The sequence below is a fragment of the Lytechinus pictus genome, chromosome 11 (assembly GCF_037042905.1).
Source record: "Lytechinus pictus isolate F3 Inbred chromosome 11, Lp3.0, whole genome shotgun sequence".
Classification (NCBI taxonomy): domain Eukaryota; kingdom Metazoa; phylum Echinodermata; class Echinoidea; order Temnopleuroida; family Toxopneustidae; genus Lytechinus; species Lytechinus pictus.
Genome location: NC_087255.1, coordinates 13627912 through 13700000, shown reverse-complemented (window position 1 = coordinate 13700000; position 72089 = coordinate 13627912). Strand labels below are relative to the sequence as shown.

At 36.2% G+C, this 72089-nt stretch overlaps 1 protein-coding gene across 1 annotated transcript; it reads right to left on the bottom strand.

Moving 5' to 3' along the window:
• Positions 1–42213: 42213 nt before the first annotated feature.
• Positions 42214–71555, bottom strand: LOC135156004 (adhesion G-protein coupled receptor F1-like). Its single transcript, XM_064106822.1, has 21 exons — positions 71371–71555; positions 70678–70866; positions 69200–69391; positions 68651–68833; positions 67834–68025; positions 66526–66717; positions 65429–65695; positions 64312–64446; positions 63494–63748; positions 62412–62524; positions 61857–62073; positions 58083–58202; positions 57507–57625; positions 56775–56921; positions 55742–55924; positions 54905–55288; positions 53938–54078; positions 52509–52633; positions 51413–51696; positions 46890–46956; positions 42214–46108 (listed from the first exon to the last, which is right to left on the bottom strand). The coding sequence occupies exons 1-21, from the start codon at positions 71498–71500 to the stop codon at positions 45520–45522; spliced, it is 4224 nt and encodes a 1407-aa protein (XP_063962892.1). The 5' UTR covers positions 71501–71555; the 3' UTR covers positions 42214–45519.
• Between the last annotated feature and the right edge of the window lie 534 nt (positions 71556–72089).

Sequence of the window (72089 nt, the reverse complement as noted above, 5' to 3'; positions counted from 1 at the left end):
AAGTAAAGGGGGGGGGGTGAAACTCACAATCGAACACTATTAAGCAAGTATGGGAGGTACGACAGGGGTCTTCCATTGCCCCGAAAGCTTAGCGCGTATATTTTTGTATTATCACTTTCATTCACTCGCCCAACTCATCGAAAAAACTGTATGTTTTAAGATTACGTCATTCTTGCGATAAAGGGAAATTTCAAGTTGACTTCATGGGAAATGTGCAAAACGGAATTAGCAATATATCGTTAAGGATTATGTCTGGTTCGAAATGTGAAGAGTGGGTTTATTCGACCACTGACTGGGCCACTGACATAAGACTATCTGATAATAATTGACCGATGTACATATTGTATGTAAATTGTAATTAAATTGTGATTGTAATTGTAATTAAAAAATATGTTATTTTGCGCTGGATCATTAGCACATGATTTATGAATAATAGCAGCGAAGGACTTACCACAAACATTCACCGAGATGAACAATGCAATGAAGAATGATCGTGTTCTCAAAGTAATCATCCTGGATCTTATTCTAAACAGAAATGAATCAACGTAGTTATTAAACAAATTCATTGCCATTATCACTTAAACTTTGGAATGAATGCGTTATGATTCTATCATGGTTTTTCAAGGCGAAGGTGTGTGTGTGTGTGTGTGTGTGTATTACACTGTAAAAACTGAGGTGTTAAAACTGACACCAGTTGGTGTTAATAGAGGACCACACCCTAGGGATTGAACATAACACCAATGGGTGTTGATGTTACAACCAAAGGTGTTGTAATAACACCTGTAGGTGTTTAACTAACACTGTCAATTTAACACCGGTGTAAAATAACTGGTGTGGTCCTCTATGCACACCGGTTAACACCACAGTTTTTGCTGTGTATAGAGTCCAGGGTAAGTGCGTGTCTGCATGTGATGGTAGTTGTGTATTGAACGGCGTATGTGGGGTGGCTCCCTGGTTAAAGGGTGTCTTATGCGTACTGGCAGGGCCGTAGCTAGAGGGGGGGGGGTATGGGGGGTGTGACACCCCCCCCAACATTCGTGGCAGTCGGCAAAATCATGTACCAGTTGGCAAAATGGAGGATAGGGGAGAAAAAGAAAGAAAGAAAGAGAGAGAGAGGGGGGAGAGAGAGAGAGAAAGAAAGAAAGAAAGAAAGAAAGAAAGAAAGAAAGAAAGAAAGAAAGAAAGAAAGAAAGAAAGAAAGAAAGAAAGAAAGAAAGAAAGAAAGAAAGAAAGAAAGAAAGAAAGAAAGAAAGAAAGAAAGAAAAGGAAAGAAAAATAAGGGTACTAACTTCGAAGAAGGTTAAGACTTTTAGAGTAAAGACAACCAATTGGCAAATCCAAGTCCATGTAGCCAGGCTTAGAGCCCTACTAGTCAGCAAAATACAAAGGACAAAACAGATGGAGCTATAATAACACACAAAGCAAGCCCCTGGTCCTCCCCCAATATGAACAAGCTTGTTAGTTTGCAAATTATACCACAATTATTGACGATTTAACAAACACATTAGTTTTGTAAAATTAGAGGCAAGACTATAGGTACATAAATATTGGGTGGGATGAATTTCCAAGGTTTAAGTTTAATAATCAAAGCCAAAGTATAGTTGGCAAATTATAAAGTGGGCCTATTAAAGTGGCAGAACACTATACACTCTACCAGTCAGCAAAGTGATGTACAAGTACTGCCCCGTTTCAGATCTGAAAAGAACAGAACACAAGACTTAAAAAAACTGGTAACTCTGCAGTTGGCAAATTCATGAAGACAAGTCTACAACTTGTAGACTTGTCTACAAGTTTGCAGTTGGCAAACACAAAAATGTTCTAAGTTATTTTTACTAAACTTTTTTATAAATAATTTATGGTGTCAGAATGTGCTAGGGTGGGGATGGGGGCAGGTTGGGGTTGCATCATTCCTGGTGCTCGCATTGTCTGACTAATGAGATATATAGTCCTGTTGTATTTTAAGTCCATAAAGATTATGCACCAAATTATCTCCTCGCACTTCAAGTTATCCTTGTTTTATGTAGTGACATATGCTTTTTTCATGACTATATACTTAAAGTGATTGCCCCCTTTTAAGGCCTTAATAATACATTTATAGTCTGTGCTTACGATCGCATTGGTGTGGACCAATATAGATACCGGGCTGGTGTTAAATCAACACCAGCGTTTTTGCAGTGCACGAATTTCTAAAGACAGTCCTTAAAATGTCCCTTTTTCTGATCTAATTATAACAAATTTTCAGCTCGCGCTTCGCGCTCGCATCACTTAATTAGTGAAATAGTAAATTCCTACAAACAAGCCATAGAATGCCCCTCTTCAGGTCTGAATTTCAAAAATTGTCAGCTTGCGCTTCTCGCCCGCAATATTTCATTAGTGAAATACGTATCATGTTCATGATTACAATGACCACAATAAGGGCTTCATGTGCCAGTGTAATTCTAACAAAATCAGCAAGCGCTTGGTGCTCGCATTAGATGACTATGATGAGATACATACGCACTTCATAAATTCCAAAAAATAGTCCTGAAAATGTCCCTTTTTAGGGTTTTTGTTAAATACAAAAAATTTAAGCTCGCGCTTCGCGCTCGCATTCTTTTTTTTGTAAGACAGGTACGTATCATGATTACAAAACTTTGCTTATAATGTCCCTTTTTAGGACTGAATATCGAACATTTTCAGCTCGCGCTTCGCGCTCGCATTATTTGATCACTTATAATAGATACATATCCGTTTAATGACACAGTCCTCAAAATGTCTCTATCAGGTCAGTATACCTGGCAATTGAGCGCGCTTCGCGCGCCCACTTAATGGCTCAAAATGTTTGCTGGTGCCCCCCCCCCCATGCTGTGACCCACGGTACGCCACTGTTAGCAGTAGCACTCTTGAAATTTTAGTTGAGACATCTTGCACAGAAGGTCAATTAAAAATTAACAAATCTTTGATTTTGATATCATTAATACATAGGGTATATCATTATACTGCAAGTTAGCAACTACGGCACGCTAGCCTTTCTATTTTGATCCAAAATGTTTATTTTTAAAGTGCAAATATCTTTGTATATCTTTGTATAATTTACCTTAAAGTATTCACCAAATGCCACTAATTCTAAAAATTCAAAATCTTTTAGCATGTGATTATTGTAGGGGGGGGGGGCACATCCCCCATCAGACTCCCCCTGTGCTCACGTTGCCGCTGTAACGCCAAATTTAGTTGGCAAATTTAGCTGGTACACCCTCCCAACAAAATGCTTCTGGCTACGGCCCTGCGTACTGGTGAGCAGTTGAGTGTGAGGGTGTGTGGGTGTCTGCATGTGATGGTAGTTGTGTATTTAACGGCGTATGTGGGGTGGCTCCCTGGTTAAAGGGTGTATTATGCGTACTGGTGAGCAGTTGAGTGTGAGGGTGGGTGGGTGTGAATGTGTGCATGCATTAGCTTTTTATTATTTTATGTGATCTTGATTATTTATCTTGTTAAACTCCAAATCGATGCCAAAGTTGGAAAGTGGTCACTCAACAGATATTGATAATAATCACTGACAGAAATAAAAGCTTGAAAGATAAAATGAGTTTTCTCCTAGAATAGATTGTATCGCTCTGAGTGTATGCATTTCTTTTTTCTTTCGTATAAATCTAATTTATTTTTTTATTGTGCGTATCTGTTTAGTAGAAATAGTTTTAAAAAAGGGTTTATTTTGAAGGACAAAGTTGACCTATCTAAAGAAAATGTGCTATAAATCTCAATGACTAGAAGAAATTGTATATCCATATTATTGCACCTGAAATATGTCTGTGTAAAACCATGAAACTGTACAGATAATTAAAAAAAGTTATAGGGCTTCATGTAAGTGCATAAAACGTTCATCCCTTCTTTGTTTATCTACTTTTCAATATGTAATAGAACTATTACAAGTTCTAAAAGGTTTTTTTTTTCTTTTATATTACACACTAAACATCTAAAACGACAGATATAAGCTTATACAATTAGGTAACACGGTATTTGCTCCGTTGTTAATATCTCAGAGGGCATCGGGTTAGAGTGATGATTGTGGTAGAGTTTATGGTTCCAAATAATGTGAAGATAAAGATAAGGGCTTATTTAAACTCTAAAAAATATTGGGTAAAAATGCTTCAAGAGGGTAATTATGTGTCTAACCAACATTGGGTATTTCTATTGGGCAATTTTATTTATCCAATGTGATGAAAATTTTGCCCATTTTAAAGTAATTGTTGCCTATTTTCTAACCTTACTGAGCAATATGCTTCCCGCATTGGGTAAAATACTGCCCTAAATTGGTTGGACTCATAATAACTCTCGTGCTGGTTAAGATTTTACCCATTATTTTTACATTGTGCTTTTGGAGGTTAAATTTTATGTTTTGCTTTACGTGCAGATTTTTCAACGGAGCAATTGTTGCCGGATCAAATTTCATTGAACCGAATTTAATATTCATAAATTTCAACCCTTGATTCAATTTAATTGAATGGAATCGAGAAAGTGATCAGTTGAAAAAATACTGAAAATTAACCAAACAAATTAAACAAAAAAGGGAGAATATACAATAAAAACCTCTATCCGACACCATAAAACGGGAATAGGTCCTCTTATTTCACTCATATTAATTACAGTAAGCGTGATATAGGCCTAATAGACTCTACTTGTTGTTAAATACAAAAGTCTTACCTGTTTATCACTGCAAAAATAATTGCCGCTGTTGAATGAAGGGGTGAACTAGTTATTACTGCCGCAACCCTTACCAATTACATTGTTGTCTATCACTTGAAAAATATCCACCAAAAGAATGACGTTAACTTCTTAAAATGATATTTGGTAGTTTTGTAGTGGAAATTTTTCGAGACAACTTCCTTTTCCATATGACTGGCTTCGAATAAATAATTCTTTGCCCGATTTTAAATTCATGGTGTATATTTACGATGCATTTTATGACTTAAATTGCAGTATACAGACCTTCTAAAAAGAGGACGGCTCCATATTGCTTTCAATGATCTTACTTATATTACGCGGAGTAAAGCTTTTTTTTTTATAGAACATGTAACAAAGTTGTATTTGGCAATAGCAGTAAAACTTCGTAGATTTACTTATTGTCTTGATTTTTGAAGTCCTATCTTTACAAAGAAGTATTTCCTAGTACAGAATATATAAAACAACACGAATAGGATCTTGCGTTGATAATAATCAGGCCAGTGACATTGATTTACTGAACATACATCGTCACAACTAACTTCCTAAAATCATGATGAAGAAAATGTTTAATAAAGAACGTCTTTTCATTCAAATTACATCTATATTTACCAAACCAAAACATAAGGAACCTAAGAATAAGTTATACCATGAAGTTTATACGTCGTTTGCTAAGAAAGATAAGGCAAAGAAGATATTGTTTTCGCTAGGGAGGGAGGGGGGTCGAAGAATGATGCCCCATTCCCAGGGACCTGGGAACGATTTTTTCAGTGGGGGCGCTGAAATCTCTCCTCAAAGGTGAGGGGGGGGGGGGACAGACACAATTGAGTTTTCCATAATTACACACACACCCCCCCCCACACATATATATATACACATATATAATATATGACAGTCACTTCTTAGCTTTCTTCTTATAAAAGAACATAAATATATAATTAGATAATTTGAGCGCGAAGCGCGAGCTATTTTTTTTTTATTTCATGTATTTTGTCCTGAAAATTGAACATTTTGAGCAATGTTTGTGGTCCAAGATGCGTATGTAACAAATAATAATTGTGAGCGCGATCAGCGCGAGCAGATATTTTTTAAATACGCTCTGGCCTGATCGAAAGGGACGTGTTATAATGACTGTTTTGCAGTTACCCATGAAGACGATACATATATCAACAATCAAATAATGCGAGCGCAGAAGCGCGAGCTTAAAAAATTGACATTCCGACCTAAATACTGGACATTCTAAGCACGTTTTGTAAATATGAACAGGATAGGTATATAACTATAAAATTGATGCGAGCGCGAAGCGCGAGCGGAAACAAAATTGAGATTTCAGACCAAAAAAACGAGAGATTTTAAGCACTTTTCTAATCATAATGAGGATAGGTATAAAACTATATAATTGATGCGAGCGCGAAGCGTGAGCGGAAATAAAAATGAGATTTCAAACCTAAAAACGAGACATCTAATGCACTTTTCTAATCATGAACAGGATAGGTACATAACTATACAATTGATGCGAGCGCAAAGCGCGAGCGGAAACAAAATTGAGATTTCAGACCTGAAAACGGGACATTCTATTCATGTTTTGTAAATCAAGAAAATGATGGGTAATTCGATATATTCTTAAATTAATAATGTGAGCACGAAGCGCGAGCAGAAAATTTTTGATATTCTGATCTGAAACTCCACACTGAATGTAAAATGGTTTGAACAGATAAAGAAAACTCAGACGAACATAAGAATAAAGATTTGATCAAAATCAGACAAAGAATAAAACAGTTATTGCATTTTAAAGATTAGCATTATTCCGGTGAAACAGTTTTAGGCATGTCTTCATTAATATTCAATGAGCAAACTGGTGATGTCATATCCCCACTTGTTCTTTTGTATTTTATTATATAAAATTAGGTTTATTCAATATTTTCCTTTCAAGAACCAAAACAGTTGAATTGACAACTGATTTAGTCCATTAGATATTCTTTGCTGCAACTTATTTCATTATAAGGGAGACATATCATTCACTCTGGTATGAAAAAAATGAAACAATTTTGATTCCACAAAAAACAGGATAGTGGGAATGTCACAGCATCAGCCCACTTATTTAAATATTCATGACGACATGCAAATCACCATTTTCATAAAATATTGCAAAACTTTAGAATTAAATAAGTTAACTAATCGTTATCAGATTTTGATAAAATTTATTTTTTGATAAAATATATTTGATATAAATATGTTTAGCCCGGAGTACCCCCCCCCCCCCAATCAAGCTGCGTATCTGAATAAACATGCCTGCGTGTGTTTAGAGTTAGACCTAGTATCTGGGCATTCTAAATACATTTTTTATTATAAAAATCAATAATGCGGGCGCGAAGCGCGAGCAGAAAATATTTGATATTCCGATCTGAAAGAGGGTGAATTGAAACACTATTCAAGTAATGTGTCAGAAAATTCTTAAGGGGGGGGTTCTACAAAACGTTCATTTTCATTACATTTCTGTCATTTATCATACCTACCACTAGATTTCCAGGAGGTGCGCTGCCTATGGAAAATAACACACGCAGCACCCCCAAATTTTGGGGGTGCTTCACCCCCAGCACCCCCGCTTCCCAGCCCCCAGGGCCATGGGGCAGGGCGAAAAAGACTGAAATTTGATTTCTATTGTCTGACTTGTAATTTTTGTATACGATACACGGGCGGTCGGGCGCGCGCTCACTTGATTCGACATAAAACCTGGAAGTTTCAAGTCCAACCACCCCCAAGAGTGTGTATGGTTATAACGTATTGCGCGCGACCACGTCTGTATCGGAGTGCTGCCCCGCTGGAGCTTGATTGAGTCGCGTTATAGGAGGGATGTTATTGGAATATGTGAAAGACTATGTAAATGATTTGCGATTGTCGGATGTCATAATTATGTAGATTATAACATATTTTAAAAAATACAGGGGGAACCCGATTTCGTGGGAGTGCTGCCTATGGAAAATGATACACGCAGCACCCCCAGGATAATTTATGGGGGTGCTTCAGCACCCCCAGCACCCCCGCTTCCCAGGTCCCTGCCCATTCCATAAAGCATTCGGTGGTGCAACAGGGGGCACGGGGCGCCTACCCTCATGATTTTGTTTAACTTGTGAAAACATGGGGAGAAGAGGAGGAACCTTGACTAATTAAAAGAGGATCGTGTGAGTCGTGTAACACTCAAATGACGTCAGTATAGGCTGTCTGGTTCCCGATCTGATACTTTTTCACCACGCCCCTATTCACCGACGTAGGCTCCCACACACAATAAGTCAGAATTGAAAGTATTTTAATCAAAAAGCAATATCAATGGTTTAATATTTTATTGGCAAATTTGTAAACAAAAGTGACAATGTATCCATACCTCGTCGATTATAAAACAATAATCAATTCTACTACATATACTTTGGTACGTTTACCAAGCGAGGAAATATAAGTTTGTCCTCGTCGCACTAACTTGCGATTTTTTTTAAATTGTTCTAAGATCAGCTATGCGTGTTGCATGTAACACAATAAATTGTAATATCTAAATCAATAACGGCATCTCCAAAGAATCAAAATCATCAATTAAATTATCCTTAATCTTATTTAGTAAGGCCAGCTGAAAAATATCTACAGTACACTATCTAAAGCTGAGTTGTATTTAACCAAGCATCTGACACAATCGAGTCAATAAAATTTTATGTGCCTGAGTAGAATTGATCAAACAAAATAATGTGAAAGCCAGCCTGACCTGAAAGTACACATAGTAATTATGGTCACCACACTGTAAAATACAGTGATAACATTGAGTTTCATACTGTGTTTACATAGTGATTCCACTGCGAGAAATAAGTACACATTTTTGACACTGAGCGACAAAGTGTGTCAACACTGAATTATCGCTTGCACATTATTATTATTTTAAATAATGAATGAATAAGTGTCCCTATTTTATCACAGTGGAAACTACGTGAAGACAGTGTAGAATATTGATTGATTTTTCTTCACGTGTTGACACTGCGAAAATTATGGATTTTTTCGCCCCTTTTTTGTAAATTTACTATGTGTAAATTTGATCAGAGGGATGTAAAAACGTGTTTTAACTCATTAGTAGAAGTAGAATAAATATACAAACACAGTGTGACAACAATGTGGAACACACAAAGGCCGTTCACGCGCACTGCGCGTCGCCTTTTCGCGAAAGGGCCGTTATCGCGCAGTGAACACTACGCGCTTACGGCCTTTGTGCGGAAAGGCGACGTTATGTTTCATTGTGCGTTATTGTGGCCACGCATCGACATATCCGCATGTGCTAGTCAGACTATTAGGAATTATATCCCTCTTATGAATATTCATGAGTATTCTAGATAAACGATTGGTCAATTCGTGATCATGTGACAAAGTATAATTTCAATAGGAAAACACATCGCTGCAATTAGCTCCGTATAGTTTTCTTGTAGCTCCGTACATTTTTCGATATACTTTCATGGGCAGAACTGCGCATGCTCATGCTCGATATTAAGTTCTCTCAACTTTGAATTGCGCATGCTCCCTGACTTGACCCAGATATATCGATCATCCGCAAAAAGTAAATAAAGTAAAATACAAGCTCTCGCCCAAATACCGTGCCGACAATCTGAAATACAGTGTGGAATTGGGTCTAGATTACAATGCAGAAAATCTAATTCCGACAGCCATTCATACACTCCCAGGATCCTTTAATATGGAATAAACATGCCTAACAAGATGAGTCAAGATCCGATTTTAATTTTTAGAGCATACATTTTAACTGCGCATACCGGTATTTATTTTAAGAGTGCCACTGCAGCAACGGCCAACGCAGCGCAGCGGACCTCTCATTAAGTGCAGTCGGGTAGAAGCCGCGCGCAGCCTACCCATGAACTGTCTAGCAATTAGCTCGACAGGCCTAGAGTAAGACTAGGTCCGGCAACGTTAGATTTGTTCGAAATTGGTTAAAAATCAGCAAGGACTAGGTCCACCAAGTTAAAGAGGGATATAAAACAAATATATCAGGCGTTTCTTTCGAAAGCATAGTGGGAATTATTAATCCTCGGTTGGACTGGCAATGTAACTATTTTTCCCTCGGGGCTTCGCCCCTCGGGAAAAATAGTAATTGCCAGTCCAACCTCGGATAAATAATTCCCACTATACTTTCTCAAAGCCTGATATATTTTTATAATACCCATATTCATTTTTTGGGTTTAGTAATGATAAGTAAATTAATGCATTTATATCATTACCGTAAATTGGGAAGCGATGATAAAGTTTCTATTATAATTTTCCCAAGGAAATAATATTTTTAGTTTAATGAGATATTTCTGAAATATTTACATGCAAAACGAAAATGTATTTTCACGATTTCTCCAAATATGTAATTGACCATTGATGCGTATTAAAAAGTGATTGATAGCCGTGTGTGATAGCCGTGTGTGATAGCCGTGTGTGATAACTAGTGTGATAACCAGAGTATTTGATGTTATTTTCACGATAGTATTTTTCCCAATGAGGTGAAATGTTGTCTGACAAATCATCTGACAAAGCATCTAGGAGTGATAATTCAACAAGGAGGAAATATAACCTTAGAAAGGATTGCAAAAAGGACATTCCTGAACCTAGGCCTACTGCAGCTAGGAATATGGCTACGAAACTGGACATTACCGACCACACGTCAGATACCATCCCGAGTCGCACGGCGCCGGTCAACGGCCAATCTGATGTCCCGTCAGCTGGTCAGCCAAGCGAGAAGTCAACTACGGAGGATAATGATCTGAAATATGCCATAAAACAGCAAATAACTGAGGCATTGAGGTCTAATGAGGTAATAAACACTATCTCCGAAGCCATTTATGATGTTATTGAGCAACGTTTGGAGAGGAAAATTACTTCTAAAGTGTATGAGGCGATAAACATGGATCTAGATCAGAAATGTAGTGAAATAAAGAGGCTTGAGAAAGAGGTGAGAACTCTGAAAACATCAGTAAAAGCAATGGAAAGTGCAAATGATGATGCTGAGCAATACAGTAGAAGGAATTGCCTTATACTACAGGGAGTAAATGGATCACCTAATGAAAACACAGATACGAAAGTTCTTGAAATCATAAATCAAAACTTGGGAATCAACATCAGCCCCGAGGCAATCGACAGATCACATCGGATCCACCGGCGTCTGAGCGTCCATGACAACCATGACAACCAAGCGTCCCTGGATCATGAACAAAGACCTACTTATACTGACGCTGTGCAACGAAGCAGTCCAAGAGCTATTATTGTCAAGTTCATCCGCTACAATGACCGCCAATCCGTTTATAAAGCTCGGACGAAGCTCAGGCACGCTCGAGGTATGAGGGTGTTCATACGGGAGTCATTGACCAACAAACGCGTTCAGTTATACCGGGAAACACTGCAAAACGATAACACTAAGTCAGTCTGGTCACAAGACGGAAAGATCTATGCTCTAACCAAGGAAAACAGACGTGTTCATATCAATTCTAGACACGATATTGAGAAACTGTAAGCCTTGTGTGTGAATGGGAACAATGTCTAGAATTATCCCTCTATATGGTTATTGCATATCCATGTATAATTTGCTGTAAAAACGTATACTACAACCAGAATGCACTTTTGTGTGTCAATTGCACCAAATGGTGTCATCTTACATGCTCCCGAGAGAATATGAATTTGTTTTTAAGTGCACAGGACTGGATTTGCCCTAAATGTTATTTTAATGAACTACCTGGTAACATTTTTGATGAAGATAAAAACACAGAACCATTGGATAATACATTGTTAAATAATCAAAGAGATGGAAATGATGTCGATACAGAAATTGAATTATTTCGTTTTGAAAAGGGGATGAGAATTGCTCATTTGAACTGTATTTCATTAACTAAAAATCTAGATGAAATAAGATTACTTGTAAAGAAATCTGACATGGATATATTGACATTAAGTGAGACACACCTAAACGAGAATATATGTGATACTGAGATTGGTTTGGATAATTTCGACATCATAAGGAAAGATAGAAATCGCTCAGGTGGTGGGATAGCTATATACATAAAAAGTTACATAAACTATTCTGTGCGGAATGATATAACTGAATATGATCTGGAAATGATTGTACTGGAAATCAAACGGTTAAAGGTAAAGCCATTCTTTGTAGTTGTGTGGTATAGACCCCCTAATTCTAATGTTGATAAATTTAATTTATTTGAAAATGTACTTCTCAAATTAGATAGATTAAAGCACGATTATGTTATTCTCGGTGACATAAACTGTGACATGTTGGCAACTCGTTGTTCTTGGCAAACTAAACACCTACAAGAACTAATGGATACCATGGGATTGGCCCAAGTCATAAACTCACCGACAAGGGTTACCGCCACAACCTCTACGTTGGTAGATTTGATACTTACTAATAACAAAACTAAAATAAGAAATGTAAAAGTTATACCTATTTCACTGAGTGATCATTATATGATTTGTTGTATTTGGGGTAAACAATCACAACACAAAGATGACGCACATAAATATAAATTGTCAAGGAATATTGGAAAAATTAATATGACACGTTACGATGAAGATATAAGATCAATTTCCTGGGAATCAGTTTATAACTCTATGAATGTTAAAGATGCCTATAATTTGTTTGAAGATGCATTAAAATGTATAATTGATAAGCATGCCCCACTTAAACGTACTCGAGTAAAGAAGATTGAATCACCGTGGATTTATGAAGATATAATTCAAACTATTCGTAAACGTAATGAAGTAAAAAATAAAGCAAAGCATACCAAATCAGATCATGATTGGGCATCGTATCGGCGATTGAGAAATGACGTCACAGCAAAGATCCGTAAAGCGAAGAAGGATTATATTTCTACCTCAATTAGTAGTCGCAATGGTCAATCTACAAATGTATGGAAATCTTTGAAGTATCTTATGCCTCAGAAAAAAATGGATCTAAAATTGTAGAAATAAAAAATGATGGTATAGAACTTCATAACAAAACATCAATTTCGGAGGGTTTTAACCACTACTTCTCAAGCATAGGAAAATGCATACAAAATGAGATAACTCTAGATAATACTGGAAACGGTGATTTTGAGTCGAATAATGTATTTCCAAACAACGTAAGTCTTTCAGATTTTAAAATAGTTACTGAAGAAGAAATTAAAAAGGTAATTAATAATCTTGATTGTAAGAAGATGGGGGGACTTGATGACATACCAACATCACTAATCAAGCCAATTTTAACCCACATAGTAAAACCGCTTTATTGTATCATAAATCTTTCATTACGAACTGGTGAAATACCTCCCCAATTGAAGATTTCTCGGGTCACACCTGTGTTCAAAGGTGGTGACAAAACTGAAATGGGAAACTATAGACCCATCTCTATATTGTCTGTATTCGCTAAAATCATAGAGAAGATTGTATTCAGTCAAGTGTATGAATATTTGAATAAGCACTCTCTACTTTGTACACAGCAGTCGGGTTTTCGACCCAAACATTCGACTATGACAGCTTTACTCAATGTTACAGAAAGCGTTCTTGATAGTCTGGACAAAGGAACCCTTGTCGGGCTAGTCGCTTTAGATCTAACAAAAGCGTTTGACACAGTAGACCACCATATATTGTTGAACAAATTAAAAAGAAAGGGCATTGATGGACAGGTTCTGAAATGGTTCAAAGATTACCTTATTGGACGTCGTCAATGTACAGTTGTTAATGGTGTTAAATCATCCTTTGATGATATCGTTTGTGGAATTCCCCAGGGGAGTAATATTGGCCCACTTCTCTTTGTGTTATACATAGATGATCTAACAAGTATTCTTAATCATTGTAGAGTGTCCCTTTATGCAGATGACACGTGTATATATACAGAAAATAAAAATGTGAACGTTCTTGTAAACAACCTTAATGATGATCTTATTGCAATTAACAAATGGTTAGCGAATAATAGACTGGCGTTGAATATAAAGAAATGTGAGTTTTTGTTGATTGGGAGTAGACATCGAATAAAAAAAATAGAAGTACCCAATGTTTTTATAGGACCTAATGTTATCAAAAGAGTCACTCAAATGAAATACTTAGGAATTTTGATTGACCAATACCTTGACTGGAGCAAACAAATAGAAAAACTGAAACAAGACGTCAATAAAAATCTGTACCTACTCAAAAGAATCCGACCGTTTATAACTAAACATACAGCACTGATATTTTACAAGAGTTTAATACAAAGCAAATTTGATTACTGTGATATAATTTGGGGCAACTTAGGAAAGGTTTTGAGTGATAATTTACAAAGAATTCAAAATAGAACCCTCCGTTGTGTATTAGACGTGGATTGGATGTACCCATCCGAACATATATTTCAAAAATTAGAAATTAAAAGATTATTAGAAAGAAGAAATGTACGCACCTTACAAACAATGTACAAGATAATGCATGGTATGTTACCAGAGAGCATTCGTAAACAATTTATTTTAAGTGATTGTAACTACATGCTAAGATCATCGTCTCTAAAAATCAAATTACCCTTAGTTAAAAGCAATTTTAACCCTTTGCGTGCGGGCCCGCGAAACCGGATACCTCTCCCTGCGGCGGAGCTGTTTTTGTACATTGCTGGTATATGGATCTGTGGCGGTGTTTTCCTAATCTATTGCTAATTGCGACAAACTGAAGTATTTTCAGGATTTTTAGTAAATGTAAAGATGAAAGGTCAGACATTTTTCTTTCTAGAATTAAAGGTCTCGCTTCTCAAATCAACAGAATAGTTAAGAAATTTATGAGGAAAAAGTCGTGTTTTTTTTCAAATCTTCGCTTTTTCCCAAGTCAATAGGCAGTGTGTACAAAAATGCGTAAGGGCAATCAGCACGCGCGGACGAGTCGGGTTCGATCGATACCGCTTTGTTGTCTGCTCTGGTGCTTTTTTTCATTGTCTATTGTCACGCTACTCATGAATGCTCTCTTTACCCCCTTGTATACAGATCATTTGCAAAGTGTATAATTACGACGATAATCCGTTTTGGGTAAAATCACAGCATACCAAATACCTCATTTTCCAGAATGAATAAAAAAGGGTGAATATTCCCTTGCAAGTACGATGATGATGCTGCGCAACGAAAGTCCGAAACTATTTTGTGATTTTTGGCTTCTGTGGGCTACAAGACGGTGGCCTCAATGTTTCACTAAAAATCGCATTTGGCTTCTTCTTTTCATGAATTATAGTTTGTAATAAAAAAATAATTTTGTTCCTGAAGATTGCATACCTGTCTTCGATTTGTTTTCCTGTTGCAATTTCAAAGAGCGAAGGGGGTAAATATGACTCAAATAGTGGATCTGAAATCATACCTCCAAACGCTCTCCTTGTCTCGTTCTACGTTTCATTTTTCTATCTCCCTTTTCCCTCCAAAATAACCATGCTACCGATTACTCTTTGTCACAATGAGAGAAAGTAAATTATTTTTATCTACTGAAATGGTAGCATCTAAATTTAATTCAGATGCTTTTAATTTAAAAGTGTTTTATTTTGTTCTTTCATTTTATTCGTTTTTAACCGTTCTGGATTTTTTCACAACCGAAAACAAAAGTAATAAATAAAGAAAGATTTGTATCCCGTTTTGTCTCTATCTTTTTAATCGTTCAATTAAATACAGATGCGTTGGAGTCGGTAGGAGGCGTCAGTCCACCCCCCCCCTCCCCATTCAGCAAACGTATACAAAAACGCGAAGTCCATAAATTTATGATTTTTAGGGGCCGATCACTCCCTCGCACATTCAGCTCAACCCCTCCATTATAAAAAACGCTTAGCGGTCCCTTTTATTTATCCATTTTTTTTTTAATATTTGAGTTTTGAAGCTCACCAGGGTAAGCGCCCCAATAGTATGTTTGCCGTAAAAAATATAAGGTCAACCTGTCTTTTTTTTTCTTTAAATGGATCCTTTTCTGCTACGCTATTCGGCAGAAAAACAAAAGACAAAAAAAAAAAAAAACTGGCGAAAAAATTAATAACATTTTTAGGGGGGGGTAGGTGCAAGATTGAGAGGGATTTGTCGGGACACGTCAAACAAACATGGTTTTTTTCAGGTGGATGCCTCAACGTAAATTATCATTCTATTTCATCAATTTCCGGCAAGGAAACTTTTAGTTCATTGTTAGTTTTAGCGTTTAGTTTAGCGAACTGATTATGCTTTGTCGAATTTTCATTGCAAAAATTTTCACATGGGAGAGAAGGAGAGAATGAGATGAAGAGCTTCCAAAACCTAACATGACAAATTCATTCTATAAAATGGCGTGAATTACAAATTGAGGTGGGGGACTAGTATTCTATAATTCTTTTTAAGTAAATATTCATGCAATAGCAAAAGCGCACATTATGGTTTACATTATACCTTTTTGGTCTATTTCCTCTTTTTTCCCTTCCATCCTTTCTGTCGTTTTATTATTCTCCTATAGATGTATCTCGATTTGCATTTTCTATTCTTTTTTTAATCTCACTTGCATCTTCTTCCATCCCTATGTGTATCATCACCCAGGGGAAATTGTGTTTTTTTTTGTGAAGAAAGCACTGTCATGCTCAAGAAGAAAATGTTCTTGCCATGTTTTAAGCGCCTGCATGTGTTGTCAATATAAATTGAGTAATCATTTACTTTTTAATGTTGCTGTCCTAATATGAAAAGCAGTATTCCTAAGAACTTTTTGTATTGCTAAATATTATCCTGACGAAATACACTAATCTTCCTTTATCCAGGGTGTTGGCTATTTGTCCCCTGCTCTTTTTATAAGGAATTTGTTTGAGTGTCCGCCATGAATTTCTTTTGTTTGGGGACTGCCGAGACCAAGAACTGCATGGACGTTTTCATTTTCAAAAGAGCGGAGGATAGACGGTGTTCTAAATTCCTTTATTTTCTGTTTGTTTCCTTTGAAATAGAAGACAAAAATAAGAGCAATATCGGATGAGAGAACGAGGGAAAGCGGGAGGGGGTGGGGGTTCAAAAAATTACCAGGGGCCCGTTTTATATAAAATTTGTTTACTAATTTTCAATAACACTTAAAAGCTACTGAAATCCTCCTATTTGACTGGCGGATGGTAAATGTGTTTAATTTTTGCGCATTTGTCAATATAAAATGTACATGTATAATGTATTTATAAAACGGTACAAATAAGGGATTTCTTCGTTTTCCCTTTCTCTGGTTTCTAACCTATAAACTGAATGTATTATCTACCGCTTTCATTCCCTTATATCTATCGTCTTTCTATGCCCCTCCCTTCTACACCTTTTTTCTCTGAGTTCTTCTCATTTAAATTATATCTGTACATATCGTCTTCCGTCTTCCCGATTTGGATTACGAGGTATATACCCGCCCCCATCCCCCCAATCCTTTCTCTCTGATTTTTCCTTCTCAGTACCTGTCATTTTACATTAAATCTAACGTCTCCCTCCCCTCTCTCTTCATCGGAAACGCTTCCGAGAGAATGCCTCGTTTTTACCAACTTGTATCGGAGATGGGCCTCTCGTCCTATTGCATCGTGGTCATTATGTCGAAATTTTTGGGGGGTTTTCCCCCAGTTTCTCAAATAATGTCCCGAAAACCTTTTAAAACTACTATTGTTACTGTCATTTCATGATAAATTCTGTATCATCTTCCATTTTCTATATTGATAACGTGGGTAGATATCTTCGCAAAAGACAATACGATGATGATCATCATCGTATGAAAATGCACAACTAAACTATTTTTTGTGAACTTGGGGCTTAGGGTTATGGCAAGACAGAGACCTCAATCTTTCACTAAAAGTAATTTTCTTTTTTTATATTTTTTTCATAAATCAAATGTCTCATTTAATTCGATTTTCCACGCAGCTATTATAGTAATAAAATAATTTTGTTCCTGAGCTTTGCGCACCGGTATTCGATTTGTAATATCCTGAAATTATTTCAAAGAGTTAAATCGAATAAAAGTGACTAAAATTATGAGTCAAAAATCATACCTCCCAACTCTCTTCTTGTCACTTTCTACGTTTCTTTCTTTATCTTACTATTCCCTCAAAAAGAGCCATGCTAGCAATTACTGAAATTAAGAGAAAGTATTTTTTTCTTGAATAAATTATAGCCTACGCAATAAAAGTTTTTTTTTTATTTGTTCTTTCGTTTTGTTCTATTTTCAATTTGTCTCATTGGTTTCACAACCGAAAACAAAGTAATAAATAAAAAAAAAACATTCCTAATAGTTAGAATTCATTTTTGTCTCTATCTAATAGTACAGAGGCTGCGGAGTTGGTAGGAAGTTTCAGTCCTCACCCCTTTCAGCAAACATGTACAAAAAAATCCGAAGTCTATATAAATTTGTGATTTTTTGGCAAGTCCACTCCCTCCCACATTCAGCTCAACCCCTCCATTAATCAAAGCGCTCAGCGGCCCCTGTTTTTTATTTTAAAAATCAGATATTTTGGTTTATATGCTAACCAGGGTAAGCGCCCCAAATGTTTGCAGTAAAGGAAACAATTTTTTTCTATATGAAATCTTTTCTACCACGCAATTCGCCGGTAAAAAAAAGAAATTCGCGAAAAAGTAGGAAAATCAATAAAATTTGGGCCGGTATCAACCTTTTTTTTTTTGGGGGGGGGGGGGTGTAGGTCACACATGAATAAAAGTTTGTAGGATTGAGCGGGTTCTGTCTGGTGACACGCCAGACAAACGCGTTTTCTTTATAGTGGGTGCCTTAACGTAATTTCTCATCATATATCATTCTATTTCCTCCATTTCAGGCGAGGAAACTTAGTTCATTGTTGGTTTTATAATTTGAAGTGATAATGTTTCCGTCAACTTTTCAATGCAAAAAAAATCATCTGGGAGAAAAAAGGAGAATAAGATAAAGAGCTTTTAGAACCTAACCTATTATAAATTCATTCTGTATATTGACATGAATTAAATAATATATTTTTATTAGCCGTCTCTGTCTCTCATTCTCTCTCGTTCACCGTGACATATAAACATTTTTTTTCTATAATTTCCCTAAATGATTCTTCTTTCATCCTCATATGCATCATCACCCAGGGGAAGCGCTTTTATGCAAAATGGATCACTGACCGATGTCATAAGCACCTGTTTTGTTGGTAATTGAGACAATTTTGTTTTCTTTTTTTTTAGATAAAGTATGTTGGTCGGAAAAGTATTCATAAAAACTTGTTGTATTGCTAAGTACGAAGGGCATTCAATAGGTAATCTTGCCGATAAACGCTAATCTTCCTTTTGTTCGGGGCGTTGACCATCTGTATCCTGCTCTTTTCGGAAGGAATTTGTTTGAGTTGCCGCCCAGACATTCTTTTGTTTCGGTAGTGCCGATATCATGAACTACATGGACGTTTCCCTTTTGAAAAGAGCATAAGATAAATGGTGTGCTAAACTGCTTTCTTTTCTCTTCTTTTTTTAGAAAAGTAGAGAAAAATAATGAGGGATGATGGGGAGGGAAAAAGTTCAAAAGTGCACCGCGATCAGCTCAAAGTACTAAAAAGGCATTACAAGCTTTTTGTTTTTCTGAAAATACAATCGATCGATGAAACCAAGGAGATATCATTCTATCTAGAGTGATATCGTCTTGATGAAACAAATAAGACGAAAATCGTGAATAAACGCGAAGGTTATTACGTGACGATCTTCCAGAAATGATTTTAGCTTATCTTTCAAAACAACGATATGGATCAAATCACGTGATCAAAACAAATCACGTGATCAGAACAAATCACGTGATCAGGCCTAGTGTGCGCGCGCGTACGTGCACGTCACAAAATTTATCCTCCCCGTCTGACTCCAACGAAAAATTCGGGTAAAGTTGAAATGATTTCCTATTTTAGGGATTTTTCTCCACGTAGCTGTGTATTTTTTTCATTTGATTGTCGAAATAGGTTTATAAAAGAAATAGTGGGAAAGGTTTTAGTACATAACAATTACGAAAAAGCTGAAAAACTTCATCGAATTAAACCAAACAAATCTCGGCTTCTGTAGAAGCCCGTCGTAGCTAAGTGAACGACTCGCTGGGCTTCTGTGGAAGCCCGTCGCACGCAAAGGGATAAGAAAAGAAGTCTACAGTACAGGTGGGCCAGAAGCTGGAACGCACTACCTAATGACTTAAAAGTAACTAGTTTCAACATATTTAGATTGGACGCCAGAGTGATGTAAACTTGTTTGTTCTGTTTGTTTGTTTTTCTTTGTAATATTGATGATATTTTAATTGTATATTTATTTCGTATTATGTATCTTAATTGTATATACATGTAATGTGATTTTAATATGTACGCACGGACGTTCAGAAGAACAGCCATTGGCTGAAGTTCGTTTACCGTGTTGAAATAAAATAAATGAAATGAAATGAAATGAAAAAATTAAATAAAAATATGCATAATTTATCTTTATTCTGTGATCACACAGTGCTGACCAAACGCCCCACTTTTTTCTGACAGTGTGTTCGCTGCGTATACTTATGAACACACTGCTTAATGAATGCGACACAATGATTTTTTCTTGTCCCGTATATAAAATCATCTTCATTACCAGGTTACTGGATTTTCACCCAGTGAAAAATGAATTTCAAACAAAGTTGCAAGTTTCTTTTACGTACCGACTATGTAAACACTGCGTGTTTGTCTTTATCACACAGTGAAGAATTTAGGTCCCACAGTGTGCACGCTTTGACTGTGTGTCAACTAAACACAACATCAAAAGTAAGATCCCCCTAAAGAACCCCATCAAATCTGACAGTGTAACAAATTATTCAAGTTGTAACCAAGCATTGGATATAGCTAGGGTTGTTAGTAATCAGATTCTCGAAAATTATATAGATATCAGTGACTTAACGGCTGAATGAGCACGACACAAGCAGAAGATGACGCATTTTTAAAAACAGCAAAATCTGTGCTTTGACAGAGGTTCCAACCTCCAACAAGCCAATTGCAATTGCCATTTCCTGATCAGATAACTTGGGCATGGTCACTTTAGTGCAATGGAAGTGTTGTGTTTGGTGTAAAAGACTGTCTGTTGGTCAGGAATTGTGTTGGTTTTCATTGTTACCACATTATGGTTATGAATTTGTGTTTAATTATTCATAATCTCAGGAATGCCTCCTAATTGTATTACCCAATGAATGGAATCCTGGCTAAGCATGATCGTGAAAGAAAAGGGATTTGACTAGATGGCACATGGTGCAACCTTGGCAATGCTTTTAAACTGCATTCCACTTTATGTTTGATCACATTGAAAATGAACTAAAATGAATTCAAATCACTCTTGCGAATTTAAATTACTCATATTGTCTTTAATTTGTGATTCTGAAGCCTCGAAAGCAAGCATTACTGTAATCTTCACAAAACAAATCATTAAAACGCAGATGTGCTGTTTTCGAAAACTGACAATTTTTTGTTCATGTTGTGCTCATTTAGCCGTTAAGTCACGGATGTCGCTGATTTTCGAAAAAAACCGTTTCCTAACAACCATAGCAATATTCCATGCTTGGTTTCAACTTGAATGTTTTGTTATACTGGACGATTTGATGGGGCTCTTTAGGGGGGACTTACTTTTGATGTTGTTGGGTTTTTTAAGTAATATTTTATTTCTCTCCAAAATCAAAAAAGCATATTTTATAGTACAATCAACAAAACATTTTCATTTTTTATAAAAAGAAATACATCATTAAATATCGTTCAAGCATAATAAACATGCAACATAATTTAACTAAAGGACCTAGAGAAGTCTAATGTCTTCAAAACACCCCCTCACACACACCCACCTACACACATCGAACACCATCCCGACCCCGCACAGCCCCCCCCCCCCCCCATACACACAGCCTCGGAAGTACATAGCCTCCTGTACTACCATATAAATCCATGATATCCGTGGCTGCCTTGCCACCTCTATTGGTGAAGATTTTTCCATTTTCTGAGATGGTGCACTAGAGTGCCTCTCTCTTCAGCTAGTTTTTTTTTCCTCGTGTTCATTTTCTATATTTTTTTGGGATTTCTTGAGGTGAGGGGGTTTATTTTTATTCCTACTTTTTTGGGGGGTGCTGCGTGAATTATTTTCCGTAGGCAGCACCCAATGAATTCTTATAAAATGGAGAAATGTAACCAAAATGATAACATTTTTTTTTTACAGAAACTCTTTTTTTTTTGGCTTGTCAAATTTTTCGGGACGAAAATGACGTCTATTTTGCAATAAAACTTTTTTGTTTTATTTGTCAGATTGACATTAGCACCCCCAGTCAAAATTCGTTCTCAGAGCCCTGTTTAAATATAGTATCTTTGAAAGAAAGTGGCACACATCATGTAGATTCTACTTAATATGTACCTGTACCATAATTGTAATTTACACATGTAGAATAAACTACATATATAGATGGTACTTTCTCTAGGTTAATATATATAAAAAACATATAAAGTATGTTATAGTTGATTTAAACATAATTATAAAACATCCAATATCCAAGGCTACCTAATTTGCATAAAAAATCGTAAAGGCTTTCTGTTTTATTCAAGAATTAAATCATGAAGGAATCAAAGTAATTTTCTGACGAAATAGATTAATGCAATGTTTTCAAAAAATGAAATTAAGTACATTTCAATATCAACATTGCAGTGCAGAGTGAGTCAGAAAAAAAATCCCATCAGTTTGAAGTTGTCTTGTTTAAAGTATGAACATTTAGCCATTGACTTATTGATATGTCCTGATAGACTTATCCCCCCCCCCCCCGCTCATTATGGTACCATTTTCATACACTACTTTGCATGCATGACTGACTACGAGAGAAATCTCCAGTCAGTCATGCATGCAAAGTTCCATATGAAAATGGTACTAAAATGAGCGGGAGAATAACTCTATCAGGACATGTAAATAAATCTATGATGGCATGTTCATACTTAAGACACGACTATTAACTTCATACTAATGTGACATTTTTCTGACTCACTCTGTATAATATGCCGAACGCATAAGGTCCCTATTCAAATCAATTCTGAAACCTCCACTCTGCTCCACCATGCAAGATTTGTTGAACTTGTTTTAAAACAGTGAATTAAACACTTCCCTTAATAATACTCCGCTTTGTAAATAGATTCCTTCGGTAATATCATCAACCAATAAAATAAAACGACGAAATAAGAAAAACACCTCTCAGCATGCTCAGTATTAAAGAGGAACGGGTTAAAAGGGTACATATTGCAACATAGTGATTTTCTTCATGCCTATCTAGAGTACATTAAAAACCTTGTTAAAATCATTTTGTACGGGGTACTTAAAAGTATACATTTTCATTGCAGCTACTAAATCGGCTGTATAATCATGATAATGTTCGAGAAGTAAACTTTGAAGCCCATTCCCGTATGACAATAAACGAATCAATAAATGTCATAGCCACTTTAGATTTAGATTTAGATTTTATTTCCGTTCAACAATTTTTTCAAAATATAATCAAAGTAACAATACATATTCAATATAATCGATAATACAGACAAATCAATGAAATTTCGTAACAAATGTTGAATATAAATTAAACAAAACTACAATTTGTTGCAGTAATATTATAAATGAAAAGAAACAAGAAATGAACGGAGGGACTTGCCAAGAAAAGCAAAAGCTTGTAGAGAAGGCAAGCCCCTAAACTAAGTTTCAATGCTAATTATAAACAAACTATATATACAACTCTATACAAAAATCGAGACGGACACAGAAGACAAACTTGAAACAAGTAATCCACAAATATGAAAATAAAACGAATAAGCGACAACAAAAATAAGAGAAAGTAATTCAAATAATAATAATTACAGTGGTAACACACAAAAAAGTACTTACAAAATCATAATAGGGAGGGAAAAGTGCCAAAGGAAAGAAAGAGGGAGATAAGGGAGGTGCAAATAAAAAGTGCAAATGAAAAGAGGAACATGGCAGGTGCACAGGTCGTAATGTATTGTATCATGTTGTAGTGTTGTTGTTGTTTTTATAAGTAAAGTTTGACAAATTTATTGGCAGTTTAAAGGTTAAGTTATTATGTAGTTTTAGTTGATGCTATGTGTTAGCTTGACTTGTTGGTGTGGAGTATTGACAAATGAGCATCTTTTTAAGTTTGCGTTTAAAAATATTAAGGTTTGTAGATTCTTTAAAGTCGTTGGGCAGGGAATTCCAATACACAGGTCCAAAAAAGATAAGGGTTTTTCGCTAATATAGTACGGGTAGGGGGTAGGTGATAACAATTACGTTGTCTCGTTGGGTAATTGTGTATAGAGGAGTTTTTACAGAACATATTTGAAAAAATTGTTGGGAGATCATCTTTGTTTAGTTTATACATAAATTGGGCGAGTTGGAAAAGATATAAATCACTCACTTTAAGAATATTATTTTGGAAGGTTAGTATATCTGTGTGTGATCTGAATTGGGTTTGAAAAAATTATTCTAAGAGCCTTCTTCTGCATCAACAGTATTCTTTGTAATTGTGTTTGGATGGGTGTAGTATCAAAGTTGATTATAACAACCCCCACCCCCCCCCCCCCCGCCAAAAAAAATTATAATAATAATAATGATGATAAAAATTTAAATGATAAACATGATAAATATATAAATCAATAAAATGAAATAAAACATAAAAGAGAAAACTAAGTATTGATGAGGGCTTGATGGAAATCCGTGAAAAAATAATCGAGTTGTGAAATCGGAAGAAAAGTTTTTATTTTATGTCAGAGACGAGCTACTTCCCTATAATCGTGTGAAATGGCATTCCCTCCCCCCATTGAATTTGAAAGTACTTTCATTTGGGAATATAATCATCAGACACATTATTTGATCCCCCTTCAATAAGAAATGAATATTTGTATAAAGAAAGAAAGGTTTTCACCCCAAATTGGGATAATAATAATCATGATAATTATAACGCAGTTCTTGTATAGCGCATATCACATTATGTCATAAAGTCCCCTGCGCTTCCAGAGGACTTGGATATTATTACCATGTCTTTAGCCCCGCATCCATTTACAGCGCGGTGGCATTCCTGGCAGGAATAAATTCTTACCAGGTACCCATTAATCTTACCTGGTTTACGTGCAACACAATGTGGATGAATTTCTTGCTGTAGGAAATCACGCCATGGCTGGGATTCGAAGCCACGACCCTCTGTTTCAAAGTCAGAAGACTAATCCACTGCCCACTGGGCCACAACGCTCCACAAGGATTTGGGTTAAATATCTATTTTTTAGCATACCAACCTGATTTCCAGTCGGTGCTCTAGCCGTTTTTTAATATTTCATTTATTTTTTTTATTCGGAATATTGAGAATGCAACTCGGAACAATAATGAAAAGATAGGAATAATTACGCACAAATCGGAAAAGTAGACAGGTATGTAAAAAATATGGGGATTTGGGGCAAATGTCTACCTTTTAGCATACATGTACCAACCTAATTTCCGGGGGGGGGGGGTTCAATGCTGCCTATGGTGTATAACATACGCAGTACCCCTAGAAAAACCCCGCTTCCCAGGCACATTTTATGGATAAATTAAGAATTAGAAAATGAAACTCATTGCTCCCATTTTCATCGTTGATTTTATTCATGTAAAAATATAATATAAAACATTAGGTAAAGATACAGATAAACTTAAAATAAGGGATGTGACTTTATTATCCCGTATTAGACAGTTTACAGAACATAAAATAAATAAGAAGTAATAACACTTCACCTGATTAAGAGTATCGTAAAAATAGATTTTAAATACATATGAAACATTCCATCCCTTTCTTCACCATAAAATTATGCTCAGTATTTGTTTATTAATATTGCACACAAATATATTGAAATGAAAAAAGCCCCAGCACCAGCTATCAAGGGAAAAATAATTGAAAAGGTACCTAGTCCGGAAAAAGGTAAGCCCTAAAGGGGCAAATAAATAATTGATCCTAAAATGCGCGATCTGGAAATCGCATATTGGCGACAGCAGCTAAGCTATGCATGCTTTCAAAATGCGGTGGTTTGAGCGTAATCATCAATTATATATTACCCCGCTCCTTTGTACACTAATGGGGCGTTGCAAGAAAGTTACGTTGCAATTGATTGCAAATCGACTGCAACTTCGCAGCCGATCCCGATTGACTGCAACTAGCAATCAATCGCCAATTTGCGTTGCAAGAAAACGATTGAACGCAAGTTGCAGCTGATTTGCAGACGATTTGCAGCTGTAAACAGGGTCTGCAGCACAAGACTAGCCGAAAATGCAAAATATGGGCGTGGAACAATCTTGAACCTGGAAGAGAGTAAGTAGAAAATATTCATTTTTCAGGCAATTCTTTCTCCATTATGTATGTTTTCAGAGAATTTATATATTTTAGACCTATGCCAGGGAAAAAATTATTTTGAAAAAAGTGAAAATGTATCTTCATCGCCGGTCGAAATTTCACCTTCAACCAATTTTCTACCGTACACTTTTAATCCCAGTCCCACACTTGACTTTTTGTGTCGGTAATGCACGGTTGTATCAACAACACGGCAGGTCATTGCCGGTGCAGTGCTGTTAAAAATCACCCTGAAGCAAGTAAATGTGTAGGCTCTAATTATGTATGAAACATCGAAAATGACCTTTAAAGATAATTTGTGTTCCTATTGGAAATGATTTTTCAAGTTATATCGGTTTCAACGGTGTGTTGTAAAAACTAAAGGAGGTGGTGAGGGTTACAGATGTGACGGCATGAGAGGTGTACGATACGATGGCACGAGTGGTTAAAACTTACAAGTACTATACTGACATGGATTACGACTCACGAATACACGAATGGGTTACTTCGACGGTACAAGACAAGGATAACAACTAATACTCACCTGACACTTGTACAAACGATGCCACACGGTAGATACAGATTACAGGTTTCTTCTCAGACTTCTGATAACTTACAGCTAGGTTGCTTCTCAAGACCATGGCGCCGAGCAGAGAGCAGCTGGGATGCATGTCCACACTCGATGGCGTATCGGGGTCTTCTCTCTGTGGTGTCTGGATCCAATCTCTCTCTATACTCACCAGGCACAACTTGTGTGCGTGCTGTGTGACGCACGCACGTAGCAGGCAATTGAATACAGGAGCATACATTATGGTTGCTCCAATCAGAGCGCTCCTCACATACACATATCATACACACAGACTTAATATACATGAACATAGATCAATACATAGACTAATACACATAATAATACATATAGGGTACTACAGGTACATGGCAAATTTACTACATTCCTCCCGGTTCCATCAGATTGCGACATATATTGACAAATCCATGAATTGGCTATATTGTGCAATCTCAATAGATAAAACAGATATGAAAAACTCTGACAGAAGAATGTAATATATGCCTATATGATTAAAACTGATTAAATACATGACATCAATAAAATACCTCATATACCGTACATAAAAAGTGTGATCTGAGGACATAGAATTATTCAATAACAATTGTTCATTTAAAAAAGATTGCTGGTCAAGCAAAATTAAATCTCTTATCACTCGAGACCAGCAAATATGTACTTGGAGAAACAAGAACAAGCTAATGGTAAGTAATCCGGCCAGTCTGGCCCAGTCTTGTATATGTACTGGTACAAAAATATCAGTGTTTTATATTAAGTTGTATATTGTTATTAAAGGAATGACAATTAAATAAATAAAGCCTATTTGGCTGGAGCTCTATTACCAATATAGGCCTGTACAATGTGACCTTTACAAATATGATGATTGGTAATATGTTTGAGCTCTTAAAAAGCATGTACATGTAAGGATAATTCAACCAGATCTGGTGCAAATAAATATAACAACCTGGATTTGACATACATACATAGTATTTTCCCTTGAGAAAAAACTACTACTACACTACTAAAAAAAAGTTAAGGACCACTTTTTAATGTGTGTATACAATTTTCAAACCGGGTGTTGTATTTCTAGAAATACCCGAATATGGCTGTCTTGAATCTCCTCAAACACCCTGTAACAATTTCACACATGGGTGGTTTCAGTTGTTGCATGATGTCTCTCGCATTATTGCATATCCTGAAAAGTGGGCCCATTGTGAAGTGGTACAAATGTGGATTCAAATGCATTTTCTGTCTTTAGTCTCTACAATCAACAAATTGCTGACAACAGCAAAGCCAAGATACAGCTGTCCAGGATGCCATCAAACACAATAAAATCAATTTCACACATGCAGTTCTTTCATGTCTCTTGCATCATTGCAATGTGCCCGTACAAAAGTGGCTTCCAAAGCATTTTCTGTCTTTAGTCTCTACAATCAACAACTTGCTGACAATAGCAATGCCAAGATACAGCTGTCCAGAATGCCATCAAACACAATGACATCAATTTCACACAAATTTCACAATTTCAAAACCTCTTTGTTAATTAAATATTCATTTTTCCTTAGCATTTGCATCTTCTTAATTTATCAAATTTAAATTATAAGATATCATTTTTGCTGAATATCCTTTTTTTCACCTATTTTCATAGGCTACATTTCTGTAGTAAGCACTATAAATACATTGCAAGCTATTATCATTTGTTTGATATTACTATTTTATAGAATCATCTTTTAATTTCTTTCAGAAAGATATTTGACAAATTACTTGTGATATCCATGCTTTAGCTGTAGAGTTTAAAATCTTCATTAAACTTTATTTAATCCGTTGTTTATCTATTTTCATTCAGAGTTTCTGAAAACGTAAACATATCATTTGTATCATTATGTAAAGAATTTCAATCTACCTTAAAAAGTAATGCACTAAATAAACTGCTCTGTCTACTACACATGTACATATCAGTTTTGATTTTAAAGGTCAAGTCCTCCCCAGAAAAAAATTCGATTTGAATTAATAGAAAAAAAATCAACCGAGCATAATGCTGAGAATTTCATCAAAATCCGCGTCGGTTGTAAAATAGGAACGTTATGAAATTTTCAAGTTTGGCTTATTTTTCACAACACAGTTATATGCACAGATCAGTGACATGCAAATGAGACAGTCAATGATGTCCACATGTTCGGGGGGGGGGACTAATCTTGGTTTCACTTGACAATGAAGAGAAAATTTGAATATTTCATCTCGTAGAATTAAAAGAAATAGTTTGCATGCCGACTGGGATGTACATATAAGTTTGTAGTCAAGCAAAACTTTAAAAATGTCATAACTTAATACCTTTACATCAGATTTTGATGAAATTTTAAGTGTTACGCTCGTTGTGTTTTTCTCTTTTTATTCAAATCAACTTTGTGGGGCTGGACTTGTCCTTTTATATCGTTTTCAAGTAATTGTGTCAGGAGAAAACAAAAATGAAATTCTTATATCAATTCTGTCCATATGCTGCATGGTTCATCGTTCTTGCAGGAGGCAAAAAATCAATTTATATAAGAAAGTCTTATTTTATTTACTTTCAGATAAAAATTGTGCTAAGGAGAGATTAAGGTTATGTGTAAGACAGGGGTGGTGGTAATGGTATGTTGGTTAAGGTTGTGTATGAAGAAAGTCAAGTGATTGCTTGCTTGTGCAGGAGGATATACTTCAAGAAACTTGTTGTAAGGCATAATGCAAAATTATTTATAATAGAACTTAATTGAGAGAAAAGTATTTGGCACGTTAAGATGCACAATAATGTACATGTGATTGAAGCAAATGAGAAATGAAAGGAGTAAAGGTAGCTACATGTGTCACTGAGAGAATTGCCTGTGGTGTTATATTTATAGCATAAATCTTTGTTTAAAAGTTATTTTATTTTAGGAAATTTAGTCCCTTCAGTTTGAAAGTATAGAGGGCGGACCATGGACCACTGACCATGGAAAAAAGTCCCCCCCCAAAAAAAAAAATAATAATAAATAAAATAAAAAATATTACCAAGAAAAGAAAGAAAGGTGAAACACATTATTTTCTGAATATTATGTCAAATCTATCACAAAATTGGATATTTGATATTAAAATTTTTAATATTTTTCCTTGCTCGCAAGTTTTTATTTTACCTGATATGCCATATTTAGCCCACTGATATTTCCCCAATTTCAAATATATTATTATGATTGGGTGGAATACCCTTTACCTTTACACTTATCCAGGATTGATAAGTCTTTATTTTTCTGATAAGGAAATTGTGTTTCCTTTAAGGAAAAAAATACTGCAAGCATGGTGAATAGCTTGACCCCCCCCCCCTCCAAAGCAAACTGGAGTATATAGGTTAAGGTTGGGAATAATGCGATTGCAAGAGTGACCAGTGAGTGTGGAGGAGCTACTAATGAGTATCTCAGCTCCTTTTAGAGATGTTGGTAGAACTGACGTATATAATAGGGAGGGGGGGGGGGCTTGGGGCTCTTGCCCCCCCCCCAAAAAAAAAAAAAAAAAAAAAAAATTCACGACCAAGAAAAAGATAAAAGAAATGAGGGTGAAATAGAATATTTTTTGATATTATGTGAAAATCTAACACAAACTAGGATTTTAATGTCAATTTAAAAAAAAATTTGCTCGCTTAATTTTTTTTTTAATCAATTTATCGAGATACACCATATAAAAAGACAAGAATAAATAAATGAATTGAAAATATTACTTCGAATGGGAAAGTCAATTCTGAGGGAAAGGAAAAGAGGCACGCTTGTGGACGCGAGATCAGATCAAGGTCATGTCGCTTCACCCCACGCGACGCTGGCCCCACCATTTACCAAGTACATAACCCAAACAAAGATTCAATTCCATATTTCCATTTTCTATCAAAGCTAGCTCCGGGCAAAGTTCCACCGGACTTCGATAAGGTAAGTAGGATTATACAATCAGATTGGTTATGATTTAATTCAAACAAATGTGCACTTGATCTAGATGTAATTGGCGTGTAACGTTAGATTTATTTTTCCGTAGATCTAAGTAACTTCCTCAGGCCTAAAACAAAGTAAAACGCAGTTACGGCACGCTATTATAGGCCTAGATCCACGTCTAACTGCACTGTAAATACGATGGCGATCGATCTGGACTTCATATCAGACCAAAAAGGCAAAAAAAAAAAAAAAACTTTGGTCTCTGTCATTGTTCCGCTGGACTCCGTTGCCTCCACTAACCAATTGAGAAATAAGAAATTGAAAAAAAATGTGTAAAACCCCCCGAAAAAGCCGGCTGCTGCAGCTGTCTAAAAAAGGTTAAAACTTCTTCACGTTGCAGTGCACCTACCGCACGGTACCGTACATTGACGGAGTTTGAACTTCTCGATACGGTACGATGCTGCAGGCGCAGTCGAGCTAGCTCGCACGCAGGCAGCGCTAACGTTAGTCCGAACCTAAGTTGGTAAATATTAACAAATAAGTAATGACAATGTTCGTTGTCAACACCTCATTGCTAAGAAATTCAAGTTCATGCTGCTGATACATGATTTTGGGGTTGAGTTCTGCTTCCTAACTCATGTGATGCAATGGCGACATTTCATATGGCCCTAGCAGACGAAACTCTCAAATACGGCACTGAGCATGCTCAGTACTGCTTTATTACACTGAGCATGCTCAGTGCAGTGTTATAATAGTATGCTAGCTTCAGTCCATGATTTAATCCATGGACTAAAGTTATCACCGCGGTATAACTCAGCCGTGGGTTAAATTTAGCACCGGGTGCTAAAGTTAGTCCATGGATTAGTTAGTCCACCGTTTGTGAATAGCGCGGTGGACTAACTTTATACCCCGGTATTAGTTAACCCCCGACTAAATTTAACCCCGGTATAACTTTAGTCGACCTTTGTGAATTCGGGCCAATATCAGATGTGGTGAATGAAATGCACTGAAGAAAATTCACAAAATGTGTATTAATTAATAACAAAAATCAAGAGTATATATTTCAAGTTTACAGGTAAGATCCGAAGCTCAGAAAACCCACCTATTTTCTAGTAACAGGTAAGATCTGAAGTTCAGAAAAACCCACCTCTAACGTACCACTGACACAAGTGTAATTTCGAGCTGGGTAAAAATTTGAATTAAATTCAGATTACTTAACTCGGCAACCAGGGGTATTAGAACTTCTAACACTCTTTCTGCCACTCAATATGTACAGAACTGGCTGTAAAAAACACTTGCCAAATGTCGATAGATATATATACTGGAAATTTTATAGAAATGTATGAACATCAATTCTACGCCCTCAAAATACTGGTGCACTGCCTGATATGCAAGAGTATGAAATTCTAGGAAACTTATACCATCTGGTATAATTACTGAGGATCGAGAGAAAATTTCAAGTTCAAATTAAATTTTCCAATCCAATAAATCCACCAAATACTCACACCCGACTTTTTTTTGTGGTGTGAATGTTCCGAATTCGGAAGAAATCTTAGACAATGGCGGACTAAAAATATCCAAGCCTAAAAGCAGATTTCAAAGAATTCACAAACAAAAGCAACGAGATGGTAAGCTACGCAAAAATATGCAAGGAACGAAATTCTTGATCGCGAGCCAAACAATAGAAGAGACTCGCGAAGAATGCGATAAGAAATGCACTTGCAACCAAACAATGAATTTAGGGCGTGTGCACCTTTGGTGTGCACAGATAATACCACGTGCGTTGCTATGAAAATGCAACGTAGTGGACATGAAATAACTTCCCAGATATGGCAAAAATATACCGAAATCGACTTGTATCAAACAAGAAATGATATCATGTACGGAAAAATGATAAAACTAAAACAAGATGTGTGCGAGATGCATGCGAATCCACGCAATCATGGCACGCAAATTTACAATTCTCGGTAGAGAACGGAACACTTCTGACTCACTCTCCGTTCGTTATACAATTCAAAATCACTCACAAATTACTTTCATGAGCAAATATGAAGTATAAACGGACATGAAATGATGAAAATAAAAATGATAGGCGCACAGGACGATCCGAAAACTTGCAATAGCCAATGTTGTAAAAATGAATGTTGTGTGTGAGGGTGTGTTAATGATGGCACCAGACACATACGATGGCACGAGTGGTTGATTAAAGGAGGATGAAACTCTTGGAGCAAGTTAGCTTTTGTGAAAGCAGAAAAATCAAAGAATAAGATCAACAAAAGTTTGAGTAAAATAGGACTAGCAATATAAGAGTTATGAGCATTTGAATGTCGAGATCACTAATGCTATGGAGATCCTCCCATTGGCAATGCAACGAAGATCTATGATGTCACAGATGAACAGCTCTCCCCTTTTGGACACTGAAAATATACCCCAAAACATCTCTTTTTGCTCATTCTAATCATATGACAAACGATTCATCAATGATATAATGTTGTGAAACCTCTGTACTTGTCCTCTCATAAAGAGAACACCTCATCTTGTGTGATAGACTCTATAAAAGTGAGAATATAAGTGAAATAAGTACTAAAGTAATGAGGGAGTTGTACGTGTGTGACATCACAGATCTTGGTCTCATTGCCAATGGGAGGATCTACATGGCATTAGTGATCTCGACATTTAAGTGCTCATAACTTTCTTATTATTCATTCAATCTTCCTCAAACTTTCAACAATATGTTTCTTTGATTTTTCTCTTTGATATGGATTCAGCTGGTTTCAAGGGTTTCATTCTCATTTAATTACAAGTACTACACTGACAAGGATTACGACTCACGAGTATCACGAATGGGTTACTGCGACGGTTCAAGACAAGGACAACAACTAATACCCACCTGACACTTGTACAAACGATGCCACACGGTAGATACAGATTACAGGTTTCTTCTCAGACTTCTAATAACTTACAGCTAGGTTGCTTCTCAAGACCATGGCGCCGATGGCGTCTCGGGGTCTTCTCTCTTTGGTGTCTGGATCCACGTATGTTCATCACCCATAGGCTATGTATTAACCCAGCGGAGTTCGCCATTAAAGGCCTTTGCATAGTTTCAACGTTGGTGTCGTGATACTTTTCATTAAAGAAAATGTGTGTCGTACCCATGACAACATGCATTGTTGCTGGAATTTTCCGGAATTCAAAGCGGATATGGTGTGATCAAACTATGGAAATTTATAACCCATATGTCAATGTTCATATCATGACTTTAGTTAGGAATATCGTGCACAAATAAAGGCAGATCAGCCTAATTTCATATCATTGTCTAATACGTAATAGATCGAGTGTGGGAGACGTGGGTAAAAAATGTCAACATTTTATTCTCTTTATTCTACTAAGTTCTCAATTTTTTTAATACTTTCTTTCTATAGTATGTCATTTTGTTGTTATTTTATTGTATATTTGTGTTGAGTTTGACAACTCTCCATTTTTTTTTTAATGTGTAAGCTAGATAAATAGTCAGTGGATCTTGGGGCTATATGGCAATTGAAATCACGTACGTCAAGTGGCGTAATTCATCTGATCGGGGGGGGGGTGTCAGAGCAATACACTAGTATTGAGCTAAAAAAAATGGTGCCCCCCCCCCCTCCATCAAGAGCTGTTAGTAGACGGGGATATATAAAACGTGTGTGAAGGGGGTGGGGGTCAAAGCAATATATTGAGCTGTAAATTCAACAATAATATTTAAGGTTAACCCATCCCCCCCCCAATCAAGAGCTATCAGTAGACAGAGGTGGATCTAGCCTTTGCCAATAGGGGGGGGGAGCCGAAATTTTTTCAGTCACATTTTCCCGGTCGGCCACTCGAAGTTGATTTTTGTTTGTATATTTGAACGGGTAGTCTTATAATAGTCATTTGTAAGCTTTATTCTTATAAATCAACATAAATATATAATAATCTCATAAGCCTTATTTAAATAGTGCGAGTGCAAAGAGCGAGTTTTTTTTTTCAAGTATTTTGTCTTAAAATTTAAATATTCTGGGCAATGGTCGTGATCCTGAAACCAGATGTGTATCCACCAACTAAATAATTACTGCGAGCGCGAAGCGCGAACATAAAATTTTAACATATGTTTTGATCTGCTCAAAAAGGGGTCTGTTAACGGCTGCTTACAGTTAGCCATGAAGACCTTACATTTTTTAATAATGCGAGCAAAAAGCGTGAGCTAAAAATTTAGACATTTCTAGACGAAGTATGGAAATTCTAAGTACTTTTGTAATCGTGATAACGATAAGTATATATCTAAACAATTGATGCGAGCGCGAAGTGCGTGCGGGAAAAAAAATCGAGATTTACACCTAAATTGGGACACCCTGTTCATTTTTTGTAAATCATGAAAATGATAATTGGAAATCCTTCTACATAAATAATGCGAGCACAAAGCGCGAGCAGAAAATGTTTGATAATATATATTGGATAATTTAAATAGAGAACAAGCTGCGTATCTGATTAAACATGCGCGACCTAGAATCTGGGCATTCTTAATACCTTTTTCATCATGGAAATCAATAAAGCGAGCGCGAAGCGAGAGCTCAAAATATTTGATATTTCGATCTGATAAAGGGACAATTTAAGCTCTGTATTTCAAGCACTTTGTAGGAAAATTGTGAGGTGGATATGGATCACAGTTTAAAAAAAGCTGATATGTTTTAATATTATTCCTTTGAGCTTTGACATACATGTAGGACCGGGACATCCTAAGAACATTATGTCATCAAATGAAAATTATGACTATCTTCCTATTTCTCTTCCTAAGCGCGAAACAGGATATTCCATTCTGAAAAAAGGACATAGTGATTATTAAATTAATATCTTATTTATTAATCTAATAAGCCTAATGAGAGCGCGAAATCTGTTAATATTATGGCTTGAAAACTGGACATTTAAAGTACTTTTTTAATTATGATGCACAAGTTAATATTTTTTCAACAATCAATGCGAGCGAAAATCGCAAGCCGAAATTTTTGATAAACTGTCATGAAATGGGGATATTATGTAGTTTGTTATATATTTAATATTGAGATATATATAACTCACCAGGTTAGGAAAGAGAGGGGTAAAGGAGCACCCCCTTCTCCCAATCCGCTTGAGACAACATTATACCTTCAACTTTCTTCTTCTGTCTTTTTTTTATATACTTATTGTACATACCATCTCAAATTCAAATTCCTATTGTTTTTATAGTGTAAACATATTTTAACTTTTATAATCATAATTCTATACGTGTTGAGGACCCCACTGCAATGGAAATAAGCTTTCGAACTATCCTGTTAAAGATTACTGAATTTTATTTTTAATTAATTCAATTTCATTCATTTAATCATTTATTTATTTATTCATCTATTCATTTATACATTTATCTATTTATTTATTTATTCTTATTCATTATAAGTGTTTTTTTTGGGGGGAGGGGTCCTTTCAATCACCAAACAATAGTCGTTCCGAATCCTCCTTCATTTAGGTTATGTGAATGAAATACTAAAATATAAGATTAAGAGGAAAGGAAGACAACGTTATTTTACAGCTACAACTAATAAACTATATTCGTTTGCGAAAAACATGTATTTCTTTTTTATCTTAAGACCGTCCGGGGACATTCATAATGTAGTTTATGGTCAAAGAAATAAATTGTGTCATCTCGTTGGCTGTATAGTAAATAAATATTGTTTTTAAAAATGGATAACCGTGATTAATAAAGTATCATATCCATCTTTAGTCGAAATGCCAGGAATGAGCTCTTTGGTCACGGTGTACAAACAGCTTGCAAATCAATTCTGCACATTGAAGAATAAACGCTGACTAAACAAAAGAAAATTAAAAACTGATTGATTAAAATTGCCATTGCATACATATGACATGTTCAAATAAAATTGGAATCATGCAGTATTTTGCTTGTTATACACAAAGAAAACTCAGACCATGACACCCATCATGATTTTTGCATACAATATGATTCTATATATATATAACATATATTTACAATTTTATATAATAATAGACACAAATATATATATATATATATATATATATAATTATAATAGATATGCGCTATGTATACAGTCAATGTGAGTATGTTACATATGCAATCTTGACCTAAATTTGACTTTTGGTAATTCAGGAAAGAAATAATAAATTCTCAAAAATGAAATCATTTATGTGTCAGGTATATTCCGAGCATTTTCCAAAATCGTTAAACCATTAATTTCACAGATTAAGTGTCAAAATTAAGCACTAACGTGCGAAGTGGTCATTACAAGGGGAAAAGGTACGTGGAAAATACCACCTTACACCAGTATGGGACTAGATATCAGTCCCCGCAGACACGGCGATCAGCCCGTGTGCGCACGCTAAAATTTATCATTCTGCGGCTCGCGTGATAGGAATGAACTTGACTTTTCTCTCAATTACGAAACTTATCGTGGAAAATGTTATCTAACATGCATTGATATACTCGTAAAGTTTATCGTCATGTATCATTTACACACAAAAAATAGAATATAACCCTTCTTTCGGAGAACTATTAGTAAGTTGTTCGAATCTAACGATTTTCTTTTAAAAATATAATAAAAATTTACCTGAGTTCAAATGCCTGCCATTAACTGGAATCAATAATCCACCACCGTTATCAGTTATGAAAAATTCTAGGAAATGTACTAACATGCTTTTGAAAAAAAATAAAATTTAATGGGATTTGAAAATTAGGATTTTGCAATGCTATATCAAATTTCTGTTATATTTTCATCAATTTTGGGATTTCATCGAAATGACTGATAATTCGAAGTCTTACCCACACTTGCTTGTAAATTTGGTATATGTTGGTACATTGATAGTCAACGTAAATGATAAACGTTCATAGCCTCACCAACATTTAACGATTCCATTGTTTTTAGGATTTTAATGTCGCAGACATTTTAGAGAGTGAGCAAAGTGATGCTAACGAACGTCGCTAACAATACGGCTAGGCGAGAAGGCCTTTGAATGGCGCGCTCCACTGAGTTGAGGCCGTGAACATACGTGGATCCAATCTCTCTCTATACTCACCAGGCACCAACTTGTGTGCGTGCTGTGTGACGCACGCACGTAGCAGGCAATTGAATACAGGAGCATACATTATGGCTGCTCCAATCAGAGCGCTCCTCACCACTGGCGTAAATCCGTGTTGATGGGTGGGGGGATGACTGAAATATTTTGGCATTTTTTGCAATCATGTTTTTAGATATGCAAGGAATTGTCATTGATATGTCCACAGTGGCGACCGTGGGTCACGGCATTGGGGGGGGGGGCACCAGCAACATTTTTGAATGACTGAGTGAGTGACCTAATAGAGACATTTTAAGGACAATGTCATTAAACGGATATGTATCTCACTGATCAAATAATGCGAGCGCGAAGCGCGAGCTGAATTTTTTTAATTTTCACACCTAAAAAGGGACATTATAATCAAATTTGTGTAAACATGATAGGTACCTGTCTCGCTTAACAATGCGAGCGCGAGCTGAAAACTTGGATAATTCAGACCTGAAGTGGGGCATTCTAAGGTTTCTTTGTAGGAATTAACTAGGACCATACGTATTTCATTAACCAAATGGTGCGAGCGCGAAGCGCGAGCTGAAAATTTTTGATATTCAGATCAGAAGAAGGGACATTTTAAGGACTGATTTTAGGAATTCATGAAGAGCAGACATATCTCACCAATCCACTAATGCGAACGTTATCACGGACAGGAAATGTTTCATATATACGAAGACCTTAACATGGGGCAATCACTTTTGAGTCATGAAAAAGAAGCATATGTCATTACATAAAACAATGATAACTCAAGTGCTAGGAAATATATTTGGTTTATATTGACTTGAAAACGGAATGTTTTAGTACAACAGGATTATATATCTCGTTAAACAGACAATGCGAGCACCAGGAACAATGAAGACGTAGGCCCTGGGCAAATTATGTTTCATAAAGTTATGATAAAAATGTTTCTTATGTAATGTAACTTAACATAGTTATAATATAATATAACATTCTAATGAATAATATTTTCTTCTTTCCCACTACGTTTCTCTTCCTTTCTCCCTCTTTTCTCCTTTTCCCCCTTTCCCCGTTTTTTTTTTGGTCAGCCGATGGGGGGGGGGGATGTGCCCCCCATGTCCCCCGTAGTTACGCCACTGTATGTCCATATGGCAAATACCCCTCCAATATTATTATCTTTTTTACCACATGATGGTTTAATTGTTTTATTAGAGATTACATTCAACAAATTTTTGACATTCCATCTTAATCCCTTCCCAAAGACCCCAACATTGATGAATTGGAAGAAACGGGGGTTTCTCTGCAATGTTATAATAAGGACATAAGTATTTCGTTTGGAAATGGTGAACTGGCTCTTTATTTGCATTTTTTGATTCAATAATATTATTTTATTTGTTAAGCGGTATTTTTGGAAGAATTTTCACCAATAAAACAATTATCTCTTGTGATTTTTTTTTCAATTCTTTCGTAAAAAGTGGGGGGGGGGATGTTTGTACAAGCCATCCCCCCCCCCCCCTCCTCGAAAAGTGGGGGGGGGATATATCCCCCCATCCCCCCGGGATTTACGCCAGAGCTCCTCACATACACATATTATACACACATACTTAATATACATGAACATAGATCAATACATAGACTAATACACAGACTAATACATATATAATAGTGTACTACAGGTACATGGCAAATTTACTACAGGTGAATAGCCATCCAGTAAATAGAAATTAAAGACTTAATTCCATTACCTTCTATTTTTTCCACAAGAAAAAAGATCCTCTCCATTTGTCTCTCTCTTTTAAAAGTTTTAAGAGTCTGTCAAACGTTAACCTCCCTTTTTATGACTTTCCTTGGCCTGGCCTGGGATAAAGTAAAAATTTTGCTGTTTCGACTTTTGTCTTTGGAGGATTAAAAAAAAAAAATTATTATTATTATTTTTTTTTTTTATTATTATTATTATTTTTTTTTTTTTTTTTTTTTTTTTTTTTGGGGGGGGGTCTCCAGACTCCACATATCTCGCCAGACAAGAAAAAAAAAAGGGGGTCTACATATATTTGACTACTTTTCAGAATCTATTGGCCACATCTGCCTCATTCTGGGGGACGTTTTAACATTGAATAGGGAGTTGCCCGCCCGGGGCTCTTTTCAAAATTTCTTACGGGCAGATTGCACAAGAGGTTCTTTGCAAGGACAGTCTATTTGTGTCGTTGATTTGTAATGGTGTGCCGTATGAGTCACATTTTTAATATCCATCACAAATAAATAAAAAAATATAAGCCTAAATACATCTATTTTTTAGATTCAATATGTAGATCTACTATGCCGGGGAGGGGGGTACTTAGATTTGGTTTGGACAAAGGTGTGCGGCTGAAGGTTTGAAACCCGTACCCATATTTACAGGTCATTTTGGCTAAAAAGGGACCCATTATTAGGGATTCATTACAGGGGCGGATCCAGGATTTCCAAAAGAGGGGGGCACATTTTCGCCTGGAAAACTTGACAAGCAAAAAAAAAGAAAAAGCTTATCGCCCAAAATGTAAGGTAATTTAATATTTGCACCTAAGACATTGGAGTAGAATATGGACCCATGTTTAAGGGCAGTATCTAAAAATTGGGCCATGTTTAGGGATTTTCCAGCATAACCCCATGTTTATGGATTTCTTCCAAAAAGGCGACCCATTCCAGCGGCACATCCCCATATGCATTATTTCGTGAGTACCCCCCCCCCCGTGCTACTATTTAACTGACTCTAGTCTTAACTTGATTTTTATGCAATCACATGAGGTGCTATATAATGTAGATGACAATTTTTTTTTTCACTTCAAATTGTTTAATGGATGATTACAATGCTTTTCCAGCTGCTTACAGTAAAAGGGTGTCTCATATGGTGCATCATTATTAATATCGAATGCATAATCATGATTTTTTTTTTTACATCCTTTTACATCAAGCACAATACTCGGGGGGGGGGGGGGCATATGGTCCCCCTTGACATTTTTCAGAATAAATCTGTCAATCAAAATTGTATTACCGCACCACTGACTGACGTTTTACTTTCAAGTCTCACGCAACTTTTGAGACCAAATTTGCAATTCCCAGGTACAGGGTCAGGAAATTTTGCAACATTGTGTTTGTTTAAGTACATGTCAGACAAAAACATGATTACATGTTTAAAAGTCAATATTCATAATTGGGTAATTTTTTTATTGGTAATGTCACTAATGAACTTTGTCTTAAAAATAACAATTAAAGAAATACATTTAAGAAGTTAAGAAAAAATATTAAAAAAAAAACATGAAAGGAATTTTTTTTATACCGGTTTTTTTTTAATAAAGTTGTGAGGAATGCTCTAGAAAGGGATATGTACACCAAAGTTTAGCATTCTACTAGAAGCTTTTTTTAGTAAATTAAAGCGAAAGGTATGATTTCATAATTTTTTTATTGCGCCGCCCATGGCTGAGGAACCACAGTGCCCCTCCCCAGGCCAGAAGTGACTTTAATCAAAACACCCTGGGACTTATATAATGATTAACACACTGGCAACTGAGCTTAACTTGTATATTAATTTCATGAACATGTTTTATCTGTTTGCTTTTTGCTTTTAATTGCTGACTACAGTTATGATGACAAAGAAGTCTGGAATAAACAAGAAACCTCAGAACTACCATAACTGTGTCTGCTACAATGTGTGTTCTGTAGGTCCATGGTTCTTGCAACCAGCTGATTGATTCGTTTTATCAACTCTTAAATGGTAGGTTACAATACAGTTTACATGTATTACTTGTAAACTGTATTATTATTAATAATTCACCATGATCGTAATGCGGATGGGGGTGAAATCTGTACACATTGACCCAAGAATAATGCAAAATGAAAAAGGCAAACACAAATCCCTATCTTGACTGGACTTCTCAGCAATGAAGACACCCCATTGATTGGGGGGAGGGGGGTTGTTGTGCTCATCCAATGTGTACTGTATGGAAGTGTGTATTTTGCTTTCATTGATTTAATTTATTGCATAATTTAATTTCCATGATTCATTTATTTGGGGGAAAACAATCAGTTCACACTTTTTTTTAGATTACATCATGGCAAATTGCCAATTACTATGGTCTCAGGAGTAAGCCACTATCCCTCTATCATATCATCATGTCGGTGCAAACAACGCCCTTACCAGCAGGCATAGGGGCATTTCTGCACCGATGGGGTGCACAAAAATGTTTTGCTAAGGGCGTTCTTCCACTGAAAGGACAAAATTTGAACTAACCCAAGCTACGTATGGTTATGGGCTTGCATTATTTCCTTATTAATATTTGTTTTATGAACAGGTTGATTATCAGAACTGAATTCAGAGCTGCTCCTGTCTGTAGTAACATCATTATTGGAAGAGCAGATTTCAGAATGAGGGCGTTGCTGCTTTAAAAAATTTTACTCCATGGAGTTCTCCAAATTCATCTCAAATTAGACTGCTTCATGAAACCAGATTTGTTCCTTCAAGCAGAGACGATTGTGGCTTTCCTGACTGGACTTCTATGGATTCTTCATGCCAACCCTAAGGACTGTGGTCTTCTGCATGAGACACGTCAATTTCAAACAAGACATTCGGTGGTGAAACACTTGATGAAGATATTAAATTTTATTTGGTATAACTGAATCTCAGAAGTAATTCCTTGGGAGCAAGAAACAATGAAAAATAAAAATAAAAGGTCCATCAATAATGAATGTCTTGAGCAGTGTTCTTTTTTGTGCACAGATCAATGGATCTTTTCAGTTCCAAGCAGGGATGAAGTTAATGCTGACCTCGAGGCAACATTTTACTGGCCTCGGTCCGAGTCACTGTACATAATCTATGGGAAGTTCTCTCAAGCTGCCTCATGACTCTGAAGAATCACCCTCGACCTCATCCCTGTATGCAAGTGTGATATATATCTGTGATGCAATCTCATGATTAAAGAGGAGAAACAAGAGAGCTTCAGATTTTGAAGTGTAGCAATCTCCTGGAATGTATGTTTAATTTGAAAATCAAACTTAAAATAACTTAATTGGGCATGTTATTCATTATGATATGTATGAATGAAAGCATTGAAGCAATTTGGTGCTCTTGCCAAAAAAATCTGAGTTGTATTTACTGCAAACCCTCAGAAATATTAATAAGCATTTGCCAGTGCATGAGGTGTTTTAATAAACAGTGGCTTTTGTGGCTATGGAGAGTTATTATTTCTTCAATATTTCTTCATACAAATTATTTCAGAAATCACAATTTGAATATTTCATGACCTCTGATAACGAGAGCAGAGTATTTTTGGTGATTGACACACTTTGAAATTATATTAGGATAGAATGTAGTGAAGTTTTGTGAAAATAATGGCATAATTGCTGTAGAGGCATATGAAGGTTGAAAATAACGTTATTTTAAGTTTTTCTTGAAAAAAACCTATGGGAAATTGAAACTGGTATAATTAACTCAAGATTTCAAAAAAATATATAAAAAAATAAAAAAATTGGCAGAATAAGTACACAAGCCTATGGACAATCAATTGAACGTAAATCGAGCGCAATCGAGCGCGTCCTCTAAAATCTCACATAAGTTACGTTCGATTTGCAATCAATTGCAAAGCTTGCGCTTGATCTACGTTCAATTGATCAAACGCAACTACTTCTTGCAACAGGATTGAACGTAACTTGCGTTCAATTGCAGATTTGCGTTTAATCGGAGGACTTACGCTCAATTTTGGGAGTTGCGTTCGATTTGCGTTCAATCGCAAGTTTCTTGCAACACCCCATTATAGAGTCCCAATAAATTTTTCCGTTGCTAATATGTTTTCAATTGATTTTTTCTCCCGTTTATCCTAATTGTAAGATAACCATAAATTTCAATAGCAAGTCCAGTTTACCACTTAGGTACAATCTACTGATCTACCTATATATGAACTGCTTTACATTGTTCTTTTTTTTACAGTGGGTAAGTATAAACATAATAGTTTCATTTGTGACAAATAAATGATTCCTCAGATCAAATGTTCTGATTATTATCTAAAGGATGTTCAAGCGGTGCATTAAAATGCGTATTTGGTGAGCATGACTTCGTTGTGTAACTTCAGAGTATATTTCACAAAACTATGTAATCTGTCATGATGATTATCAATTGCAAATCACTCTTGTATGAAAATAAACGAAAATGGAAACGTCATTATTCAATTTTCATCTGATATTCTTGAAATTTTCAATACAATATTGATTGTTGTTTTATTAATTTTACTCAATTTAAGCTGATGGAAACTTTAATATTTCTGTGTTTACTGGTCTACAATGAACATCATTGACCAAACAAAAGGAAATCAAAAGGAAGATACATGTATGAGGATATACATAAGGAATTGCGGATTACAATACATTAAAGAAGATGACCAATAATAATGACGATTTGATTTTACGAAGCTCACAGAAAAAAATAATCTGCACTATCAGTTAACTCAAACGAAGATCCAATTCCCAGGTAAAATCACAATCTAAAATCAATTCAATGCAAAACATGAACATACATGAGACTGGAATATTTCAAAGGCATGAATGCTTTTAAGGAAATAAATCATAAGCAATAAGATCGAATACATGTTACAGCTGCGAAATACGATATAAGAGCATGTTCAGCAGGTATTTTTTACAATGATATAAGCACAATATAATTTTCTTTTCAGCAAAGGGAACATGGACTACAACATTGTACCAACATATTCACAAAGAGCTAGTTTAGACGAATTTCACAAGCTTTATATATTTTATAAGCAATATTGCTAGTGATATTTGTACAACGCCTGCTTAGCTTGTTGTACGCGAGCAAATGAGAGGCTGAATGTCAAACATTCGTACCGTTGCACACAAGACGTACCATCCAAATTGTACCATTGCACGGCTTTAGGAGGTGACGTCACAATACGATTTAATTCATTGCGCTCAGTAAAATGAAGGTGCGATACGCGTATAAGCCTGCTGGCTCAATGCGCATTGCTGCCCAAGGTCATGTGCGCTTGTGGGATTTTGCTTTTCGCTTTCATTTTTTGCTCCCTTTTCATAGATTACTGCAGGGGAAAACTCTTGTTTTTACATATTTTCGCTAACTTCCGAGGCGTTGTACAACACAAATAGCGAATAGTCTTATTCGTGCAATGGTGCAAGATTTTGCATTCGGTGAAAGAAAGAGACGCCCTATTCAACTCGGCTAACGCCTCGTTGAATAGAGCATCTTTCTTTCACCTCATGCAAAATCTCGCACCATCGCACTTATGCCTATTCGCTATTTGTACATTATTGTTGCGCATGACATAACTACTTTGAAATATTAATAATTTCAATGACGTTTTATTCATCCATGGTATCTACATGTATAACTCATGAAACTGCCCTTACAGCCAATTGGCATCACTACGACTCTTCTCGAATCTACATGAAGAGTAACTAGCTAAAATACAGAAGGTCCAATTTTCATAAGTGTTTGGTATGACTCAGTCGGTTACTGAACCTGTCAACAAGGTGAAGCATGCCCCGACGTAAAAGTAAAATGAGCATGACTACTGAAAAAGCGGTAAAAACTTGCTATTTTGTAGCCATTTTGTGGCCACTTTTTAGCCCCTTTCTCTCGCTTTGTACAAATGTTTTGCAGTCTTTTTGTGGCCCCTTTTTCTCTCCCTTTGTAAAGCTGATTTGGAGCCGTTCTGGAATCCTTCGAAAACAGCGAAATTTGTTCGTTTAGTTCTCTCCACAGGCTTTAGTACATGGAACAGCTTCAAAACAGAAGAATTATGTTCATCTTGCTCACTGTATGTCTCTCATTGACAATTTGCCGGAATATAGGATAGCTATGTAAATTCTCTGAGTAAGATGTAAATCACTATTCTACATGTATAACAAAAAAAATTAATTCAATCACCAGTCGCCGCCTTCGTTATCATAGGCAGCTGATCTAGGCAGTCTCTCAGGTGGTGTACGCATTATTGTCTCTGGTCGGAAACCATTGGATTCAGAGTTTGCCAACAACCTATTCTGCTGGTTTCTCTGAGCCATGAGCCTCGCAGAGCTGTTCTTGGACGTGGAGTTTGTCTGTCCGGAAGCTGATGTGAAGGCGCTCGACGCGCCGAAGGACTTGGGCAAGCAACAGCTGAACTGCGAGCGCCATGCGCGGCGAACCTGAGGCTGGCGGACGCAGTAGAGCATGAAAATGAAGTAGCCCTGCAAAGAGTTGAGGATGGTGAAGACTCCCTGAACAACCTCAGCGGCAGGCTGGATGATGCTCAGGTAACCCACAGCCCACGTCAGCCCCATGAGGACAAGGATGCACACTGCATTCTGGAATCTTCGCAGGCGTTGGCGCTTCTCCGTCTTATCAAGTTGCTTCCCTTTAATGGTTTTGTTTAGTCTCAGGATGACGCGGACGAAGATAACGAAGTTGAAGATCATGATCAAGCCAATTGGAATCAGAAGTCCACCAATTAGAGGCCAGAATCGGAGAAAGCAACTGAATAAAAATATTATATTAATAAAAAACATTGTCATAAGTATTTTGCTATAGATTTATCACGAATATAGTGATGTGATGATGATAAATGTACATGCGAGATTATTTTTTTTGTTTTGAAGAAATACGCATACATGTTCAATAGGTTGACCACCAATGGATTGACACGATGATGCATTGGCGCGGTAGACCTACAACATTCGGGAGTAAGGCTTCAACGTTAACTTTGCAATGGTTTACACTAGCGTACAGATAGGAGGGGGCTTGGAGGGTCATGCCCCCCCCCCCTAAAAAAAGAAAAGTTTCATGACCAAGAAGGAAGATAAAGAAAGAAAAGGGAATATGATGGAATATCATAATATATTTGTCTGGATTGTTATTTCAAAACTAAAATTAGATTTATGAATTAAAAAACAAAATCATAATTTGTTTGATCCCATCGCCCGCAGCTTCTTAAAAATTTCGCCTCATACGCCATATCTTGTCTCTTCAAATTTTTGGCTCATAACGCCGCTGTTGGTTGATTAGATCCGTTAGAGATAAAGAGTATACAAAAATGATTGTGGAACAAACAAATAATTTGGAAACAAATATCCTAAAAATATTCCTCGGCCCATTACAGGTTTTTAGTTATCAAGTCTTAAAGCAAAGTTACGAGAGAAAGAAACAGAAAAACAGAGAGTGGCAAACAAAAAGAGATGAAAAATGTCTCCTTTTTAGAATGTTTCTTCACCTGTTCTATTTTTTATGCAAACTTCGAAAATATATAATTATTACTTACAAGTCCGTCTGTACGTAATACTGCCTCGATGCCCCTCCTGTGATTCCAACTATCAACATAGGGGTCCCTGTATCCAAGCAAAACAAGCAAAAGTGAAATTAATCTATTTGATTTTTTTAAATAAGTGGTATATAACTACAGATAATTAATCTCCCTTTTACCACTCATCTTGGTAACCTGTTGAGGTAACCTGAAGGGGTGTTGAAAAGACCTCGGGCATTTTTACTTCTTAAGCCATGGTCGTTTTGTAAGGTGGGCATTTTGAAGACTGAGAGAGAGCGATGTGTGGTGTGGTGTGAAGCTGACAGAGAAAAGAGGTGTTGATGCTGATGTTGGGGTAATAAAAGAGACGGTGGATCAGATGGCGAATGTGAACTGATTACGTTCGTATGGGCATGTGTTGAGGTGGGATACCGGTCATGTTTTGAGAAGGACGCTTGAAGAGCTTAAAGGTCAAGTCCACCCCAGAAAAATGTTAATTTGAATAAAAAGGGAAAAATCACACCAGCAAAACGCTGAAAATTTCATCAAAATCGGATGTAAAATAAGAAAGTTATGACACTTAATACAAATATTTCATTTTTTTATAAATTTGACAATAAGGAACAAAGGATATAGTATAAAACAATGCTCATTCCATATGTTCAAGGAGGAATTAATCATTGTTTCACTCGACAATGAGAAAAATAGAATAATCCCTATTTCATATAATAAAATACAAAAGAAAGAGTGGATGACGTCATCAGTCTCCTCATTTGCATACCCACCAGGATGTGCATATAACTGTTTTGTGAAATTAAGCAATACTTTAAAATGTCATAACTTTCTTATCTTACATCCAATTTTGATGAAATTTTCAATGTTATGCTTGTTTGGATTTTTCTCTTTTTATTCGAATCAACTTTTTGTTGGGGTGGACTTGTCCTTTAAGGTAAACTAGACAGAAGGGAAGGGGGCGACTGAAGAAGACATGGAAGAAACAAGTGGTGGAGGAGAGTAGGAGGGTTGGGTATAGAGGGAGGAGGATACACTGAATAGAGCAAAGTGTTGGAGGGGCGAGGGTGATTTATGCGAGTGCACGGCAGCGGCGTGTTACAACCGATAATGTCGCAGCAACGCATAATGTCGCAGATTGCGACATTATGCCAAGAGCGTCCGACGCATAATGTCGCAGTCAACGCATAATGTCGTAGTTTTTTTAACGCATAACGTCACATGTCGCAACGCATAATGTCGCAGCAAAGTGTCAACGCATAATGTCACATGTCGCAACGCATAATGTCGCAGCGGTTTTTTCTTCAGGACTCGAGCTACAGATAAGATATGAAATATGCTTTCACTAAGTATTTTGAGACACGAGAAAGAGAATTAAGTGATTTGGAAATCAGGATTACTCATTGTATGGATATTTATCGGTTTATTGCCATTTCGTCTACTGCCTTTTCCCCACTATCGCATGGTCTGATATAATTTCGTCTACCATTAGTTAGTCAACAACTATCAACATAGTCCAATAACCATTTCGTCTAATAGCCAGTTGGTCTACTAGCCGTTTTGTTTATTATCATTTAGTCTAATTGTATTTTTTTCAATTGGTCCTATATCCACTTTGTCCAATAACACCACGTCTATTACCTTTTGGCCTAATAGCCAATTGGTCTAATAACCACTTGGTCTACTCTCATTTCGTCCATGTTCCATTTGGTCTGACTTCAGTTGGTTCGCTATCACTTTGCCTAAACCCATTTCGGCTAACAATCATTTGGTCTCGTTGCCATGGGTCCAATCACCAATAGGTCCAATCACCATCTCGTCCAATCATCATTTCGTCCGAAAGGCATATTCATTTCATCTTATAACCATAATGGTCTACTGGCACTAGACCTCTATACGGTGACTCTATTGCCGACTTGTTGCAGTACTACTCCTGATTTGTGGTTCAGCCCGGCTCCCCCTGCCCCCCACCGCATAATTAGGGGAACGAAAGAAAAGATAAAAAACGGGGAAAGAGAGGAGGGAAATGAGGAAAAATAAGAGGAGACAGAAGAGTGAATAAAATAGGGTGAGGTGAAGACTTGGAAAATAAAAAGAAATCTTTCATGTCTCAAAAGAGGCGCGATAGCTCAGTCGGTAAAACGGGGGTTTCTGATTCCGGTGACATGCATTTGATTCCTAATTGGTGCGTTAGTGTCCCTTGGTAAGGCATAATAGTAATTATGCCTACCAGGTCCTCCCTTGGAGAGGACCTTAAGCCGTCGGTTCTCTGGTTGCTTGCTTACAAGCATTCACGCTTTCTTAGCAACCAGGTAAAAAAAAATCACCATGTACTATATAGACTAAAATTTTCGCTCGCGATTCGCTTCGCGCTCGCATCCACATCCACTTCAGAATTTTCATGCATAGTGCTTGAAAAAGTGCTTAAATTTACCCCTTTTCGGACTGAAATATGAAGTATTTTTAACTCGCGCTTCGCTCTCGCTTTATATCTTTATGCTTTTTCAGTTCTGATTTGCTTTGCAAAGTGTACATCGATAATTATTACTATTATTGTTTTTACTATTAACAAGTTATATTTATGCATTTGCGTAAAATTAAGTAATGAAACTAAGTTTTGGGGCTGGCCTCACATACAAGCATTGCTTATTTTTGGCAGCCCCTCCGTTTTACTCTAAAATACAAAAAAATATCATTTAAGGCAGCTTAATGTTATTGTGTTTATCAAATGTATAGGCCTTATTATGTTTTATAAGATGTTATGTTTTGTTATATTCTTTATTTTTATGATATGTTCATTATATACAACAATGTGAAACGGAAATAAAATGAAATGATTAAAACATGTATTCAAACTGCCTAAATTCGAGGTCTAAATCTAAAAAAAAAACGCGCACTCAGCACCCAAGTTTATTGAGATACGCAGCTTGTTCTATATATTTATAACGTGCTGGAATTATCCAGTTTCAGATTAGAATATAAAAAAACTTCTGCTCGCATTATTAACATTAATGTAGGAAGATACCGAGATACGATTTACAAAACATTAAAAGCCAGTGTCCTGTTCTTAGATCCGAAATCTATTTTTCTCGGCTCGCGCTGCCGTCAATTGTGTAGTTATGTAACTCGAGTCCTGAAGAAAATCCCGGTGATTGGACTTATTGGTGATTGGACCCATGGCAACGATACCAAATGATTGTTAGCCGAAATGGGTTTAGGCAAAGTGATAGGGAACCAACTGAAGTCAGACCAAATGGAACATGGACGAAATGAGAGTAGACCAAGTGGTTATTAGACCAATTGGCTATTAGACCAAAAGGTAATAGACGTGGTGATATTGGGTTGGAAAAAGTGGATATTGGAACAATTGGAAAAAAATACAATTAGACTAAATGATAATAAACAAAACGGCTAGTAGACCAACTGGCTATTAGACGAGATGGTAATTAGACGAAATGGTTATTGGACTATGTTGATAGTTGTTGACTAACTAATGGTAGACGAAATGATATCAGACCATGCGATAGTGGGGAAAAAGGCAGTAGACGAAATGGCAAAACCGATATATCCATACAAAGAGTAATCCTGATTCAAATTCTCTTTCTCGTGTCTCAAAATACTTAGTGAAAGCATATTCATATCTTATCTGTAGCTCGAGTCCTGAAGAAAATACCGCTGCGACATTATGCGTTGCGACATGTGACGTTATGCCTTAGAAAAACTACGACATTATGCGTTGACTGCGACATTATGCGTCGGACGCTCTTGGCATAATGTCGCAATCTGCGACATTATGCGTTGCTGCGACATTATCGGTTGTAACACGGCGTACCCAGGTTTTTCGAAAAGGGGGGCACATTTTTTGGAGGATATTCCGTCCGCGAAAAAATTTGACAAGCAAAAAAAATAAAAAGGTCTTCAACCGCAAATAAAAGGGGATTTCGTACCAGAAAAAAAATTGACAAGCAAAAATAAAACAGGTCTTCACGTCTGTTTTCATTGCAATTTTACATTACAAATTATTAATTTTGCTTCTCAAAAGGGGGAGGACGTCCCCTGGATCAGTTGTGACTCGTCAGGGGAGCAGGGGTACGTCCCCTGCATCAGTTGTGACTCGTCGGGGGGGGAGTCTGCCCCCCCCCCCCCCTCCCCCCTTAGGTACGCTAGTGGTGCACGGTTAATCCCCCGTAGTCTGGGCTAAACCAAATTACATAACGGACTGACTGACTGGTGACTGACATTATATGGAATTGTTTTGCTGTTTCGCTATATCATTTTGGGAGAAAGTACCTCAAAAAAGTTGATGCTCCAATCTATTAAGTACTTGTACATATAGTTTCTCCTCACTTATTTTTCAAGTCATTAAGAAATTTAAACAAAACGTAAACAACGATGCCTTCTTTAAGAAGCGAGGGAGATTTTTACTTTTCATCTCATTTTAATATTATGTATCTTAACAGTGTACATAGCTTTCTCCCTACTCAATTTATAGCAGTCATTCAGTTATTAGAAAATGGCTAAAATCTTACCCCAAGCAAACAACGATGCCTTCCTTAAGAAACGAGGGAAATGCGTATTGAGAACACGTACAAAAAGGATGTACATGTTGTAGCCCTCCACGGCCATCCAGAAAAGGGATGTCAGGGTGAAATAATGGAGGAAGCCGGCAAGAATACAGCAGGGTAGAGGGGGTATTTCTTCCACCCCTCGTTCCGTATCGACCGATATCATGACGAGGAAGACGATGTAAAGACACAACAGGGATGCGGACAGGGACAGCAGGATCTGGTTGGGCTTACGATCGCGAAGTTTTCTAGAACAAAGCACAAAACAGTGTTATTCAACCTGTTGAATCCTAAATTTTGTCATTCTCATACTGTCAGAGTAGACTTTGCCTATGGGCCACCAGGTTCCAGTTGTTAATTGATTAACTCATTATTTCTTCTACCATTCAATTCAATTCGTTCATTTTTTCCATAAAAAAGCATCAAAATATGTACATTCATGATATAAATAGCACAGGTAGGTATATACAAAGAAAATAAATCAAATACATAAGCATACGAAAATGTTGAACAGCTAAATGCTATGTCTGCTACTACTGCTTAAATAAATCCCGTCTACACTGTTGGAGGGCCATGTTCAATTAAAGCAATGGCAGCGTGACGTTAGGACTGATAAGAGTCGGTTACATGTATCATGAGCGTTGTTCCTATACATCCAATTCATTATTTACGCGAAAAGACACTTATAATACACCAAAAACAAAGTTCACTGAGTAAGGTAATTTGCATTCGGTTTGAGAGCATAATCATATACCTGTCAAGGTATCAGGCAAGCTGATAAGACATTTTTTTTTTAGATGTGTCCTGAAATTTATCATTGATCATAAGAAAAATATGATTAGCATCAATGAAGCAGGTTTGATCATACAATTCTGACCTCATTTCTTTAATAACAGAAGTTCTAATTATGAACAATTCCCAGCAGGTTTTGCCTATCATCAACATATTGGAATTACTATTCACATTGACCCATATAAAATTTTGCGCTGAGAACATTAGATTTTCCACATCCACCTAACATATTACTCATGCCCATCACTTTAAACAATGTAATACTCACTTATTTGATGCATATGTTAGAATTGTAATAGCCAGACCCCATATTGACATGCAGCAGCCTACATAGCTTATGATGTCGAGGATTAAATCAGCTCGGGCTGACAACCCTTCTCCTCCATATATATCCTAGAAGATAAAGAATATATAAATGATATTTCCAATCGTATGGATTCATGTAACAGTATCCAGACCTTTCCTAATCATCACATACTGGGGAGCGTTTCATGAAAGAATTTGTCGGACGTACACTCTAAAAAAAACATTGGGTAAAATTTGAACTAGCACGGGGGTAATTATGTGTCCAACCAATTTGGGGCAGTATTTTACCCAATGCGGGAAGCATATTGTCCAGTAAGATTAAAAAGGTAAGCAACAATTACTTTAGAATGGGCAAATTTTCATTACACTGGATGAATAAAAATGCCTAAAAAGAAATTCCCAATGTTGGTTGGACACATAATTACCCTAGCATTTTTACCCAATATTTTTAAAGTGTATTATCTTATCTGACAAGTCCCGTTTTACTCGACAATCAACAATGAGATCAGCCAATCAAAATCAAGGAAAGTTGTCACATATAACGACTTGTCAGAAGAAAAATGTTGATGAATCACTTCACAGATAATTTGTATCTTGACACCATATTCATAATATTCTACTTTTTTGCCGAATATAATGGATCCCTTACATCTAATCACGTTGGACAAGTAAAAAAAAAGACGATTTTTGAAAAAAAAACGTCTACATTATTTGAATATTTTAACGAGAAAAGGGTATTTTGAATGAATAAAAAATGCATAAAACAAGACGTAGGTAGGTTTTTATTTGGTCTCGTAGACCTATCCTGCACAAAAAACTTACTACCATCACAAAGGCATCACACACGCTTTTGGTTTATTGTAATTAATTAACAATAAACCATAACAAGATATACCTCAGCCGCCATGTAGTCGGTTGTAACTGCAATTTTTTTTAAATTCGTATATATTTTTTCCTCCATGATTACAATTTTTAATGACCAGTTTAGCGGGTTTTGTTTACATAATGTCTTTTTAATTTTGTTTGAGATTATGCTTACAACTACTACTACTACTAATAATAATAATATTACTGATAGTGATATGCATTTATATAGCACGATCTATCTAAGAAATATACTATTCCGAGGCGCACAATAAATGGTGAAAATATAGAACTATGTATCCTAACAATGAGCTAATAGTGTCAGTATATAGCAGAGGATGATGGGTATCGCAATGCAACGGATAATAGATGAAAAAATATGGCCCCATTTCGGGAGTGTGGAAAAGTGCTACATATAAAAAAATTAACCGTTCGAAACGAGTTCAGCTATTCTCCTATAGGCCTTCATCAGTAACCACCCCCCCCCCCCCCACCCACTCCGTTCCTTTAGTTAACATAATACAAACCATCAGGGTCCCGAAATTGGTTAGGTGATCGCACTCGCAAGTAATCCTGTCTGTGCTTTCATTGCTCGTCTTTCTACACCCTCTCGTGGACCATCGCTTTTCGGTAAAGTTGTAGGACACGCAGGTAGCATTCGTCCCATTCTAGAATAGAAAGCAATAAAAAAAGACGAATGAAATATTACCATTATTCTCACTATCCCAATATTAATATATATTACACTTCCTTCATAAATTTCTTTACCTTTTTAGCAACAAAGATCGACAGTATATTATTGTTATTTGTTTTTATCATCTAAGTACGCCATTTAAGTCAAAAGGGGAGTCTGCAGCATGCGCAATTCATGATACCATCAACAACACGAACATCATGCTCCAAATTTACTTTGTCTCTTTTCATTCCATCAAATACAGGCCTATCTAACTATATATATTTTTTTTTATATGAATAGGAGTCCTTGCTTTCCCCCAGTTTCATCCCCATTCCCGCCCAAACATACACACACACACGCGCACAACTGGCACGCACACGCATTAACCCCCCCCCCCTCTCCCTCTCTCTCAATATATTCATTCATTTTTATTACCTTTTGTATATCTTTATGATTTATATATTACTTTATCTTGTGTTCCCTGGTCAACAAACGTTTACGTTTTTTTTACTATAACAAGGGTTAAATTTAAATTCAGGGCTTAAGTTGTTAAACTACGGAAAGCACATTGTGACAGGTATCCCTAACAGGACAAGCTCAATTTGTCAGAAAATTTGAGACTCAATTCATTACTGACCGGGAATAATTACCAAAATGGTTCTCTTTATCATCAAAACATGAGGGAGGGGCAGTAAAGATAGGAAACATAATTAAATATTAAAATATGTGGCTTCCCATAATTTTAGAACAGAGTAAGGCCACGTCCTAAGTAAAACCGGGCTTCAGATTCCAGAATACGGGTCAAAGAGCCAACTCACTGGATTGATCGGAGTAAATGATAGAACCACTGGCTGCTCTAGGTCTTCAATTTCTTCATTATCCACCGCCGCACCTATGATCCTCGAGTTCAACTCTCGTCCAAACTCCGTTTGGTTCTCGTTCAACTCTGTCAGTTCTCTGTCCCTGAAGAGAGATGTGTCCAGGTGAATGGTGATGACCAAACGGCCGGTAGACCCTGTCAACTTGTCCCCTAATGTCGGCGGCAACAACAGGGTGGCTTGGGCTTGAAGCACCTCTGGCTGCGTGGTTTGATCGCCTTGCTCTACCTGAAAGTCATCACCGGAAATGCTATCTCCGTCAGGTGTAGCAGACATGTAAACGGTAAAGCCTTGACTGATTTCGTCTGCAGTCACATCAAGTACCTTAGATAATTTTTTTTTAAAGCAATGAGGATGAAAATGATAATAATATTTACAATAATGAAATGATAATGATAATAATAATAGTCATAAAAAATAATAACAATGACAATAACAAGAAAAGTGGTAATAATAATAACAAAAATAAACAATGATAACTACAAACATAATAATAATCATTAAAAAAAATCCATCAAGGGTGGGGGGAATTCTCTTTCTTCAAACATTGTTCAAAATCTCCCCGACCGTATTGGTTCTCCTTGGCGTCAGCTGAATGTTGTTTTAATGAATAAGCCCATCGTTCTGTCTAAAGCGATACCCTCTGGTAGGGTAGCCCTTAGGTAGATGATAATGATAATAGTAATGACAATAAATGACTGTAATTTCAGCAATACATTTTTTAGCAAGCAGCACTGTAAGAATAACAAAGACTAACTGCGTATCAAGTTTTCTCACCTCAGCGGCAATATTTGGCTCAATAATCCGGAGAGAGTCATTCTGCACTTCTACTACAGCGAGCTGTGTTTCTAAGGATACTACGACACGGCTTGAAGCACCGCTCTCATCTTCAGCCATATCACGTGTTTCCTCTGCTACATCCGCGTAGTTGTTGGCAATGGCCACAAACGATTCAGTCACCTGTTTTCAATAATCGTACAAATCAATGAGAAACATGAGAAGCCTCTGAATTCATAGGTTAGCGAGTGGTCCGAGGATTAATCTTACTGGTTGATTGCACAAATCAAATTAATGGTAATGTGTCAGTCTGGGTACATACACTTACATTTACAGCTCATTTTATGTTGTGTATATAGTACCTAATACTTGTACCCAGGGTGACTTTTTTATTTTCCCTTTTTTAATTGATTGTTTTACCATGTATTATTTTATTGAAGTACATGTATAGTAATTATATTTTACAATCTACTACTATGTTGTTTGGGAAAGTCACGCAGATTGGAAAGATCTTCGGGTTATAGGTTTTTAGCCCCCCCCCCCCCCTTCCAGGCATCCATGTAAATGTACTCAATACTCTAATGCTGGTATGTTCTTTAAGGTTTATGTTTGATTATGACGAATTGAATACTAATAATAATAACAAAATAAATAATAATAATGATAATAATAATAATAGCAATAACAATATTAATAATGATATTTATCATTATTAATAACATTATTATTATTATTATTTTAATTATTAGTATTATTATTTTAATTATTATTATTATTATTGTAAAGATAACAATTATAATAATAACAATAATGATAAATGTTTTGTGTAACGGGTACAAGGTCATGAATATTTGCAGGTGAATGCAAAGTTCCGTCTAAGAACAAACTCAACTTTAATAGCATATGGATATATATCTAGTTTATCTAGTTAAGAAGATATAACTCAATATCTCCGATGATGAAAATATGTCTACTTAAACATCAATTAAATAATAGTATCCAGAATCATTGGTCAGCTTATTCGGCTACCTACCTCTACGTCACTAGTATCTAATTTTACGATATCTTCCAGGAAATCTGCCACAATCTCCAAGCCTTCTGTTGAGATGGTCTCGGTCATGGTCGTAATTTCTGCCACTTCCTCGACCACCATTTCTGCGTTGTCTTCGGTAACTTCCTCCTGTTAAATCAAAGGTGAATGGAATATTAAAATCACTTTTGGACTCCGGTAAATTTTGGCCGAAACACTAAGTAGTCACAATAGAAAATAGGCAAAATTTTTCAGCTAAGTTAAGATTATCATTACTGCTTGTATATTCAAATTAATGCATAATATTGCAATGTGCGCTTCTGAATTCGACGGATTTTTGTACAATGTCAGAGCTAACGAACTACAGCTAATTCTGTAATGTTTTTGATAAAATAGTAGACTTACTTCCTATTAGCGGACTCTGGCTCAAGGGATCATATTATTAAACTCAATGGAAATCAATTTTGACGTTCTATTATAATGGATATATCACTGCCTCGACATTCTAATGATTAACAATCGCATTTTTTTATAACACAGCTGCTACTACACAAGGCAGGACTGTTTTACCATGGATAATAGACTAGATAAAACAATTATAATGTTTGCATTTACTTTGCTCATTTCCTACACCATACAAAATATTTCCTACTCTTTACTGAAATAATATCTTTATCAAGTTATTTAAACATAGATCCTGGCTTTATTGTCGTGAAGAGACGGCGCATAACGAACCTGTAGTAGAATCTTGAGTAGTTCATCGGCAGTCAGATTCCTTCCACAGTTCATCAGGGGTACCCAAATACAAGGACGAATTGTATCACCAACACAGATGGCTTCTATACGATAGTCCCCTGTATAAACAGAACACAGTACGGAGAATCTCAAATCGTATTGTATATTTTGTATGATATTTGCAAAGCAAAGCAAGATGAAAATCAATTAAAACAAAAATGTATCATCTAATTATTTTATATGAAATCATAAAAAATGTTCAAAAAAACTTACATTTCTAAAATTAATTCTTATATCTTTGAAAATAGGCCAGATCGCCGAAGAATACTCTTCATTCTATAATTCCAACGTCTGAATGTGACATGTTACCCATTCAAACATGTCAAAGGTATTTTCTTTCAAATATCAAAACGACCGTATGCAATTTCATGTATAATTACCTTTATTAATAGACCACAAACAGCTGAAATACGTCCAGATATTTCGTTAAGTCATCATTTCACAAAACAATTAAGCCACAATATCGTTATAGTTAGTATTTTGTAACGTCCTCCTCATAGAAGTAAGAAAACATACTATTAATGGTGTAATCAGGACAATTGGCATCAGTGGAGTTAGCCCTGCTGCCAATGTCTCCGGTATCAAACACGGCTTCGTAACCATAGCTTGTTATGTAAGATCCCGCTGGGCAGGTCACTGGAAAGAAATCGAACAAAATCACTTAAATTTGAGAATCTGTTCTTGGAGGTATGATTTCTAAAATTGAAAAAAAGAGTTGCAGCTTTATGCTGCTTAAGAATTGAAACTGAAAAATATTAAGTTACGCCAAACACATCTTCACAATTTTTCTAACACTAGACTTGGGGGGGGGATAAAGAAATGCAATCATCCATACAATAACAACACCAATTCTACCATATTAAGGAATATAATTATTCTCTTTGAATTAAGTTGTCCTGGTGGATGTTTCATAAAGATGTTCGTAAGTTACGAGAGACTTTACGAACGATTGAAGGTCCTATTACAAGCTAAATCAACAACAATGAAAATTTGGCGCACATAATTTACTACAAGGAAATTATCACCAGTGACGTCGCTCGTGAAGTGGCTCGTAACTTGCGAGCAGCGGCGTAACAGGGGTCGGTGGCCAGGGGGGGCAAGAGCCAAAAATGTCCCGGTCATATCATGGTATGAACAGGCGTAATGGTGTAATGAGGCGACTATTTTGAAAAGGCCAGATATTGCGTATCGTGCAAAATTTATCTTTAAAAAAAATTGCGAGCGAGCGAGCAAAAATTTTGACCTTTTTGATACAAAAATCCAATTTTGACATGATATCCAGAGAATAATATATTTCACTCTTCTCTCTTTAGATTCCCTTTTTTACGGTGGTCTGTAAGCCACTGTGAACAGGATTCTTTGCGGCAGTAGCGTGAGAGTTAAAAAAAAAACGAGGGGTGCAGTATAGCACATGTGCTAAAAGTTGCTTTATATAAGTCCCGAGCGAGCGAAGCGAGCGAGAAAACAAATCACCTTTTCATGAGAATCTAACTTTGAGCTATTATTGACATTATATTCAGTAAATAAAATCATATCCCACACTTTTCCTTTGCTTTTCTTTCCTCCTTTTTTTTTGTTCTTGTTTGTAGAACTTTTTGGAGCCATTGCCCAACCCTTCCATACGCACTGCTGTGCGGTTGGGGTCCGGAATTTCTTGATATCAAACCTTGCAGATTGCCGCTATTATTTTTAATCAAATCGCGGGCATATACAGAATATAGCTTTTACACAACACATTCATTCGACCCAGTTGCGTAATGAACCAAATACTTTGAGGGGGCAAAACATAGCAATGTGGGAAAAATTTGTAAAAAGTTGCCAGCGTGCAAAGCGAGCTGGAAAAAAGAAATTGCCTATTGAAATTAAATTCTAATTATGTGATAGATTTTTCCATTATATTCAGCAAATAACACATTTCATTGTTTCTATTCATTTCATTATACGTTGTCTCCTATAGTTACTTTTATTTCCTCTTGGGTGTGGAACCAAGACCAACCCCCCTCCCCCCGCGCCTATATGCAAGTGATTGAACGGGGGGCGTTATAGAGCAGTTTGAAGGTTATAAATGAAGAGCCCCTACTGCGTGGGGTCTGGGGCAAAGCCCCTGTAGCTTATTTGCATGAAATTTATCTTTTCTTCCCGCTCTTAATTTCAATTATCGGCAGCCCGGTCGTGTTATTTTTTTTTCTTGTCCCTTTTCTCTGTTTTCCAATTTAGCTTTTGATTAATTACATCCTACCTTCGTTTTTGCTATTTTTTGCCGTTTTAATTTATTTCCCTCCGTGCTATCGCATTACATAGGCCTATTTCGGAATGATTTGTTCTTTCTCAAATGTTTTTCTTTCGTACATTTTCCATTTTAAAAAGTGTTTTTTCTTCGTTTTTCCCCCTTTCCCTTTCCTTTTCCCTTTCCCTTCCCCTTTCCCTTTCTTTCTCCCTCCTTTTTTTCTTTTTCCTATTTTTCTTTTATTTTCCCGGTGAAATCCTCCAGGGGGGGGCAGCTTGCCCCCCTGCCCCCCCCCTGCCTGTTACGCCACTGCTTGCGAGCAGCTATCCCAGAAGGAAAAACCAGTTCCACTGGACCAGTTATTAGAACAGTAGAATTCTAACTGGCAATTCTGGAAATTGGAACATCGGTTTACTGGTCTATAAACTGGTCATACTGGTCCAGTTAAAATTGTTCTGGTCCAGTTAAAAATTAAACTTTTCTTGAATTACTAGAATTTTATACTGGTCTTACTGGTCCTCAAACTGGTCGAACTGGTCCTTGTACTGGTCTTACTGAATCAATTTATTTCGTTTGTTATATACCATGGTCAGTGAAATGTGATGGAAAAGATGGTTAGTAAATAAATCTTTCTGCTGTTGTTTTTAAATGTGATATATGAAATTACACATTTTCATTGTGAATTAGTTCACACACTTATTTAGAAAGTTTTTAAACAATAATGAGTGCCATTGCAAGGATATTCTATTCTAAATCCTGATTTTTCTTTTAAAAATAGGAAATATGCAAATGAGGTAAACCACGTGATCAGCATCATCAGAATTACTGGTATTACTGGTCTTGACCAGTTCAATTTCAAACAATGAATTACTTTAGACCAGTTGACTATATCAGAGGAATATATCTTGCTTTGATCTTAATCATAATTAAAGGAAATAATTATTTCAATGATAATGTTAATACTTGATAATTATAATAATATTAATAATAATAATAATTACAATATTAATCACAGTAATAACAGTAATACGAATGATAACAACAATGATCATAATAATCATAATAATAATAATTATGAAAATAATAATGATAATGATTATTATAATAATGATGCTAACGATAATAACTTTCTCTTAATTCAAGATTCATTTTCCATAATTCGTCAAATGATCTGACTTGAAATAAAGTCATTATTTATTGGACCAGTAACACCAGTTTGATGAAAAACAATTTAACTGGTATTACTACTTTGCTTCAACTGGAATGCAATTGTTTGAACTGGTCTCCAGTTGATTTTTACTGGTCCAGTTAAAAATCAACTGGTCCAGTAAACATATACTGGAAACCAGTAAATATCTACTGGAAACCATTTATTGGACCAGTAACACCAGTTTGATGAAAACAATTTAACTGGTATTACTAATTGCTTCAACTGGAATGCAATTGTTTGAACTGGTCTCCAGTTGATTTTTACTGGTCCAGTTAAAAATCAACTGGCCCAGTAAAAATATACTGGAAACCAGTAAAATTTTACTGGAAACCAGTAAAAATTCTTACTGGTCTTACTGGTTTTTCCTTCTGGGATATAACACGCCCATCATAGGCTAAAAAAATAACCATGTCCATACAGTGCCAATACTCCTTAATTACATGCTCACTGAATAGGGTCACATCTTCAAACAATACACCCATGCATATCGTCAGGCCTTGATATTCTACATCTTAGGGCAAGACCTTTTTTTTAAATGACATGCTTTATAGCATAGAACAAATACGAAAAATCAAAAGGAGCTCAGAGATTATCCAAGGCAAGTGACAGGGACATTGAAGCCGTTCACTAGGGCATCTAAGACCATGGACGTGGATGGCATTGTATTGATTTAAGCCCTTATTCGTTTTCTTCTTGGGTCTCTTCACAAGTCATGCTCAGTGGAGGGAACAAGATCTAGCTTTGGATTTAAAAGACACCGGATCTTAGGCAGGGAACGGCTCCGGTAGGAGCCTTGTATAGATATAAATGGAAGTTGTAATTTTTTTCACATGAATATATTGATAATCTTCACCTGCACTGAATGTCTGAATGGATGCTGGATCTAGGAAGGTAGGATTTTCTTCAGCAAGATTTGTCATCGTCGAACGGATGATGGATAACTGCTCACTGTCTGGTACTGAACCATTGTATACGTAGACGCCAAACTCCGCCACAACGCTTCCAGAAGAAAAGGTATTCATGCTTGCTGCAACACTGGAATCGAAGTTATTCTGCAGAGGAGTCGTGATCTGTAACCAACAAGTAAAAGGTCAATTGTTTGAGTGCTTGTTAAACTATATATTTGAAGGGTAAACAAAGCAAAATGGTACAGTTGCTTGAACTGGCGATTTTGTGAATAGATATTGACAAGAGATAAGGACAGCTTTCACATTCGTCCCTTTAACTTACTACCAGAAATTTATGATCCTTCCTCCAAGTAACACCCACCTCCCCCAGCAGAATAAGGATATAGATCAGCACTATATGAAAGTTAAAGGTATTTCAGAGTAACACAACAGTAAAATGCAGTCGGGTGGTGCAGTAACGCATCATATGAGTTAATAAAATATTACATAATCATACTCACGAAATTGATCAATTCATTGGACAGCTGAAAAAAGTATGAAGATGTTCTATCCAATAGACTATTGTTGAAAGTCCTGGTTAAAAATGTAGCTACTACTACATAGTTATCAACACCTAAAAAAAAAGATAATACATAAACTATCAATTGCTCCTACCATGTATGATTGAAAAATATATAGTTTTTGTTTATCATTTTTAAGGTGTGGGTGAAAAGTTGAATGATGACATACAGCTTATAAAAAAACTATTGCAGAGCTGCACAGAAAGGAAACTAAAACTATTTCTAAGTAATTTGATAGTAAACCTTGGATACAATTCACAAGCTGATGAGTACTGAAAAGTTAACATTGTAGCATGCTTTCGGTAAGTAATGTACAGAACTTTCAGTGGCGCAGAAATGGTAAAGAGATGCGGCTCTTAAACAAACCTCACTACACTGCTACAGATTTCAACATTTTGGCAACTTCAAAGCAGTTCCACGAGTTATCTCGTAAGACTACGTAGCGTATGGATGAGTGGACGCTTACATGGAACAAGTCTGCGCGGTACAGTCCTTCACGGACTTAAATCCTGTTGCATATCTAAGAGAATCTATTTTTTCTGCAGCTTCTCCATTTTGGGCACGCACTATAGATTCATCATGACTTGTACATCCAAGTAGATATGAGGAAAACAGACTCATACAACGGCTTCTCAGTAATAGAAACTGGGGTTAAATAATCAGATACAATTTAGACAACACTACCACCTTTCACTCAACTGACGGGTGCCCCAGAAACAATGCTCAATCATCTTAATATATTTGCCTTAGTTTAGGACGTGAAGGCCAGAGTAGGTGAGAATTTCAATAGACATAATCATGAAGCAATATTATACTATACAAGAAGACGGAACCTTGCAGCACACTTTTTAAAGTGCAATCTTTTAGCCAGAAACTCCTATTTGAGACTGAGTCCGCATATTTATTTTTTTTTCTATTTATTTATTAACAATATTTTAACAGGATATGCAGGCAAGGGACTCTTGATAACGTGAGTAACAGCAAAATCACTCAGTCTCCGACAGGTTAGAACAATGACTCACCGTTAACCGTGAGCAAGGCTTGATTCGTTGTAGCAGTGGTGCCATCTTCACCGATAGCAGAGCAGTAATAATATCCCTGATCTTCGGCAAGAGCTGGGTTGATCACTAATGGAGATTGATTTTCACTGTTCGGGATAGGGGCACTATCCTTGAACCACCTGAAAGTCTGAGCGTTCTGGAAAGAACACGAAAATGTCACCCGATCCTCAACATCAACCATCTGAGACACGGGGTTGGTGACAACCGCAAGGGGTTCTAAAAATGAGATATGATATTGCAAACAAAAGTCATATTCGATCCTAGCTCAGTAACTATATAGTTCAATAGTGATATATATGGTTTATATTGCAGGCTCAATTCGTCTTTATATTCTAATATATATGGCGTTAATAATCATCGACAACATCATCATCATCTTCATCATCCCAATCAAAGCTATCACAAACACCAATTGTTACTAATTACGATGTAAAGCGATATGAAACAAAGTAACAAGTACTACATAAATGTAACTATTATCAGTATTATTATTATTATGACGAACCAGTAGAAATGATATATATATATATACATATAAATATATGCCCCAGAAGATCTTCCCGTGACAAATGTTTTAGAGGAAAAAAAATTAGTAAAGTGTGAGGCTTTGTAAACGATATGGGTAGCACAAATTAAAATTAAAGCTTTGATCTTTTCTTAGGGTTTGAAATAACACTTTCTTCCTCTTCCAACTACACAATTGCATCTTCATCCACTACTGCTCCCCCCCCCCCCCTCTTCCAAAAAAAAAGATAATTAGGCAGAATTCTTCTTCTCACCTTGTTCTACAATCACAGTGTTACAATTAACATCTGTAAACGATTGTGGACAGGTGCATATATACGATGATCCGTCATCAGTATTAGTACATGTTCCTCCATTTTGGCAAGGTGATAGGGTGCAAGGTTCTAAAGCTGTAGGTGAAATTGTAGGTAAAGTGAATTTCAGTCAGATCTATACTGCAAAGGAGCTTGGAAATATTTTGGAACATATAGTATTAGTTCCAGTCACTCCATTTAGGCAAGGATGCATTGCGTAAAAGGTATCTACTTTGAGTTTCAATAGATTCACTGAAGGAAACACATTAGTTTCGGTCATCATTTTAAATTCACGAAGAGTGCTGTAGTATAAGTGTCTCCATCAAGACAGGGATACTTAGTTTGGTTACTTAAATATTTTAATGTACATGGGGTAGTATTTACCACATTGGCGGTATCCATAGGCCTTAAAAATGTATGCAGAGTATTTACAGTATATGATTTCAGTTCTCATAATTTATTTCCCTGCACAAAAATTGTACGTATAGAAAAGTCGACTCCTTTGACATTTAACCCAACTTTATTTTAAAAATTCCGGAAAAGTAATATGTATTGATACTAAGATAACGAACATTATTTAATACAAGTTTCTTTATTTGGCCATTACCATGGTTTGCTTATGAGAGCGAACTTTACATGTTATTTAAATAGAGTTCAGAAAGTTGTTCATAATCAAACATAGAGTTCCTTCATTAATTCGTTTGGGGGAAAAAAATAATTTTGTACACAGGTTTATGAAACAAAATCTAATGTATGGTCAACCGTAAAAGGTCACGAAAGAGCTTGAACCGTTTCCTGTTGTCAGAACCATGGTTACATGATAAGAAACTGAGAAACACTTGGATATCATCACGTTAAAAAAATAACAAGGTCAATATCATAATGGCTATTGATTTAAGGCCTACATATTACATATCCCATGTCAAATAATTTCGCCGTTTTGACTATGACATTAAGACCGAGACTCCTCAAGAATTACAACCTTTGTTTCCATGGAAACAAGAAAGAAAGTTTTAGCAGGATTATTTATTGCTTTCAATTTCGAAAACATTCCTTGAACATGAATGATACTCCGTACCTTCACAGAATGTGCCATTGCCGGAGAATCCCTCCATACACGTACACAGGTAGCTGCCACTTAAATCGTTACATCGAGCGTTGCTGTCACACACGGGAGGTGACGCGTTACATTCGTTGATGTTCACGCATGTATATGTGGTTGTGTCACTCGTTATGGTGACATCCGTCGTGTATCCAGCGTCGCACGAACAAGAGAAGGTGCTGATGCCCCCGTTGCATGTCGATACCGTAGGGCAAGGGGAGAATTTTTGGCATATATCAATGACTAGAATGAGATACAATCAGAAGAGAGATATATGATACAAATCAACTCTGTGGATATGACATTTACGATTTCTCCGTTATCACTGTTCAAATGAGATGGTTATGGAGGAATGAAAATAAGATACAAGCTCTCATCATCGCTTTTATGATTGAATATTCCCCTTTCCGTCTGGAAGTCCAACACAGCAGTCAAAAGCTAACATTTTATAGACTTATGGGGATATCAAACAAAAAAATTGTATATTTTTGATAAATAAGACTTGGCATATTGCAGGGCAAAATGTCTTTTTGAAATTGTGATTGATATTGATTTATTCATTTACAAATTACATCAGTCGTATTAAGATAGGAAATATGACTTCAAGAAACCATGTATAATTATTACTTAACAAGATTTTGGGATATTGATAATGACAATACTACTACTACTACTACTCACAATAATAACAATAATAATGATAAGATTAATGATAATAATAATGATAATAATAATCCGTACAATTTATAACAGGCTTCATGAAAACCAGCCTTATGATTATGTTTCAACGCGCAAAGATGAAATTATGAACAGTCCCATAAATTTTTGGAATATATAGTAAACAACAAAGCACACGAATGTCAAAACACCATTAAGGCAACTAATCAGAAATAAAAGAAATAATCCAACACAACAAAATCAGTATGATAAGGATGCCGTTTCATTAAAACGCATTTCAATTCTAGAACCTCGATGATCATTAATAATTTGGCATTTGATTTGGCTGATTTAATTTGTCACAGTTGCATTTATGATTGACGATTTTTTTTTTTATTAAACCCATGTCTATATACCTTGGCAAGTGGGTAGATCAGTGGAAAGTTCACCGTTAGCCTGGCAACCGATAGAGGCGTTGCCGATGAGGTCATAGCCCTGCTGACATTCATACATGCACATTGTGTTATAGTCTATCATCATCTCTTCACCACACTGTGTGTTTGGTGTAGTCAGATTTGCTGGGAACATTGGGATGCTGCACGTCACAACTGCCGAGGTTGATAATACATAAAAAACAGAACTTATGATTTTTACACAAACCCCATTTTTAATGAGAAGGGCAAGGTAGGGCGACTCTGAAGAACTTATTAGGATAGATAATGGTAGGAATTATTACGTTTCCAAACGCTTAATGCTCTATAATTTAATATAGTCATGAACACATTCGTATTTAACAAAATCTAAACATTCTCTAGACTGCGCAACATCGTATTGAAACTACCTGTGTTTGATATTAAATGGAAAAAACGAATAAAGTCCAGTGCACTATCCAATTCACACCGTTCTATTGTCCTATTTTATGCGCATCCGACCACCATACAGGTAAACAATAAAAGGCACACATCTTCACAAATTTAATGCCCATGATGAAGGTACGTATAGGTCTATACTTAAGATGAAAATAATATAATTTAGTATGGACACAGTAATATGTGGGTCACTGATATTACTATCGATTACAGTGTGTGGAGGTGCCGTGACCGAGTGGTCTAAGGCGCCTGGCTATACATGGAAAGTCTGGGGTTCGATCCCCGGCCGCAGCACCTATGCCCGTGAGCAAGGCACTTAATCTACAATAATCTACAATGCTCTTTTATCTTGCTTTCAAATAAATGGAAATGCTAAATGCATTATTGGTAACTAGGTGTGCACTTGTTTAAACAAAATTAACCGAAACCCCAAAAGTTAGATGGGACACAAAATGACGTGTGAGACAAAATCTCTTAAAGGTCTAAAGCAAGGAAAATTTTTGACGTATTCAAAATAAAAATCTAATTAGTGATACATATGTCATTCTATTTTAGAAACGAGTCATAGCTTACCCTTTTCCTTTAACGTTCTCTCTTTTCTTCTTAATCTATTCAAGTCCCCCTCCCCCATTTGTACATTAGTTGTTGATTTAGTTTACCATTGATTCACATTTTACAAGTTTGCCGATAATATAAGGAAATGTGGTGGGAAAAGCTTTTGAATGCGTGCTATAAAGTTGATCATGTTGCTATAAGTGGTGTTTATGCAGGGTCAAATATTTCATGCTCTTAATTTCACAATCTGTGGTTTACAAGCGTTTCAATTGAGTGCTCCAAATACAAAGCAAGTCTTACCATTACAGTAAGGCACTGCGGCTGAGAGAAGACCATCAGTCTGGCAAGTGATATTCTCAACACCGATTAGAGAATATCCTATGTAACACTCAAAACTACAAGTTGTATTAAAGACTATGGTGCTTCCGGCATCACAGTTGACAGAAGATGAAAATTCTTCTGAGAATACCTCCGGGAGGGAACAGGATACAACTTAAAAGACAAACACCAAAAGAAAAAGTAAAATAAATCATACATCACACTTTATGATCCCCCTCCCAACATATTACAAAACTAAACAATGCCTAGAAAAACAAAAAAATTCATAACGTATATTTTACAAAAACAAAATGCATTTTGAGCATTATTTTCAATCGCTAATAACTTTAGAAAATGTAAAATCAAAAGCACAGGACAAAATGATATCGACCAGGAATCTCCCATAATTTTTTTTTTTTTAAGCTGGAAATGAAAGTAAAAATGCTTATTGTAAGATCAAATGAAAGGATTTGCCAATATAATCACATAGTTTCCTGATATTATCATCCTCCAATGATTCATGACTGAAATTTGAGTATTAAATGAGTTGAAAAAAACATTTAAGATACCTGTCACAATCAATTGGCAATCCATAGTTAAACCAAAACTTTAAGACCAGAGTTCAGAATACGGACCATAGATCCTAAGTATTTATGTCATGACATCCTAAATTCCTCACAACAATTCATCGATTTACGTCAAATAAAATATCCTACATTAAATGCAAAAATGCATACATGTTACCAAATAGAAAAACTGAAACAGCATAACATATATATATATATATATAAATACTCACTTTGGCAATTTGGTACCTCATCAGAAAAGTTTCCGCTGGCCAGGCAAGTCAAAGATGGCATTCCTTGTAGAGTATAGCCATTTTCACATGAAAATTCACAGGATGTATTGTATCTAACGTGTTGTCCCATTGGACATGATGTTGAAAGAGGTGATAGCAACTGTGGTACGCCACACGTCTCAACTGTAAAACAGAATTCGATAACAATATTCAGTACAGGTAAAAGAACTATAAAGTAATAAATACTTAGTTACCAAATGAGCATCATTATAGGCAATGGACGCAATGTAACGTCATTTCTAACACTATACTGTACATCATCAAAAATTTTATTATTTAAGAGAGATGTTAGGGTTCCTAGACATTTGCTCTGGCGACAACTGCTCCGATGGAAAATCATAACTCTAACCCTATGCCCTCTGAGATATTTAGACAGAAGCAAATGTCTCAGGGTATGTCATACCACCAGACTATTGTGTTAACAAACTTTGAATCGCTAATTATTGGGTTCTTAAAAATATTCTTAGGAATGCCAAGGTCCAAACTTACTTTCACACGTTGGCAAGCTGTCAGAAAGAGACGAGTTAGCCAAACACGTAACTGATGAAGATCCAACCAGATTATATCCCGTATCACATGAAAATGAGCAGGTTTGTGTGTAATTGATGGATTGTCCGCCATTGCATTGTGACGTCATAGATGACAAGCGTGATGGAAACTCAGGTATGGAACAGGATACAACTATAAGCAGAAAAAAGCAGAATGATTTTACCCTATTCATTAAAATAGATATGCAAGTTTAACATGAATATGGATTTATTTCTTAATTACATGTAGGTGATAAAGATATGTCCGTTAGAACTTCAGTTCCAAACAAACTGCAAGACATAAAGCGTATGATTTCTAAAGAAGCGTTGTGGCCCAGTGGATTAATCTTCTGAATCTGAAACAGATGATCGTGGGTTCAAATCCCAGCGACGGCGTAATTTCCTTCAGCAAGAAACTCATCCGCATTGTGCTGCACTCACCCATGGTGAGGTGAATGGGTACCCGGTAGGAAGAATTTCCTTGAATGCTTGAGCGCCTAGGCAGCTCAGCTAAAGCCGGGGTAATAACAGCAGGGCCCACTGGTAGAACAGTTTTCGAAACTGAAGCGGCTACCCTGGGTAAATATACCTATATTAATATTGGTATTATTGTTATAAAGGAACTGTCAAAAATATAAGTAAAATTAGGAATGCTCTTTGGATGAACCGACTGCAAGATTACTTATACATATGTTAATTTTCGGTAAATTTACTTGTTTAATTTCATCAAGAATTATATTTGGATCAATAGTGATGAATAAAATTATATATTTTTTTATGACAAGAGAAACAGAAATTACTTAATATTAGGCAGCACCTTGATGTCACGGCAAAAGAACACAATTTCCCACAGAGTGTTCGACAGTGTGTTCACAGCGTGTTTACACTAAGAATCGCCATGTTTAATCAGCCTTTTTCTGTTGAATTTCAGCCTTATAACAGTATGAATCACCATTTTGGAAAGACCACTGAGACCACTATGTGAACACACTATGAATACCCACATTGTTGTTGTGTCCAGAGTGTGAAGTAATCCTCACATTGTTGATTTTGAGTATTTTAGCAGTGTGAAACATATCACATAGTCCATTTATTCATCATACTCTGAGCACTCACACTGCCGAGGTGTCCACTGTGGACAATTATCCATGCACTTTTAAATATGAACATTTAATCATGTTAATCACATTATGTGAACACACTGCGATCCTACCAGCAGTGACTGTACATAACAGTCTTTGAAAATATTTTTAAAGGTGTTGATGAATTTAAAAATCTCTGATTTGACATCTAAAACATATCCATTTGTGTTGTAGTGCCACATTGTAATATTGGAGAGCATTATGTAAAGCGCATAGATCAGTTTTAATTGATTATGAGCTACATGTATATAAGCACCAGTTTATTATTATTATTATTCATTATTTGGATGAACCTTACCTGAACAGGTAGGAATAGATGCTGATACTTCTCCATTACTCTGGCAAGTAATAGTACTACTACCAACTAAATCGTGTCCTTCTGAACACTCGAATGTACACAGTGAATTAAAGTCAATGGAGCTTCCAGCGTCACAGTCTACAGAAGACAGTTCTTGAGAGAATGTCTCAGGTAGAAGACAGGTCACAACTGAACAAAAAAGAGGAATAGCAAGGATAAATGACACATCACCTTAACGGATAAATGCAAGAAAAGCCCAAAGGTCTGTATTCTGGAATCGGGTGTAATTTAACGTCTGGTCTAAAGTTTTTGTTTAACTATGGCCAGCCAATTGTGACATAAATTTCTAACATTAGAGGTCCGGTCTATCAGCTCATTTGCTCACGTCGTTCTTAACTGTCATCAGTATTAAAGAATTAAGAAAAATCACAGTAAACATGACAAGTTGACAACGTAGACAGAATTTTAACATGTCTGGCTTCCCATACTTTTAGGACAGAGCAAAATCATGGTCTGAGTCAAACCCAACTCCAGAATACGGCAAAAGTATTTACCAAATGGCTGCCTCGAATCCACACAAAGAATTTGTTCATCAATATAGAATAACTCTTAATATTACATTTTGAATAATAGTTGCATGGCTGTAATACACATCCAGATAGGAATTTCTAAGCGACATATGAATATACTCACTTTGGCAGGTTGGTATCTCATTAGAAAAGTTTCCGCTGGCCAAGCAACTCAACGGTGACATTCCTTGTAGAGTATAGCCATTTTCACATGAAAATTCACAGGATGTATTGTATGAAACTTGTTGTTCCATTGGGCATGATGTTGAAAGAGGTGGTAGCAGCTGTGGTACGCCACACGTCCCAACTTTAAAACAGAATTCGATGGCAAAATTCATGAAATTAACTGAATAAAGTAATAGTTCATTATTAAGTTACCCTTTGCAATAAAGGCAATGTAATTACATTTTATTATAAATCATTACAAAAATCTATATTGGATGGTATTAAGATATATGAGATAGCCAAGACAGATAACCAAGCGCGATTGGTCCATAGCGCGTCACGTGATATGATTGAAATCAATGTATTTTCCCAGCCGGTCCACCTTCGATGAATATATTGACCAACTGGTCCATGAATATATTGTTCTACGTGTATGGCGCCCTCTTTGGATTAGATGTTACCAACTATACGTAAATAAAATATGTGGGACTAAAGTAGCGATCGTTTGCAATCGATCAACACTCGATATCAATTGGTATCAATCAATGTGGAGTTTGAGTTCGACGACGACGACGTAGGAGCTAGCCTTCTACGAGTTAGGTTTAACGTTAGATCTAACGTTAGGCCTTCTTCAGATACTAAAATTTAGCTTAGATTTGTGTAAACAGGAATAACCGT

What these genes read in the sequence shown, in the direction of transcription:
- LOC135156004 (XM_064106822.1), bottom strand. Translation starts at nt 71,500, where the DNA reads ATGGAACAACAAGTTTCATACAATACATCCTGTGAATTTTCATGTGAA. An exon ending in CCAATGAATTGATCAATTTC is followed by an intron (nt 62,074 to 62,411) that starts GTGAGTATGATT and finishes TGTTGGTTACAG; the next exon opens with ATCACGACTCCTCTGCAGAA. An exon ending in TCCTGATTACACCATTAATA is followed by an intron (nt 57,626 to 58,082) that starts GTATGTTTTCTT and finishes CTGTTTATACAG; the next exon opens with GGGACTATCGTATAGAAGCC.